The sequence below is a fragment of the Oncorhynchus clarkii genome, chromosome 30 (assembly GCF_045791955.1).
Source record: "Oncorhynchus clarkii lewisi isolate Uvic-CL-2024 chromosome 30, UVic_Ocla_1.0, whole genome shotgun sequence".
Classification (NCBI taxonomy): Eukaryota; Metazoa; Chordata; class Actinopteri; order Salmoniformes; family Salmonidae; genus Oncorhynchus; species Oncorhynchus clarkii.
In genome coordinates this window covers 44686730-44758818 of record NC_092176.1, presented here as the reverse complement: position 1 = coordinate 44758818, position 72089 = coordinate 44686730, and the positions used below count along the sequence as shown (strand labels likewise).

At 44.2% G+C, this 72089-nt stretch overlaps 1 protein-coding gene across 1 annotated transcript; it reads left to right on the top strand.

The window, feature by feature from the left end:
* Positions 1-20441: 20441 nt before the first annotated feature.
* Positions 20442-45153, top strand: LOC139389674 (Golgi phosphoprotein 3-like). The gene is made up of 4 exons (XM_071136555.1): positions 20442-20955; positions 30625-30756; positions 40303-40417; positions 44353-45153. The coding sequence occupies exons 1-4, from the start codon at positions 20734-20736 to the stop codon at positions 44775-44777; spliced, it is 894 nt and encodes a 297-aa protein (XP_070992656.1). The 5' UTR covers positions 20442-20733; the 3' UTR covers positions 44778-45153.
* The last annotated feature ends 26936 nt before the right edge of the window (positions 45154-72089 follow it).

Genomic DNA, 72089 nt, shown 5'->3' with positions numbered 1-72089 from the left:
TGGGGCCCCTCAGGGGTGTGTACTTAGTCCCCTCCTGTATTCCCTGTTCACCCACGGCTGCGTGGCCAAACACGACAATTATTAAGTTTGCTGACGACACAACAGTGGTAGGCCTGATCACCGACAACGATGAGACAACCTATAGGGAGGTGGTCAGAGAACTGGCAGTGTGGTGCCAGGACAACAACCTCACCCTCAATGAGCAAGACAAAGGAGCTGATCATGGACTACAGGAAAAGGTGGGCCGAACAGGCCCCCATTAACATCGACGGGGCTGTAGTGGAGCGGGTTGAGAGTTTCAAGTTCCTTGGTGTCCACATCACAAACAAACTATCATGGTCCAAACATACCAAGACATTTGTGAAGAGGGCACGACAAAACCTTTTCCCACTCAGGAGACTGAAAAGATTTGGCATGGGTCCTCAGATCCTCAAAAGGTTCCTCAGCTGCAACATCGAGAGCATCCTGACCTGCGCTTCAACGCCTGGTATGGCAACGGCTCAGCATCTGACCATAAGGCGCTACAGAGGGTAGTGTGAACGGCACAGTACATCCCTGGGGCCTAGCTTCCTGCCATCCAGGACCTATATAATAAGCGGTGTCAGAGGAAAGCCCATAAAATTGTCAGAGACTCCAGTCTCTGGTACAGCACGGCAAGCGGTACCGGAGCACCAAGTCTAGGACCAAAAGCCTCCTCAACAGCTTCTACCCCCAAGCCATTAGACTGCTGATCAATTCATAAAAATCACCACCGGACAATTTACATTGACACCCCCCCTCTTGTACACTGCTGCTACTCGCTGTTTGTTACCTACCTAAATGACCTTTAACCTGTACTACTGTTTATTATCTATGCATAGTCACTTCTCCCCCACCTACATGTACAGATTACCTCAACTAGCCTGTACCCCCGCACACTGACTCTGTACCGGTACCCCCTGCATATAGCCCTGTTATTGTTATTCTTATTGTGGTACTTTTTATTATAACATTTTATTTTAGACTACTTGGTAAATATTTTCTTATTCTTGAACTGCACTGTTGTTTAAAGGCTTGTAAAGTAAAGCATTTCACGGTAAAGTCTACACTTGTTGTATTCGGCGCATGTGGCAAAGAAAGCTTGATTTGATTTGACATGGACACACATGCTTTCTTTAATGCCAGTGGCAGGTCATTGGTAAAAATATAAAACAGTAGAGGGCCTAGAGTGCTGCCCTGCGGTAGACCACACATTACATGTTTGACGTTAGAGACGCATCCATTAAAGGAAACCCTTTGAGTTCTATTACATAGGTAGCTCTGAATCCACGATATGGCAGAGGGTGAATAGCCATAACACATACGTTTTTTTCAACAACAGGTTAGGGTCAATATAATCAAAGGCTGCACTGAAATCTAACAGTACAGCTCCCACAATCTCATTATTATCAATATCTTTCAACCAATCATCAGTCATTTGTGTCACTGCAGTACACGTTGAGCGCCCTTCTTTATAAGCGTGCTGAAAGTCTGTTGTTAATTTGTTTACAGAGAAATAGCATTGTATTTGGTGAAATACCATTTTTTCCAACAGTTCGCTAAGAGTTGGCAGCAACCTGATACAGTTGAAGCCGGAAGTTTACATATACTTAGGTTGGATACATTAAAACTCGTTTTTCAACCACTCCACAAATTTCTTGTTAACAAACTATAGTTTGGGCAAGTCGGTTAGGGCATCTACTTTGTGCATGACACAAGTCATTTTTTAAACAATTGTTTACAGACAGATTATTTAACTTATATTTCACTGTATCGCAATTCCAGTGGGTCAGAAGTTGACTGTGCCTTTAAACAGCTTGGAAAATTCCAGAAAATTATGTCATGTGTTTAGAAGATTCTGATAGGCTAATTGACATCATTTGAGTCAATTGGAGGTGTATCTGTGGATGAATTTAAAGGCCTGCCTTCAAACTCAGGCTTCTTTGCTTTACATCATGGGAAAATCAAAAGAAATCAGCCAAGACCTCAGAAAATAAATTGTAGACCTCCACAAGTCTGGTTCATCCTTTGGGAGAAATTTCCAAATGCCTGAAGGTACCACGTTCATCTGTACAAATAATATTATGCAAGTATAAACACCATGTGACCATGCAGACGTCATACCGCTCAGGAAGGAGATGCGTTCTGTCTCCTAGAGAAGAACGTACTTTGGTGCGAAAAGTGCAAATCAACCTCAGAACAACAGCAAAGGACCTTGTGAAGATGCTGGAGGAAACAGGAACAAAAGTATCTTTATCCACAGTAAAACAAGTCCTATATCGACATAACCTGAAAGGACGCTCAGCATGGAAGAAGCCACTGTTCCAAAACCACCATAAAAAAGCCAGACTATGGATTGCAACTGCACATGGGGACAAAGATCGTACTTTTTGGAGAAATGTCCTCTGGTCTGATGAAACAAAAATAGAACTGTTTGGCCATAATGACCATCGTTATGTTTGGAGGAAAAAGGGGGAGGCTTGCAAGCCGAAGAACACCATCCCAAACGTGAAGCACGGGGGTGGCAGCATCATGTTGTGGGTGTGCTTTGCTGCAGGAGGGACTGGTGCACTTCACAAAATAGATGGCATCATGAGGATGGAGAATTATGTAGATATATTGAAGCAACATCTCAAGACATCAGTCAGGAAGTTAAAGCTTGGTCGCAAATGGGTCTTCCAAATGGACAATGACCCCTAGCATACTTCCAAAGTTGTTTGCAAAATGGCTTAAGGATAACAAAGTCAAGGTATTGGAGTGGCCATCACAAAGCCCTGACCTCAATCCTATAGAACATTTGTGGGCAGAACTGAAAATGTTATGGTGAGTGAATGAGGACCCAAAAGCGAATCAACTTAAACAGAGCTTCTTTAATTACCAAACATAGGTAGGCTCAGATGGACCGGCAGATTCCGACAGGACAGGACAAGGTTACAGCAAACATGACGACAGTCTGGTTCAGGCATGAATGACACAAACAAACAAGAATCCGACAAGGACAGGAGCAGAAACAGAGAGAGATATTGGGACCTAATCAGAGGGAAAAAAGGGAACAGGTGGGGAACGGGGTGAATGGGTAGTTAGAGGAGACAAGGGACAGCTGGGGGAAAGCGGGGGAGAAAAGGTAACCTAACACGACCAGCAGAGGGAGACAGGGTGAAGGGAAAGGACAGAGACAAGACAACATGACAGTACATGACAGTACCCCCCCACTCACCGAGCGCCTCCTGGCGCACTCGAGGAGGAAACCTGGCGGCAACGGAGGAAATCATCAATCAGCGCACGGTCCAGCACGTCCCGAGAGGGAACCCAACTCCTCTCCTCAGGACCGTACCCCTCCCAGTCAACTAGGTACTGATGACCACGGCCCCGAGGACGCATGTCCAAGATTTTACGGACCCTGTAGATAGGTGCGCCCTCGACAAGGATGGGGGGGGGGGGGGAAGACGAGCGGGGGCGCGAAGAACGGGCTTAACACAGGAGACATGGAAGACCGGGTGGACGCGACGAAGATATCGCGGAAGAAGAAGTCGCACTGCGACAGGATTAATGACCTGAGAGATACGGAATGGACCAATGAACCGCGGGGTCAACTTGCGAGAAGCCGTCTTAAGGGGAAGGTTCTGAGTGGAGAGCCAAACTCTCTGACCGCGACAATATCTAGGGCTCTTAGTTCTACGCTTATTAGCAGCTCTCACAGTCTGCGCCCTATAACGGCAAAGTGCAGACCTGACCCTCTTCCAGGTGCGCTCGCAACGTTGGACAAAAGCCTGAGCGGAGGGGACGCTGGACTCGGCGAACTGAGATGAGAACAACGGAGGCTGGTACCCGAGGCTACTCTGAAAAGGAGATAGCCCGGTCGCAGACGAAGGAAGCGAGTTGTGGGCGTATTCTGCCCAGGGGAGCTGTTCTGACCAAGACGCAGGGTTGCGAAAAGAAAGACTGCGTAAGATGCGACCAATAGTCTGATTGGCCCGTTCTGCTTGACCGTTAGACTGGGGGTGAAAGCCGGAAGAGAGACTGACGGAAGCCCCAATCAAACGGCAAAACTCCCTCCAAAATTGAGACGTGAATTGCGGACCTCTGTCCGAAACGACGTCTGACGGAAGGCCATGAATTCTGAAAACATTCTCGATGATGATTTGTGCCGTCTCTTTAGCAGAAGGAAGCTTAGCAAGGGGAATGAAATGAGCCGCCTTAGAGAACCTATCGACAACCGTAAGAATAACAGTCTTCCCCGCTGACGAAGGCAGTCCGGTGACAAAATCTAAGGCGATGTGAGACCACGGTCGAGAGGGAATAGGAAGCGGCCTGAGACGGCCGGCAGGAGGAGAGTTACCGGACTTAGTCTGCGCGCAGACCGAACAAGCAGCCACGAAACGACGCGTGTCATGCTCCCGGGTGGGCCACCAGAAACGCTGGCGAATGGAAGCAAGCGTACCCCGAACGCCAGGGTGGCCGGCTAACTTGGCAGAGTGAGCCCACTGAAGAACGGCCAGACGAGTAGGAACGGGAACGAAAAGAAGGTTCCTAGGACAAGCGCGCGGCGACGGAGTTTGAGTGAGTGCTTGCTTTACCTGCCTCTCAATTCCCCAGACAGTCAACCCGACAACACGCCCCTCAGGGAGAATCCCCTCGGGGTCAGTGGAGGCTACTGAAGAACTGAAGAGACGAGACAAAGCATCAGGCTTGGTGTTCTTAGAGCCCGGACGATAAGAAATCACGAACTCGAAACGAGCGAAAAACAGCGCCCAACGCGCCTGACGCGCATTAAGTCGTTTGGCAGAACGGATGTACTCAAGGTTCCTATGGTCAGTCCAAACGACAAAAGGAACGGTCGCCCCCTCCAACCACTGTCGCCATTCGCCTAGGGCTAACCGGATGGCGAGCAGTTCGCGGTTACCCACATCATAGTTACGTTCCGACGGCGACAGGCGATGAGAAAAATACGCGCATGGGTGGACCTTGTCGTCAGAGAGGGAGCGCTGAGAAAGGATGGCTCCCACTCCCACCTCTGACGCGTCAACCTCGACAACGAACTGTCTAGAGACGTCAGGTGTAACAAGGATAGGAGCGGATGTAAAACGATTCTTGAGGAGATCAAAAGCTCCCTGGGCGGAAACGGACCACTTAAAGCACGTCTTGACAGAAGTAAGGGCTGTGAGAGGAGCTGCCACCTGACCGAAATTACGGATGAAACGACGATAGAAGTTCGCGAAGCCGAGAAAGCGCTGCAGCTCGACGCGTGACTTAGGGACGGGCCAATCAATGACAGCTTGGACCTTAGCGGGATCCATCTTAATGCCTTCAGCGGAAATAACAGAACCGAGAAATGTGACGGAGGAGGCATGAAAAGTGCACTTCTCAGCCTTCACAAAAAGACAATTCTCTAAAAGGCGCTGGAGGACACGTCGAACGTGCTGAACATGAATCTGGAGTGACGGTGAAAAAATCAGGATATCGTCAAGGTAAACGAAAACAAAGATGTTCAGCATGTCTCTCAGGACATCATTGACTAATGCCTGAAAGACAGCTGGAGCGTTAGCGAGGCCGAAAGGAAGAACCCGGTATTCAAAGTGCCCTAACGGAGTGTTAAACGCCGTCTTCCACTCGTCCCCCTCCCTGATGCGCACGAGATGGTAAGCGTTACGAAGGTCCAACTTAGTGAAAAACCTGGCTCCCTGCAGGATCTCGAAGGCTGAAGACATAAGAGGAAGCGGATAACGATTCTTCACTGTTATGTCATTCAGCCCTCGATAATCTATGCAGGGGCGCAGAGACCCGTCCTTCTTCTTGACAAAAAAAAACCCCGCTCCGGCGGGAGAGGAGGAGGGGACTATGGTACCAGCGTCAAGAGCTACAGACAAATAATCTTCGAGAGCCTTACGTTCGGGAGCCGACAGAGAGTATAGTCTACCCCGGGGGGGGGTGGTTCCCGGAAGGAGATCAATACTACAATCATACGACCGGTGTGGAGGAAGAGAGGTGGCCCTGGACCGACTGAACACCGTGCGCAGATCGTGATATTCCTCCGGCACCCCTGTCAAATCACCAGGCTCCTCCTGTGAAGAAGAGACAGAGGAAACAGGAGGGACAGCAGACATTAAACATTTCACATGACAAGAGACGTTCCAGGAGAGGATAGAATTACTAGACCAATTAATGGAAGGATTATGACAAACTAGCCAGGGATGGCCCAAAACAACAGGTGTAAAAGGTGAACGAAAAATTAAAAAAGAAATGGTTTCACTATGATTACCAGAAACAGTGAGGGTTAAAGGTAGCGTCTCACGCTGAATCCTGGGGAGAGGACTACCATCCAGGGCGAACAAGGCCGTGGGCTCCTTTAACTGTCTGAGAGGAATGTCATGTTCCCGAGCCCAGGTCTCGTCCATAAAACAGCCCTCCGCCCCAGAGTCTATTAAGGCACTGCAGGAAGCTGACGAACCGGTCCAGCGTAGATGGACCGACAAGGTAGTGCAGGATCTTGAAGGAGAGACAGGAGTAGTAGCGCTCACCAGTAGCCCTCCGCTTACTGACGAGCTCTGGCCTTTTACTGGACATGAAGTGACAAAATGACCAGCGGAACCGCAATAGAGACAGAGGCGGTTGGTGATTCTCCGTTCCCTCTCCTCAGTCGAGATGCGGATACCTCCCAGCTGCATGGGCTCAGCACCCGAGCCGGCAGAGGAAGATGGTAGTGATGCGGAGAGGGAGGCGACGGAGAGCGCGAGCTCCTTTCCACGAGCTCGGTGACGAAGATCAACCCGTCGCTCAATGCGAATAGCGAGTTCAATCAAGGAATCCACGCTGGAAGGAACCTCCCGGGAGAGAATCTCATCCTTTACCTCTGCGCGGAAACCCTCCAGAAGACGAGCGAGCAAGGCCGGCTCGTTCCAGCCACTGGAGACAGCAAGAGTGCGAAACTCAATAGAGTAGTCTGTTATGGATCGATTGCCTTGACATAGGGAAGACAGGGCCCTGGAAGCCTCCTCCCCAAAAACAGATCGATCAAAAACCCGTATCATCTCCTCCTTAAAGTCTTGATACTGGTTAGTACACTCAGCCCTTGCCTCCCAGATTGCCGTGCCCCACTCACGAGCCCGTCCAATAAGGAGAGATATGACGTAGGCGACACGAGCAGTGCTCCTGGAGTAAGTGTTGGGCTGGAGAGAAAACACAATATCACACTGGGTGAGGAACGAGCGGCATTCAGTGGGCTCCCCAGAGTAACACGGCGGGTTATTGATTCTGGGCTCCGGAGATTCGAAAGCCCTGGAAGTGGCCGGTGGATCGAGGCGGAGATGGTGAACCTGTTCTGTGAGGTTGGAGACTTGGGTGGCCAGGGTCTCAACGGCATGTCGAGCAGCAGACAATTCCTGCTTGTGTCTGCCTAGCATCGCTCCCTGGATCTCGACGGCTGAGTGGAGAGGATCCGAAGTCGCTGGGTCCATTCTTGGTCGGATTCTTCTGTTATGGTGAGTGAATGAGGACCCAAAAGCGAATCAACTTAAACAGAGCTTCTTTAATTACCAAACATAGGTAGGCTCAGATGGACCGGCAGATTCCGACAGGACAGGACAAGGTTACAGCAAACATGACGACAGTCTGGTTCAGGCATGAATGACACAAACAAACAAGAATCCGACAAGGACAGGAGCAGAAACAGAGAGAGATATTGGGACCTAATCAGAGGGAAAAAAGGGAACAGGTGGGGAACGGGGTGAATGGGTAGTTAGAGGAGACAAGGGACAGCTGGGGGAAAGCGGGGGAGAAAAGGTAACCTAACACGACCAGCAGAGGGAGACAGGGTGAAGGGAAAGGACAGAGACAAGACAACATGACAGTACATGACAGAAAAAGTGTGTGCGAGCAAGGAGGCCTACAAACCTGACTCAGTTACACCAACTCTGTCAGGAGGAATGGGCCAAAATTCACCCAATTTATTGTGGGAAGCTTGTGGAAGGCTACCCAAAACATTTGACCCAAATTAAACTATTTAAAGGCAATGCTACCAAATACCAATTGAGTGTATGTAAACTTCTGACCCACTGGGAATGTGATGAAAGAAATAAAAGCTTAAATAAATCATTCTCTCTAATATTATTCTGACATTTCACATTCTTAAAATAAAGTGGTGATCCTAACTGACCTAAAACAGGGAATTCTTACTCAGATTAAATGTCAGGATTTGTGAAAAACTGAGTTTAAATGTATTTGGCTAAGGTGTATGTAAACTTCTGACTTCAACTGTACATAAATACATGCATGAGCAATAGATTATATAAAATACAGTATATGGGGTTGAGGTCAGGCCTCTGTGCAGGCCAGTCAAGTTCTTCCACATGAATCTCAACAAACTATTTCTGTATGGACCTCGCTTTTAGAACCTGTAAAGACCCCTTTTACCACTCTTGGGTAGCGGAATGACTTTGGCTTCGCTCCAGGCCTACTCTGTAACAATCTGAATCTGGAATAGATTCGCCTACTCAGTAATACAGTGTGTATCTGGAATTGATTAACCTACCCCCCCCCCCCCCCCCCCACCGAAATATCAAAAAGAAGTAACAAAGACAAATAGAAAAACACATTGTACAATTTAAATACAAATAAAAAAAGAGAATTGAATTATTACACTATTACTAACAACAACAAAACAACAAATGAAACTAAATTGCACAAATCCTATATCACACAAATAGAATAACACACTTATACAGAAGAGAACCTGATTACACTATTGGTCTTAAAACAAGAAACACACAAACTAAATTGCACAACTGCCATCTGAACCCTGACCTTTCTGACCTTCCTTGATGCAAAGTCATCAATTACATCATAAGAAATCTGCCCAGCAATTGCATGGTTAATACTGATGACTGCAAGGCCACTAAGGCGTTCCTGTGACATGGTGGACCTCAGGTAGGATTTGATGAGCTTCAGCTACGGTCACTGGAAGAGTAAGAAATTCTGAGAGCAGGCCACAAATGTGGATACATTTCTGAGAGCTCTCTTTTGTGTATAAATATCAGCAGCTCAAGCAGGGTCATGCACTGTGATTATTATTATTTTACCCTGCTGGTCATCTATGAACATTTGAACATCTTGGCCATGTTCTGTTAAAATCTCCACCCGGCACAGCCAGAAGAGGACTGGCCACCCCACATAGCCTGGTTCCTCTCTAGGTTTCTTCCTAGGTTTTGGCCTTTCTAGGGAGTTTTTCCTAGCCACCGTGCTTCTACACTTGCATTGCTTTCTGTTTGGGGTTTTTGGCTGGGTTTCTGTACAGCACTTTGAGATATCAGCTGATGTAAGAAGGGCTTTATAAATACATTTGATTTGATTTGATGCTTTTCGCTGGCAAGTCAGGCAAGTTCTTCAGTTCCTCTGCCATCCAAGTCTGAGTGTTCCTCATAGTGCAGTGTCATACTAAGGGTCTCACATTGTTCTGTCAGCTCCTCGTTGGAGAGACTTAGGAAGGTTGACAGCACTTCACACTTCTCTCCCACATTTTCCAATGAGGAAAATCTTTCCTGAAGGGCTGAGGTTGCAGCATCAACAACGACATTGAAAAATGTCACCTCCAGCTTCTTCAGGGCATCACTCAAAGGCTCATCAAATGTTTCGTATGAAAAGTGCTGCTTTGTGGACCTCAGCATTTTCTGTTGTAGAACGGCCTCTACATTCATACCCTGGCAAATATCCTTGGCTGACGTTTGTGCTGTCATAAAGCCTGTCGCCCTGTAGTTGCGGAGACCTCTCTCTCTGTCTTTCTGAGAAGACTGACTGCAACATCCACATGCATCCTGGGAGACGGCATCAGCTTGCTCACAAGTTGGATCTGGCTCCAGATGTCATACCACACCACTGTACAGATGCTGAAGCGGTATGATCCCACCTCCTCTGACAAGGAGCCTCAATCTTTATCACAGGGTCTTTGGTTTGATCCATCACCTCAATCAGTGGCTCTCTCACCGCTGCTGCCTGATACCTATGTGGCTCCACACTCTTAACTTTACTCTCCCACCTTGTCTCAGTACACATCTTCAAAGTGATGTCCACATGTTTTTTTTTTCAGGATGGCTCATCGCTGTGTGGAGGCTGAGAACAAGGTGTACAGTTTGTTGTAAGATGCCAAAGTAACCTGTGGTATCGACATAACTTTTAGCAGCATCAGCCACAACCAGGTTCAATGTGTGAGCCCCACATGGCTCCAATAGAGCTCGTGGATTCATTTCCAGGAGTCTGGATTGGACATCTTTGTTTTTTTGCCTTTCCCGTTGGCCCCATTATCATAAGACTGTCCTCTGCAGTCCTCAAAATGAATTGTAATCTCAGTTTGAGAAAGGGGATGAATACATATACACTCACCACTTTCCGGGGGAGGGAGGTTTGTAGAATTTTTTGGGATTAAGTAGTTTTTTTCATTTCACTTCACCGATTTGGACTATTTTGCGTATGTCCGTTACATGACATCCCAATAAAAATACAGTTAAATTACAGGTTGTAATAAAAGGAAAAATGGAGGATGAAAAGGGGATGAATGCTTTTGCAAGGCACTGTGCATACCCAGTAATAATACAAATCGTTGTTACTTACAATATGGAAACTTAAAAACTTTGCAAATTATTTATTTTGTTTATGTTATGCAGAGCTGCACACAAACACATGTGTGTGTACACACACACACACACACACACACACACGTGCGCACAAACACACCTGAAGAATCCTGCTGTGGAGAAGCGGAAGCAAATGGGTCTCCATCCTCAGGCTCAGACAACATTTGTGAAGACGCCTGTGTGGCTGAGGAGGTGGATGACTCCTCATCCTAAGGCTCCGAGATGATTTGGAAGAGGCCTGTGTGGTTGAGGAGGTAGATGGCTCCTCATCCTAGCCAGTGCCAGAGGGCGCTCCATAATATTTCAGAAGTGCCCCCTGAATGTGCATTGAAATACAGTATATGAGTCTGACACCCCAAATACATTTATTGTACAAATCAATATAGATGTCATTATGCACAATTTATTAAACTGTCAGAATAGGAACCAAATGAACCATACAACCTCCTTGACTAATTATACACATAAGATGGCGTGGACATTTTCTTATCCATTTGTGTTGATTTGGCACTCGAGCATCAATACATTACCCATCTCCTAACACTGTCAACCAAGAGTCAAGACTACATGACCCATCCCCCAACACTGTCAACCAAGAGTCAAGACTACATTACCCATCCTCCCAACACTGTCAACCAAGAGTCAAGACTACATTACCCATCCTCCCAACACTGTCAACCAAGAGTCAAGACTACATTACCCATCCTCCCAACACTGTCAACCAAGAGTCAAGACTACATTACCCATCCTCCCAACACTGTCAACCAAGAGTCAAGACTACATTACCCATCCCCCGACACTGTCAACCAAGAGTCAAGACTACATTACCCATCCTCCCAACACTGTCAACCAAGAGTCAAGACTACATTACCCATCCCCAGACACTGTCAACCAAGAGTCAAGACTACATTACCCATCCCCCAACACTGTCAACCAAGAGTCAAGACTACATTACCCATCTCCCAACACTGTCAACCAAGAGGCAAGACTACATTACCCATCCCCCGACACTGTCAACCAAGAGTCAAGACTACATTACCCATCCCCTAACACTGTCAACCAAGAGTCAAGACTACATTACCCAGCCCCCAACACTGTCAACCAAGAGTCAAGACTACATTACCCATCCCCCAACACTGTCAACCAAGAGTCAAGACTACATTACCCATCCCCCGACACTGTCAACCAAGAGTCAAGACTACATTACCCATCCCCAGACACTGTCAACCAAGAGTCAAGACTACATTACCCATCCCCCAACACTGTCAACCAAGAGTCAATACTACATTACCCATCCCCAGACACTGTCAACCAAGAGTCAAGACTACATTACCCATCCCCCAACACTGTCAACCAAGAGTCAAGACTACATTACCCATCCCCAGACACTGTCAACCAAGAGTCAAGACTACATTACCCATCCCCAGACACTGTCAACCAAGAGTCAAGACTACATTACCCATCCTCCCAACACTGTCAACCAAGAGTCAAGACTACATTACCCATCCCCAGACACTGTCAACCAAGAGTCAAGACTACATTACCCATCCCCAGACACTGTCAACCAAGAGTCAAGACTACATTACCCATCCCCAGACACTGTCAACCAAGAGTCAAGACTACATTACCCATCCTCCCAACACTGTCAACCAAGAGTCAAGACTACATTACCCATCCCCCAACACTGTCAACCAAGAGTCAAGACTACATTACCCATCCCCCAACACTGTCAACCAAGAGTCAAGACTACATTACCCAGCCCCCAACACTGTCAACCAAGAGTCAAGACTAAACCAATTCACCTTGGTGGTGTGCAGACTGGTTTTATACTATTCTTAACGATTTCACACAAACCAGAAAAAAATGCAACAATATGTCAAAATTATATATTCACAGTATTATGAATGAATTGGGGTTTATTTGGAAGCATTTCGTAGAGCAGGGCTGCCCGACTCTCTTCCTGGAGATCTACTGTACTGTAGGTTCAGCCCGACTCTCTTCCTGGAGATCTACTGTACTGTAGGTTCAGCCCAACTCTCTTCCTGGAGATCTACTGTCCTGTAGGTTCAGCCCAACTCTCTTCCTGGAGATCTACTGTCCTGTAGGTTCAGCCCGACTCTCTTCCTGGAGATCTACTGTACTGTAGGTTCAGCCCGACTCTCTTCCTGGAGATCTACTGTACTGTAGGTTCAGCCCGACTCTCTTCCTGGAGATCTACTGTACTGTAGGTTCAGCCCGACTCTCTTCCTGGAGATCTACTGTACTGTAGGTTCAGCCCGACTCTCTTCCTGGAGATCTACTGTCCTGTAGGTTCAGCCCGACTCTCTTCCTGGAGATCTACTGTACTGTAGGTTCAGCCCGACTCTCTTCCTGGAGATCTACTGTACTGTAGGTTCAGCCCGACTCTCTTCCTGGAGATCTACTGTACTGTAGGTTCAGCCCGACTCTCTTCCTGGAGATCTACTGTACTGTAGGTTCAGCCCGACTCTCTTCCTGGAGATCTACTGTCCTGTAGGTTCAGCCCGACTCTCTTCCTGGAGATCTACTGTACTGTAGGTTCAGCCCGACTCTCTTCCTGGAGATCTACTGTACTGTAGGTTCAGCCCGACTCTCTTCCTGGAGATCTACTGTCCTGTAGGTTCAGCCCGACTCTCTTCCTGGAGATCTACTGTCCTGTAGGTTCAGCCCGACTCTCTTCCTGGAGATCTACTGTACTGTAGGTTCAGCCCGACTCTCTTCCTGGAGATCTACTGTACTGTAGGTTCAGCCCGACTCTCTTCCTGGAGATCTACTGTACTGTAGGTTCAGCCCGACTCTCTTCCTGGAGATCTACTGTCCTGTAGGTTCAGCCCGACTCTCTTCCTGGAGATCTACTGTACTGTAGGTTCAGCCCGACTCTCTTCCTGGAGATCTACTGTACTGTAGGTTCAGCCCGACTCTCTTCCTGGAGATCTACTGTACTGTAGGTTCAGCCCGACTCTCTTCCTGGAGATCTACTGTACTGTAGGTTCAGCCCGACTCTCTTCCTGGAGATCTACTGTCCTGTAGGTTCAGCCCGACTCTCTTCCTGGAGATCTACTGTACTGTAGGTTCAGCCCGACTCTCTTCCTGGAGATCTACTGTACTGTAGGTTCAGCCCGACTCTCTTCCTGGAGATCTACTGTCCTGTAGGTTCAGCCCGACTCTCTTCCTGGAGATCTACTGTCCTGTAGGTTCAGCCCGACTCTCTTCCTGGAGATCTACTGTACTGTAGGTTCAGCCCGACTCTCTTCCTGGAGATCTACTGTACTGTAGGTTCAGCCCGACTCTCTTCCTGGAGATCTACTGTACTGTAGGTTCAGCCCGACTCTCTTCCTGGAGATCTACTGTCCTGTAGGTTCAGCCCGACTCTCTTCCTGGAGATCTACTGTACTGTAGGTTCAGCCCGACTCTCTTCCTGGAGATCTACTGTACTGTAGGTTCAGCCCGACTCTCTTCCTGGAGATCTACTGTACTGTAGGTTCAGCCCAACTCTCTTCCTGGAGATCTACTGTCCTGTAGGTTCAGCCCAACTCTCTTCCTGGAGATCTACTGTACTGTAGGTTCAGCCCAACTCTCTTCCTGGAGATCTACTGTCCTGTAGGTTCAGCCCAACTCTCTTCCTGGAGATCTACTGTCCTGTAGGTTCAGCCCGGCTCTCTTCCTGGAGATCTACTGTACTGTAGGTTCAGCCCGACTCTCTTCCTGGAGATCTACTGTCCTGTAGGTTCAGCCCGACTCTCTTCCTGGAGATCTACTGTCCTGTAGGTTCAGCCCAACTCTCTTCCTGGAGATCTACTGTCCTGTAGGTTCAGCCCGACTCTCTTCCTGGAGATCTACTGTCCTGTGCGTTTTCAGTCCAACCCTTATTTAACACACCTGATTCTACTAATTAGCTGCTCAACAAGACCTTAACTAGCTGAATCAGATACAGTCAATTAGGGTTGGACTGAAAACCTACAGGACAGTAGATATCCGGAAAGAGGGTTGGGCAGCCCTGTCGTAGTGTGACTGATTTTACTAACTGCCTTAGAACTGTACTAAGTTAGAGGCACGCTATTTGATAGATTCCACCGCCCCCCCTACCTCGGGCTTCCAGTGGGGAGACCTGAGGTCAACCTACCCCCACCCCCTACCTCGGGCTTCCAGTGGGGAGACCTGAGGTCAACCTACCCCCGCCATCCTACCTCGGGATTCCAGTGGGGAGACCTGTGGTCAACCTACCCCCACCCCTCTACCTCGGGCTTCCAGTGGGGAGACCTGAGGTCAACCTACCCCCACCCCCTACCTCGGGCTTCCAGTGGGGAGACCTGAGGTCAACCTACCCCCGCCATCCTACCTCGGGCTTCCAGTGGGGAGACCTGAGGTCAACCTACCCCCACCCCCCTACCTCGGGCTTCCAGTGGGGAGACCTGAGGTCAACCTACCCCCACCCCCCTACCTCGGGCTTCCAGTGGGGAGACCTGAGGTCAACCTACCCCCCCCCCCCCCCCATCTCGTACTTCTGAGTGGGAGACCTTCCCAGGAAGTAGGCTGCATTGACCCACAGTCCCACACAGTGACATGATATCAGTGACCCACAGTCCCACACAGTGACATGATATCATTGACCCACAGTCCCACACAGTGACATGATATCATTGACTTGACGTGCAAATGAGCGATAGAAAACCTATTGCACAAAATGTCACCATTCCGAATTTTTGGGTGCGGGCACCCCGTGCCGTGCCCGGCAAGATGCCGCCCTGGGCCACTTCCCATGTCGCCGATACCTAAATCTATCACTGCACATAGATAGCTCTGTGGTTGCAATTTGAGAATGGAATGTAAAAAGAAGGGGTAATTTGATCAGGATTAGGCCAGTGTGGATTTCTAGACTAACAGAATTGCAATCCCGAAGAGGACTAGCTGGGCCTTCAATCTGTCACAATACTGGAGTCATATAAACTCTGGACCTCCAAAAAAAGTGATCTCATCAAATGTTAATGATGTGCAAAATGTGTCTAGACTTACTGCTTACTTACTGACTTACTGCTTGCTTACTTAGGCTTACTGCGTGACAATGTCACACTCAGACTGCAGTCAAATAGCTGAGGATTCATGGTTTGAGAGATGTTTGTCTTGGGCCTCATTCAGGAACAAATCTTAATGTTGTCTAATCATACAGGTTTTTGTCCATATTGTCCCAGGGACTTCATGTAGGCCTATGGTGTCCCAGTAGGGACCATATTCAGGAATACCCCTTTTTCCCTCAGAACAGCCTCATTTCATCGGGGCATGGACTGACTTTACAAGGTGTCCAAAGCGTTCCACAGGGATGCTGGCCCATGTTGACTCCAATGCTTCCCACAGTTGTGTCAAGTTGGCTGGATGTCCTTTGGGTGGTGGACCATTCTTGATACACACTGGAAACTGTTGAGTGTGAAAAAAACAGCAGCGTTTCAAATCAAATTTATTTATATAGCCCTTCGTACATCAGCTGATATCTCAAAGTGCTGTACAGAAACCCAGCCTAAAACCCCAAACAGCAAGCAATGCAGGTGTAGAAGCACGGTGGCTAGGAAAAACTCCCTAGAAAGGCCAAAACCTAGGAAGAAACCTAGAGAGGAACCAGGCTATGTGGGGTGGCCAGTCCTCTTCTGGCTGTGCCGGGTGGAGATTATAACAGAACATGGTCAAGATGTTCAAATGTTCATAAATGACCAGCATGGTCGAATAATAATAAGGCAGAACAGTTGAAACTGGAGCAGCAGCACGGCCAGGTGGACTGGGGACAGCAAGGAGTCATCATGTCAGGTAGTCCTGGGGCATGGTCCTAGGGCTCAGGTCCTCCGAGAGAGAGAAAGAAAGAGAGAATTAGAGAGAGCACACTTAAATTCACACAGGACACCGAATAGGACAGGAGAAGTACTCCAGATATAACAAACTGACCCTAGCTCCCCGACACAAACTACTGCAGCATAAATACTGGAGGCTGAGACAGGAGGGGTCAGGAGACACTGTGGCCCCATCCGAGGACACCCCCGGACAGGGCCAAACAGGAAGGATATAACCCCACCCACTTTGCCAAAGCACAGCCCCCACACCACTAGAGGGATATCTTCAACCACCAACTTACCACCCGTTTCAGTTCTTGACTGAAACCGGTGCGCCTGGCTACTACCATAACTCAATTAAAGACACAAATATTTGTCTTGTCCATTCACCCTCTGAATGACACACATACACAATCCATGTCTCAAATGTCTCAAGGCGTGGCCTCCCGGGTGGTTAAGGGCGCAGTGCACGCTAACCAAGGTTGCCAGGTGCACAGTGTTTGCTCCGGCACATTGGTGCGGCTGGCTTCCGGGTTGGATGCGCGCTGGGTTAAGAAGCAGTGCGCTTGGTTGGGTTGTGTATCGGAGGACGCATGACTTTCAACCTTTGTCTCTCCCGAGCCCGTATGGGAGTTGTAGCGATGAGACAAGATAGTAGCTACTAAAACAATTGGATACCACAACATTGGGGAGAAAAAGGGGTAAAAAAAATATATAAAATTATAATAAAAAATATTTAAAAAATGAAAATAAATAAAAATGTCTCAAGGCTTAAAAATCCTTCTTTAACCTGCCTCCCATTCATCTGCACCAATTGATGTGGATTTAACAAGTGACATCAATAAGGGATCATAGCTGCTGTGACCATGATTTGTTGCTTGGTAGTTGAGTTAGGAGTTTGTAGGCGCTCGGAAGGAGACGGAGGACGCTTGGAGAAGTCAGAGATAGCCAGACTTGTAAAGTGGGCTAAAGAACTGAAGTTGGGCTTTGGAGAAACACTATCAGTGTGTGCTGTGCAAGCAATGCATCGGATGAAGGCGTGGCACTGGTGAACAGATAGATGTGGTTATGGACAACGAGAAAGAAGATGATCCGAGTGGAGTGGGAAGATGTGTTTTGAGGAAGAATGACATGATAAAGAAGAATGTGGACGAGTGACATTTTTGGAGAACGTGGACCCTTGCCTTTTGGCCGATCCATTTGTGGTTTCAGGCTGGGTGAGAAAGGAGTTGCGTTGAATCAGTGAAGGTAACCTCGGTAACCTGTAGTGGACTTCTGTTATTTGTTTTTGTTACTTCTGACCAGAGTGAGAAGACGCTTCGTGTCACACAACTTGGGTCAAGATCTGTTTCTTGCTTTGCTCTTAGGAACAGTGCGTCAGTGAAAGGAGGGGTTTCTGGGGTAGTGTTACGTGTGGAGGTGGAGCAATTGAAATTCCCGGTGTTTGTGAAGCCCGCTGTCACTCCTTTAGAGTTTTGAGTCAGAGTCTCTACCAGACAAAGTCATATTAGGATATATCAGTTATCCCTCACTAACTTAAGCATCAGCTGTACATAGCCCATCTGTAAATAGCCCACCCAACTACCTCATCCCCATATTTTTGTTTTGTTTTTTTGTTGCTCCTCTGCACCCCAGTATCTCTACTTGCATATCTATCACTCCAGTGTTTAATTGCTCAATTGTAATTATTTCACCACTATGTCCTACTTATTGCCTTACCTCCCTGATCTTACTTCATTTGCACTCACTGTATATATACTTTTCTATTGTGTTATTGACTGTACGTTTGTTTATTCCATGTGTAACTCTGTGTTGTTGTTTGTGTCGACACTGCTTTGCTTTATCTTGGCCAGGTCGCAGTTGTAAATGAGAACGAGTTCTCAACTGGCCTACCTGGTTAAATAAAGGGTTAGGGTTATATATATAAATACCTGGTTAAATAAAGGTGTTCTCAACTGGCCTACCTGGTTAAATAAAGGGTTAGGGTTATATATATAAATACCTGGTTAAATAAAGGGTTAGGGTTATATATATAAATACCTGGTTAAATAAAGGGTTAGGGTTATATATATAAATACCTGGTTAAATAAAGGTGAAATAAAAAATAATTTAAAAAAATGCTGCTTTTGTGCCGAATCCACTGTGCTGTTTCAGGTGCCACGTTCATGGTCCTGTTACAGCAGGGTGTAGGTTCATGGTCCTGTTGCAGCAGGGTGTAGGTTCATGGTCCTGTTACAGCAGGGTGTAGGTTCATGGTCCTGTTGCAGCAGGGTGTAGGTTCATGGTCCTGTTGCAGCAGGGTGTAGGTTCATGGTCCTGTTGCAGCAGGGTGTAGGTTCATGGTCATGTAGCAGCAGGGTGTAGGTTCATGGTCATGTTGCAGCAGGGTGTAGGTTCATGGTCCTGTTGCAGCAGGGTGTAGGTTCATGGTCATGTAGCAGCAGGGTGAAGGTTCATGGTCATGTTGCAGCAGGGTGTAGGTTCATGGTCCTGTTGTAGCAGGGTGTAGGTTCATGGTCCTGTTGCAGCAGTGTGTAGGTTCATGGTCATGTTGCAGCAGGGTGAAGGTTCATGGTCATGTTGCAGCAGGGTGAAGGTTCATGGTCATGTTGCAGCAGGGTGAAGGTTCATGGTCCTGTTGCAGCAGGGTGAAGGTTCATGGTCCTGTTGCAGCAGGGTGTAGGTTCATGGTCATGTTGCAGCAGGGTGAAGGTTCATGGTCATGTTGCAGCAGGGTGAAGGTTCATGGTCATGTTGCAGCAGGGTGAAGGTTCATGGTCATGTTGCAGCAGGGTGAAGGTTCATGGTCATGTTGCAGCAGGGTGAAGGTTCATGGTCATGTTGCAGCAGGGTGTAGGTTCATGGTCATGTTGCAGCAGTGTGTAGGTTATTGGTCCTGTTGCAGCAGGGTGTAGGAGGGAAATTCCAAGATGTGGGAAGTGTGCGGAGGGCAATGGGACAGAGGATTGTGTTGTTTCAGTGGATGAAGTTGTGTGTGTCAATTGTCGGGGTGCTCATGTTGCTGGGGCTCAGAAGTGTCCGGTTCAAGAAAGGCAGATTGAAGTGGCCATAGTCAGAGTAGTGCAGAGGGTGTCGTATGCTGAGGCAGTGAAGAAAGTGGAGGAGGATGGGTCAAGGGTGAGGGGATCCTAAGAGGATTTGTGCCAGCACAGAGGGATAGGGTAATGAGTGAGTTATGCTTCAGTAAGGTTGGCTTCTTAGCATTTATAGCAATAGTTATCAACTGTACCACAAAAAACTGGAAAGTAAATCACAGAGAATAGATGTTGTGGTGGCAGCTGCAGACTCCAGAAGAGTGACAGGGTGTGCTGAGTGGTGGCATCCCGTAGGCTATTAGCATGGGCAGGAACAGATAGGTTCAGTAGTGGAATGAGGTGGTGGGTTTTAATTGAGTGTAGGGTTGAAACTGCAGAGAAGTACCTGGGTGTATGAGATTTTACTGCAGCAGAGTTAATAGGGTGGGGACTTTTATGAAATAGTGGTATATAGGTGTAGGCCTAGTGGCTGGTGCAATTCATTATTTTAGGAACAGGAATAATGAAGAGAATTTAATGTAGGTAGGCCGTGACTGGCCTCTTCACTTTAGCACAGTAGTTGGTGGTGTATGCACCTTTAGTTGGATGCAACCGGGCCAACCCAATCACGAAGAAGAAGGGATCATAGCCTTCACCTGATTAGTCTGTCATGGAAAGAGCAAGTGTTCCTAATGTTTTGTACACTCAGTGTATTACACCCCCCATATATCTGTTGCGCTAGGCCGGGGGCATACCTATAGGTTGACCTAGGGACATCATACCTGAAAGTGTTCAAAACTGTCGTCAGCCAAATGGGAATCTGTCCCCTGTTATTGACATCTACTTTTCTCCTCCCCTGTCTTTACCTGTGGGACGCGCCAACAAGCTCAACTCAAGTGCCACATCCACTGCTCTCGTCATCGCTCACCGCCATATTGGATAAACTACCAGTGGACGGTGGGGTGGGGGGGAGAATGGAGGCTGAGGGAAACACTGAAATATTGCTTATATGTCGCTAAATTGGTTGTGGTATAGTTGTCATTTACCAGAGATAAAAAATAAAATATATATTTTTTTTTAAATAATAATTGGGAGTCCGTAGCTGTATGTATCCGAGGGGGAAAATGTAAAGTGGTTTTCAAAAATCACGGCAGAGTAGTGAGAGACCGAGTCGAGCTGGGTGTTTTTTTTCTTCCCCTTCGTTGCTTGTTGGAACTTGTAGACATGACTTCCCTGATACAGCGGAGCTCGGGCCTAGTGCAGAGACGGACCGAGGCCTCTCGTACGGCTGCCGCCGACAAGGACCGAGGGTCCGGGGATGACGACTTCGAGCCCCGCCGCCGCTGCAGCGGGGAAGAACAAGAGGAACAGGACAAAGGAGACTCCAAAGAAACTCGACTCACTTTGATGGAAGAAGTACTACTCTTAGGATTAAAGGACCGCGAGGTATAATTGTGTATTTATTTTGTAACTAAAACTATATTTAGCTGGTTAGGTAACGTTAATTCAAAGACGTCAAAATAGCATGTACTAATAGGCGATAGCTAACGTTAACTCGATAGATTGTCAATATAATTATTGCTAGTTAACTGTGCAGTTAACTAGCTAGTATTAACGATTTACCTAATTTAGTTAGGTTTATATTGACTTGCTGGCTACATTGACAAGGGTTTTAGATAGGTAGTTTAGCGCCAAAAAGAGACTTTGATGATCAAGGTTTTGGAAGCATAAGGAACTTTCATAATATCAGCGATAATAAAATATACTTGAAAAAATGAATAAAACCTAGATGTTAACTTGATACCTTTTTAAAGATACACACGGCGAGGCATGGCTTCATTTCACCACGCCCCCGTGTAAAGTACAGCTAATCGGGTACTCTCATTGTAATTACCCTTATTTTTTGGCGGTATCCTAAGCAGACTATTGTTTCTATAAACGTTTTCAATAGTCCCAAGTGTCATTTTAAACACACATGGGCTGTCACAACAATAACTTATTTGCATGATAGTTAATTCTGCCACTCGGGAGGTTGTTACTCGACCTGCTGACATTGACAGTGAATACAGTAAAGCTGTCGCAGCATATCTACGTCACGGTTTGTTTACCCCCCTCTATATTTTTTTGTTTGTTTTGCCAGTAAACTGAAGTTAGCTGGCTGGCTAGCGAGAGAAGTTAATGTCGATATTTTTCGCCATTAGATATGTCTCGTTACTACTTCCAGTCTTTTCGCTAACCTTGAACCTTCTAGGTATTTAGAAAAGTTTATTTGTTGTTGACTTGCCCTCCGTCTGTCTGTCTGCCTGTCCGTCTGTATGTATGTTCTTTCAACTTCCTGGGGGCCAGCTGTGCAGACAACCCTACCAAATGGCCTAAAGTAGCCTATGGCGATATCTACACCTACATAGTGGAATCTCCAGGGTTGTATAAATATCCAAATGCAGAAGAATATTATAGCTGTTATTTAGACAGATACATCTCACTAGTCCTTACTACAAACTAACTAGCAAGCTTTATGCAATACACATAGCTAGTTAGATACAAACAAGTGCTTGCCATTTACTGGTGATGAAGTGCTTCGAACACACAATGCATCGTGCAACCGGAGACCACAGATTATCAGCATTGTCGTGAAATAGCCTGAAATTATGAGGTTCTTCTAACCGGCTCCTCTGGCTGGTAATGAGGTTCTTCTAACCGGGTTCTTGGGCTGTTGATGAGGTTCTTCTAACTGGGTCCTTGGGCTGTTGATGAGGTTCTTCTAACCGGGTCCTTGGGCTGTTGATGAGGTTCCTCTAACCGGGTTCTTGGGCTGTTGATGAGGTTCTTCTAACCGGGTCCTTTGGCAGATAATGAGGTTCTTCTAACCGGCTCCTCTGGCGGGTAATGAGGTTCTTCTAACCGGGTTCTTGGGCTGTTGATGAGGTTCTTCTAACCGGGTACTTGGGCTGTTGATGAGGTTCTTCTAACCGGGTCCTTTGGCAGATAATGAGGTTCTTCTAACTGGGTCCTTGGGCTGTTGATGAGGTTCTTCTAACCGGGTCCTTGGGCTGTTGATGAGGTTCCTCTAACCGGGTTCTTGGGCTGTTGATGAGGTTCTTCTAACCGGGTCCTTTGGCAGATAATGAGGTTCTTCTAACCGGGTCCTTTGGCAGATAATGAGGTTCTTCTAACCGAGTCCTTGGGCTGTTGATGAGGTTCTTCTAACCGGGTCCTTTGGCAGATAATGAGGTTCTTCTAACCGAGTCCTTGGGCTGTTGATGAGGTTCTTCTAACCGGGTCCTTGGGCTGTTGATGAGGTTCTTCTAACCGGGTCCTTGGGCTGTTGATGAGGTTCTTCTAACCGGGTCCTTGGGCTGTTGATGAGGTTCTTCATAGGGCTGGCTCTGACTACATGTGTGGGTATGGATATGCAGACCCGTGAGCCCTCCCCCCATGATGACTTCACCCCCATCAAAGTTGCCCAACTTGCTCTAATTTGAATGCTTGTTCTGGTCTCCTGTTGTCATTGTTTTAGTCAGGATATGTTTCTCATTATTTCCAAGTTTCCATGGCTTCTAAAGTCCAGATCTAAGAAATACTTTCAGTGAAGATTCTCCATTGAGCATATATTTTATATATTTAAGTTCTGGACGAGGCTTAATTTGTGTCCTGGAAATGCTTCAGGCTTGATGCTCTGGGTATGAGATTCACTGGAGCAAATGCATTTCCATCTGAATATAATAAATCACAGAGTGTGGCAGAAATGAGTGACATCTCTCACTGGAACTAGCTGAGCCGGCTCTGCTGTGAAAGAGAAGTGTCATGATGCATATTTCAAAGTTACACAACCCCCCCCCCCCCCCCCCAATGCTGCGCTGAACTCCGTCCTATACTAGGAAACATGTCTTATTCAGCAACTATCATGTGATTGTGTCTCTGACTGTAGCTGAGCCCACACACTGCAGTAGAGCACGGTAAAGATCTGAACCAGAGGCTTAATGCATTGAGAGGTGACAGTCCATTAGTTCAACAGCTTTGGATGCAGGTCTCATCTCGCCAGTGAAGTACTGGTGTGGTGCGACTCTTGTTTCCTTAATTAGGTGTGTTGAGCTGAAGACATCCCACTAGTCTAACAGGCAGCATGAGATGAACACATCCCACTAGTCTAACAGGCAGCATGAGATGAACACATCCCACTAGTCTAACAGGCAGCATGAGATGAACACATCCCACTAGTCTAACAGGCAGCATGAGATGAACACATCCCACTAGTCTAACAGGCAGCATGAGATGAACACATCCCACTAGTCTAACAGGCAGCATGAGATGAACACATCCCACTAGTCTAACAGGCAGCATGAGATGAACACATCCCACTAGTCTAACAGGCAGCATGAGATGAACACATCCCACTAGTCTAACAGGCAGCATGAGATGAACACAGCCCACTAGTCTAACATGAGCTGAACACAGCCCACTAGTCTAACATGAGATGAACACATCCCACTAGTCTAACAGGCAGCATGAGATGGACACATCCTGCTAGTCTAACATGCGATGAACACATCCCACTAGTCTAACATGAGATGAACACATCCCACTAGCCTAACATGAGATGAACACATCCCACTAGTCTAACATGAGATGAACACATCCCACTAGTCTAACATGAGATGAACACAGCCCACTAGTCTAACATGAGATGAACACATCCCACTAGTCTAACATGAGATGAACACATCCCACTAGTCTAACATGAGATGAACACAGCCCACTAGTCTAACATGAGATGAACACAGCCCACTAGTCTAGCATGAGATGAACACAGCCCACTCTCTCCTTACTCCATTCAGACCCCCCCCCTCTGAATTCTCCAGTCCCCCGACACAGAGGGAGGGAATGGTAACCAGCTGTCTTTGCTGGGTATCGGTGGCGGTGTCGACCATCTTGTTTTCCTTAATGTCAGAGTAGTCTTAGATGATGTTGATGCTGGGTTTCCCTGAGTTTCCCTGAGTTCCGCCCCAAGCCGAGCCCAATGATGTTTGATGTTGAATTGAAACCATGTGGCTGTCGGGGAAGCAAGCAGTAAATCATCTGTAAATCTAAGGGTATGTAGAATCATTCTCCTGTTTCAGGAAAATGGATGGATATGAGAACTAGTCAGCTAGCGCTGAAGGACTTCTCAGACAGGCATCTTCTTATTTTTTGTTGTTTACCCCTTTTTCTCCCCAATTTCGTGGTATCCAATTGTTTTAGTAGCTACTATCTTGTCTCATCGCTGCAACTCCCATACGGGCTCGGGAGAGACGAAGGTTGAAAGTCATACGTCCTCCGATACCCAACCCAACCAAGCCGCACTGCTTCTTAACACAGCACGCATCCAACCTGGAAGCCAGCCGCACCAATGTGTTGGAGCAAACACCGTGCACGTGGCAACCTTGGTTAGCGCGCACTGCGCCCGGCCCGCCACAGGAGTCACTGGTGCGCGATGAGACAAGGACGCTAGGCCAATTGTGTGTCGCCCCACGGACCTCCCGGTCGCGGCCGGTTACGACAGAGCCTGGGCGCGAACCCAGGGTCTCTGCGCCACCCGGGAGGCCTAGGATAGCATCTTCTGCGTTAAGGATATGTCTATTCAATCCCATCTTTATTATCTACATTTGAAGAATTCCAATTGCTGTCCGGGTATAAGATAAATTGTACAAAATAATAGTCTAAAAAAAGTTTCACTTCCCTCAACAATTTCTCTGAAAACGCAGTTCACTTATTTGGGTGTTAGTATACAAACATCTCTGCACGGCCTGGTGAAGGTTTTATTATGAGTACATTCACAAGGAGGTTGGGAACGAGATTTAAACATTTGGCCGCATGGGTTTCAGCCTGTTTCCTTGCAAACTAGGGTCGCTTCCATAAAACATTAATGTGTTGCCATGTATTTGACGGCAGGGTAGCCTAGTGGTTAGAGTGTAGAGGCGGCAGGTAGCCTAGTGGTTAGAGTGTAGAGGAGGCAGGTAGCCTAGTGGTTAGAGTGTAGAAGAGGCAGGTAGCCTAGTGGTTAGAGGCAGGTAGCCTAGTGGTTAGAGGCAGGTAGCCTAGTGGTTAGAGGCAGGTAGCCTAGTGGTTAGAGGCAGGTAGCCTAGTGGTTAGAGGCAGGTAGCCTAGTGGCTAGAGTGTTGGACTAGTAACCAGCAAGTAGCCTAGTGGTTAGAGGCAGGTAGCCTAGTGGTTAGAGTGTGGAGGCGGCAGGTAGCCTAGTGGTTAGAGCGTTGGACTAGTAACCAGCAGCTAGCCTAGTGGTTAGAGCGTTGGACTAGTAACCAGCAGGTAGCCTAGTGGTTAGAGCGTTGGACTAGTAACCAGCAGGTAGCCTAGTGGTTAGAGCGTTGGACTAGTAACCAGCAGGTAGCCTAGTGGTTAGAGTGTTGGACTAGTAACCAGCAAGTAGCCTAGTGGTTAGAGGCAGGTAGCCTAGTGGTTAGAGTGTGGAGGCGGCAGGTAGCCTAGTGGTTAGAGCGTTGGACTAGTAACCAGCAGCTAGCCTAGTGGTTAGAGCGTTGGACTAGTAACCAGCAGGTAGCCTAGTGGTTAGAGCGTTGGACTAGTAACCAGCAGGTAGCCTAGTGGTTAGAGCGTTGGACTAGTAACCAGCAGGTAGCCTAGTGGTTAGAGTGTTGGACTAGTAACCAGCAGGTAGCCTAGTGGTTAGAGTGTTGGACTAGTAACCAGCAGGTAGCCTAGTGGTTAGAGCGTTGGACTAGTAACCAGCAGGTAGCCTAGTGGTTAGAGTGTTGGACTAGTAACCAGCAAGTAGCCTAGTGGTTAGAGGCAGGTAGCCTAGTGGTTAGAGTGTGGAGGCGGCAGGTAGCCTAGTGGTTAGAGCGTTGGACTAGTAACCAGCAGCTAGCCTAGTGGTTAGAGCGTTGGACTAGTAACCAGCAGGTAGCCTAGTGGTTAGAGCGTTGGACTAGTAACCAGCAGCTAGCCTAGTGGTTAGAGCGTTGGACTAGTAACCAGCAGGTAGCCTAGTGGTTAGAGCGTTGGACTAGTAACCAGCAGGTAGCCTAGTGGTTAGAGTGTTGGACTAGTAACCAGCAGGTAGCCTAGTGGTTAGAGTGTTGGACTAGTAACCAGCAGGTAGCCTAGTGGTTAGAGTGTTGGACTAGTAACCAGCAGGTAGCCTAGTGGTTAGAGTGTTGGACTAGTAACCAGCAGGTAGCCTAGTGGTTAGAGTGTTGGACTAGTAACCAGCAGGTAGCCTAGTGGTTAGAGTGTTGGACTAGTAACCAGCAGGTAGCAGTCTTTCCAGTCACTCCCTTTTAGATCATGGTTTGGTCCGTCTACTTCAGTCTCTTAGAACTATTGAGCAAGGACTTGTTTCCTATTAGACTGCAGGGTGTTATTTTCTGGTATATCTAATAAGAAATGTATTGTATTTTGATCCTATTATTTCTAATACACTTCTCAACCTTCCTAAAATTCTCTATTGTAACTGGAAATGACATCTTCGTACCTCTCTGTGGCATAGCAAGTCTGTTACTTCCGCTAATAAAGCTTTTGAGTCTAGTTTGCCTGGTTTGCAAAATGGGTCAATCTAGGAGATACAGTGGGGCAAAAATGTATTTGGTCAGCCACCAATTGTGCAAGTTCTCCCAGAGGCCTGTAATTTTCATCATAGGTACACTTCAACTATGACAGACAAAATGAGGGAAAAAAATCCAGAAAATCACATTGTAGGATTTTTAATGAATTTATTTGCAAATTATGATGGAAAATAAGTATTTGGTCGATAACAAAAGTTTCTCAATCCTTTGTTAAATACTTTTTTGCCCCACTGTATATTTGCTATGTCCCTGATCAGTTTGTTGAAAACACACAACAAAAAATAACATTCAATATAAATCCCAACACCTGTCAACACACAGCTGGACTTACCCTGCCGCCTCTTTCTCCCGCTGTACTATTTACAAACAAAAACACGTGACTGGCTCAACTGTTCTGGAGAACGACAGTAAGCTTCATAATGTGACTGGCTCAACTGATCTGGAGAACGACAGTAAGCTTCATAATGTGACTGGCTCAACTGTTCTGGACTACGACAGTAAGCTTCATAATGTGACTGGCTCAACTGTTCTGGACTACGACAGTAAGCTTCATAACGTGACTGGCTCAACTGTTCTGGAGAACGACAGTAAGCTTCATAATGTGACTGGCTCAACTGTTCTGGAGAACGACAGTAAGCTTCATAATGTGACTGGCTCAACTGTTCTGGAGAACGACAGTAAGCTTCATAACGTGACTGGCTCAACTGTTCTGGAGAACGACAGTAAGCTTCATAATGTGACTGGCTCAACTGTTCTGGAGAACGACAGTAAGCTTCATAATGTGACTGGCTCAACTGTTCTGGAGAACGACAGTAAGCTTCATAATGTGACTGGCTCAACTGTTCTGGAGAACGACAGTAAGCTTCATAATGTGACTGGCTCAACTGTTCTGGAGAACGACAGTAAGCTTCATAATGTAACTGGCTCAACTGTTCTGGAGAACGACAGTAAGCTTCATAATGTGACTGGCTCAACTGTTCTGGACTACGACAGTAAGCTTCATAATGTGACTGGCTCAACTGTTCTGGAGAACGACAGTAAGCTTCATAATGTGACTGGCTCAACTGTTCTGGAGAACGACAGTAAGCTTCATAATGTGACTGGCTCAACTGTTCTGGAGAACGACAGTAAGCTTCATAATGTGACTGGCTCAACTGTTCTGGAGAACGACAGTAAGCTTCATAATGTGACTGGCTCAACTGTTCTGGAGAACGACAGTAAGCTTCATAACGTGACTGGCTCAACTGTTCTGGACTACAACAGTAAGCTTCATAATGTGACTGGCTCAACTGTTCTGGACTACGACAGTAAGCTTCATAATGTGACTGGCTCAACTGTTCTGGAGAACGACAGTAAGCTTCATAATGTGACTGGCTCAACTGTTCTGGAGAACGACAGTAAGCTTCATAACGTGACTGGCTCAACTGTTCTGGACTACGACAGTAAGCTTCATAACGTGACTGGCTCAACTGTTCTGGACTACGACAGTAAGCTTCATAACGTGACTGGCTCAACTGTTCTGGAGAACGACAGTAAGCTTCATAACGTGACTGGCTCAACTGTTCTGGACTACGACAGTAAGCTTCATAATGTGACTGGCTAAACTGTTCTGGAGAACGACAGTAAGCTTCATAACGTGACTGGCTCAACTGTTCTGGAGAACGACAGTAAGCTTCATAACTTGCCTGGCTCAACTGTTCTGGACTACGACAGTAAGCTTCATAATGTGACTGGCTCAACTGTTCTGGACTACGACAGTAAGCTTCATAATGTGACTGGCTCAACTGTTCTGGAGAACGACAGTAAGCTTCATAATGTGACTGGCTCAACTGTTCTGGAGAACGACAGTAAGCTTCATAACGTGACTGGCTCAACTGTTCTGGAGAACGACAGTAAGCTTCATAATGTGACTGGCTCAACTGTTCTGGACTACGACAGTAAGCTTCATAATGTGACTGGCTCAACTGTTCTTGACTACGACAGTAAGCTTCATAACGTGACTGGCTCAACTGTTCTGGAGAACGACAGTAAGCTTCATAATGTGACTGGCTCAACTGTTCTGGACTACGACAGTAAGCTTCATAATGTGACTTGCTCAACTGTTCTGGACTACGACAGTAAGCTTCATAACGTGACTGGCTCAACTGTTCTGGAGAACGACAGTAAGCTTCATAATGTGACTGGCTCAACTGTTCTGGACTACGACAGTAAGCTTCATAACGTGACTGGCTCAACTGTTCTGGAGAACGACAGTAAGCTTCATAACGTGACTGGCTCAACTGTTCTGGAGAACGACAGTAAGCTTCATAATGTGACTGGCTCAACTGTTCTGGAGAACGACAGTAAGCTTCATAACGTGACTGGCTCAACTGTTCTGGAGAACGACAGTAAGCTTCATAACGTGACTGGCTCAACTGTTCTGGAGAACGACAGTAAGCTTCATAACGTGACTGGCTCAACTGTTCTGGAGAACGACAGTAAGCTTCATAACGTGACCAGTGACATGAAGAACGTCTTCTTTATCTCCTAACGTAAGTGGACTGCAGGTATTCACTTAAAAAAATTAGCTACAAATATTTAAATGTTTTGGAAAAAACGACTAAGAAATTGTTTCAGCAGTATTGGAAAAACCAGCCCATGGCTATTTCCTGATACGGTATATACCGCGTAAGCCTACTCGTAAATGTTCGGATCATCTTCGGATCAGGCAAGGGGACACTAATCGTGTGGCGACGGTGCTCCCTGTCCGCTTGTCTTTGCGACAGGGCTACAGGTCCTCATCCAGAATATAGCTCGTGTACGTAGCTCGTGTACGTAGCTCGTGTACGTAGCTCGTGTACGTAGCTCGTGTACGTAGCTCGTGTATGTAGCTCGTGTACGTAGCTCGTGTACGTAGCTCGTGTACGTAGCTCGTGTACGTAGCTCGTGTACGTAGCTCGTGTACGTAGCTCGTGTATGTAGCTCGTGTATGTAGCTCGTGTATGTAGCTCGTGTATGTAGCTCGTGTATGTAGCTCGTGTATGTAGCTCGTGTATGTAGCTCGTGTATGTAGCTAGTGTACGTAGCTCGTGTATGTAGCTTGTGTACGTAGCTCGTGTATGTAGCAAGTAGAGCCCGGCTGCGAAGCCGAGACCGTACCAACAATTTATCAAGGACAATGTTACTGATATCGATAATCAGGGTAAGTAGCCTATACTAGAGAAATATGACGTTTTGATATTAAATGTCTGCCAATATTGCTAACAAGTACAACTTTTAATATTTACAACATTCAAAATAGTAGTTTTAATGGTATGGTAATATACAAATGTATTCTAACCGGTTTCACATTAATGTTCGATACATATCGGTCTATTTATCGTTAGGATAATTCAATCTATTTATCTTGATGTGGATGTTTTTGACCATATCGCCCAGTTCTACCTTGTAGTGACAACGCTCTGTTCTCTCTCTCAGGGCTACACGTCGTTCATCAGGGCTCTGTGGCTGTTTGCCCACACACACACACTCACCCCATTTCCTCCTCTCTCAGGGCTACACGTCATTCTGGAACGACTGCATCTCGTCGGGGCTGCGTGGCTGCATGCTCATAGAGCTGGCCATCAGAGGACGACTACAGCTGGAGACCTGTGGCATGAGGAGGAAAAGCCTGCTCGCCAGGAAGGTAGGGGATCCTGACCAACCGTGTGTGTGTGTGTGTGTGTGTGTGTGTGTGTGTGTGTGTGTGTGTGTGTGTGTGTGTGTTGCCAGCGAGGTGTTGCACATCCTTATCTATAGTCGGATTACATGACATTTACAACACTTCTGTGTTGCGCAAACAAAATAAAGCCACCTTATGCTGGATGAGATGGAGAAATAAAGGACATTTTGCTGGATGAGATGGAGAAATAAAGGACATTATGCTGGATGAGATGGAGAAATAAAGGACATTTTGCTGGATGAGATGGAGAAATAAAGGACATTTTGCTGGATGAGATGGAGAAATAAAGGACATTTTGCTGGATGAGATGGAGAAATAAAGGACATTATGATGGATGAGATGGAGAAATAAAGGACATTATGCTGGATGAGATGGAGAAATAAAGGACTTTATGCTGGATGAGATGGAGAAATAAAGGACATTTTGCTGGATGAGATGGAGAAATAAAGGACATTATGATGGATGAGATGGAGAAATAAAGGACATTATGCTGGATGAGATGGAGAAATAAAGGACATTATGCTGGATGAGATGGAGAAATAAAGGACATTATGATGGATGAGATGGAGAAATAAAGGACATTATGCTGGATGAGATGGAGAAATAAAGGACATTATGATGGATGAGATGGGGAAATAAAGGACATTATGATGGATGAGATGGGGAAATAAAGGACTTTATGCTGGATGAGATGGAGAAATAAAGGACATTATGCTGGATGAGATGGAGAAATAAAGGACATTATGATGGATGAGATGGAGAAATAAAGGACATTATGATGGATGAGATGGGGAAATAAAGGACATTATGATGGATGAGATGGGGAAATAAAGGACTTTATGCTGGATGAGATGGAGAAATAAAGGACATTATGCTGGATGAGATGGAGAAATAAAGGACATTATGCTGGATGAGATGGAGAAATAAAGGACATTATGCTGGATGAGATGGAGAAATAAAGGACATTATGATGGATGAGATGGGGAAATAAAGGACATTATGCTGGATGAGATGGGGAAATAAAGGACATTATGCTGGATGAGATGGGGAAATAAAGGACATTATGATGGATGAGATGGGGAAATAAAGGACATTATGATGGATGAGATGGGGAAATAAAGGACATTATGCTGGATGAGATGGAGAAATAAAGGACATTATGATGGATGAGATGGGGAAATAAAGGACATTATGCTGGATGAGATGGAGAAATAAAGGACATTATGATGGATGAGATGGGGAAATAAAGGACTTTATGCTGGATGAGATGGAGAAATAAAGGACATTATGCTGGATGAGATGGGGAAATAAAGGACATTATGATGGATGAGATGGGGAAATAAAGGACATTATGCTGGATGAGATGGAGAAATAAAGGACATTATGATGGATGAGATGGGGAAATAAAGGACATTATGCTGGATGAGATGGGGAAATAAAGGACATTATGATGGATGAGATGGGGAAATAAAGGACTTTATGCTGGATGAGATGGAGAAATAAAGGACATTATGCTGGATGAGATGGGGAAATAAAGGACATTATGATGGATGAGATGGGGAAATAAAGGACATTATGCTGGATGAGATGGAGAAATAAAGGACTTTATGCTGGATGAGATGGAGAAATAAAGGACATTATGCTGGATGAGATGGAGAAATAAAGGACATTATGCTGGATGAGATGGAGAAATAAAGGACATTATGCTGCATGAGATGGGGAAATAAAGGACATTATGATGGATGAGATGGAGAAATAAAGGACATTATGATGGATGAGATGGGGAAATAAAGGACATTATGCTGGATGAGATGGAGAAATAAAGGACATTATGCTGCATGAGATGGGGAAATAAAGGACATTATGATGGATGAGATGGAGAAATAAAGGACATTATGCTGGATGAGATGGAGAAATAAAGGACATTATGATGGATGAGATGGAGAAATAAAGGACATTATGCTGGATGAGATGGAGAAATAAAGGACATTATGATGGATGAGATGGGGAAATAAAGGACATTATGATGGATGAGATGGGGAAATAAAGGACTTTATGCTGGATGAGATGGAGAAATAAAGGACATTATGCTGGATGAGATGGAGAAATAAAGGACATTATGATGGATGAGATGGAGAAATAAAGGACATTATGATGGATGAGATGGGGAAATAAAGAACATTATGATGGATGAGATGGGGAAATAAAGGACTTTATGCTGGATGAGATGGAGAAATAAAGGACATTATGCTGGATGAGATGGAGAAATAAAGGACATTATGCTGGATGAGATGGAGAAATAAAGGACATTATGCTGGATGAGATGGAGAAATAAAGGACATTATGATGGATGAGATGGGGAAATAAAGGACATTATGCTGGATGAGATGGGGAAATAAAGGACATTATGCTGGATGAGATGGGGAAATAAAGGACATTATGATGGATGAGATGGGGAAATAAAGGACATTATGATGGATGAGATGGGGAAATAAAGGACATTATGCTGGATGAGATGGAGAAATAAAGGACATTATGATGGATGAGATGGGGAAATAAAGGACATTATGCTGGATGAGATGGAGAAATAAAGGACATTATGATGGATGAGATGGGGAAATAAAGGACTTTATGCTGGATGAGATGGAGAAATAAAGGACATTATGCTGGATGAGATGGGGAAATAAAGGACATTATGATGGATGAGATGGGGAAATAAAGGACATTATGCTGGATGAGATGGAGAAATAAAGGACATTATGATGGATGAGATGGGGAAATAAAGGACATTATGCTGGATGAGATGGAGAAATAAAGGACATTATGATGGATGAGATGGGGAAATAAAGGACTTTATGCTGGATGAGATGGAGAAATAAAGGACATTATGCTGGATGAGATGGGGAAATAAAGGACATTATGATGGATGAGATGGGGAAATAAAGGACATTATGCTGGATGAGATGGAGAAATAAAGGACTTTATGCTGGATGAGATGGAGAAATAAAGGACATTATGCTGGATGAGATGGAGAAATAAAGGACATTATGCTGGATGAGATGGAGAAATAAAGGACATTATGCTGCATGAGATGGGGAAATAAAGGACATTATGATGGATGAGATGGAGAAATAAAGGACATTATGATGGATGAGATGGGGAAATAAAGGACATTATGCTGGATGAGATGGAGAAATAAAGGACATTATGCTGCATGAGATGGGGAAATAAAGGACATTATGATGGATGAGATGGAGAAATAAAGGACATTATGCTGGATGAGATGGAGAAATAAAGGACATTATGATGGATGAGATGGAGAAATAAAGGACATTATGCTGGATGAGATGGAGAAATAAAGGACATTATGATGGATGAGATGGGGAAATAAAGGACATTATGATGGATGAGATGGAGAAATAAAGGACATTATGCTGCATGAGATGGGGAAATAAAGGACATTATGCTGGATGAGATGGAGAAATAAAGGACATTATGCTGGATGAGATGGAGAAATAAAGGACATTATGATGGATGAGATGGGGAAATAAAGGACATTATGCTGGATGAGATGGAGAAATAAAGGACATTATGATGGATGAGATGGAGAAATAAAGGACATTATGATGGATGAGATGGGGAAATAAAGGACATTATGATGGATGAGATGGAGAAATAAAGGACATTATGATGGATGAGATGGGGAAATAAAGGACATTATGATGGATGAGATGGGGAAATAAAGGACATTATGATGGATGAGATGGGGAAATAAAGGACATTATGATGGATGAGATGGGGAAATAAAGGACATTATGATGGATGAGATGGAGAAATAAAGGACATTATGATGGATGAGATGGGGAAATAAAGGACATTATGATGGATGAGATGGAGAAATAAAGGACATTATGATGGATGAGATGGGGAAATAAAGGACATTATGATGGATGAGATGGGGAAATAAAGGACATTATGATGGATGAGATGGGGAAATAAAGGACATTATGATGGATGAGATGGGGAAATAAAGGACATTATGATGGATGAGATGGAGAAATAAAGGACATTATGATGGATGAGATGGGGAAATAAAGGACATTATGATGGATGAGATGGGGAAATAAAGGACATTATGATGGATGAGATGGGGAAATAAAGGACATTATGATGGATGAGATGGGGAAATAAAGGACATTATGATGGATGAGATGGAGAAATAAAGGACATTATGCTGCATGAGATGGGGAAATAAAGGACATTATGCTGGATGAGATGGAGAAATAAAGGACATTATGCTGGATGAGATGGAGAAATAAAGGACATTATGATGGATGAGATGGGGAAATAAAGGACATTATGCTGGATGAGATGGAGAAATAAAGGACATTATGATGGATGAGATGGAGAAATAAAGGACATTATGATGGATGAGATGGGGAAATAAAGGACATTATGATGGATGAGATGGGGAAATAAAGGACATTATGATGGATGAGATGGGGAAATAAAGGACATTATGATGGATGAGATGGGGAAATAAAGGACATTATGATGGATGAGATGGGGAAATAAAGGACATTATGATGGATGAGATGGGGAAATAAAGGACATTATGATGGATGAGATGGAGAAATAAAGGACATTATGATGGATGAGATGGGGAAATAAAGGACATTATGATGGATGAGATGGAGAAATAAAGGACATTATGATGGATGAGATGGGGAAATAAAGGACATTATGATGGATGAGATGGGGAAATAAAGGACATTATGATGGATGAGATGGGGAAATAAAGGACATTATGATGGATGAGATGGGGAAATAAAGGACATTATGATGGATGAGATGGAGAAATAAAGGACATTATGATGGATGAGATGGGGAAATAAAGGACATTATGATGGATGAGATGGGGAAATAAAGGACATTATGATGGATGAGATGGGGAAATAAAGGACATTATGATGGATGAGATGGGGAAATAAAGGACATTTTGCTGGATGAGATGGGGAAATAAAGGACATTTTGCTGGATGAGATGGAGAAATAAATGACATTATGCTGGATGAGATGGAGAAATAAAGGACATTATGCTGGATGAGATGGAGAAATAAAGGACATTTTGCTGGATGAGATGGAGAAATAAAGGACATTTTGCTGGATGAGATGGAGAAATAAAGGACATTTTGATGGATGAGATGGAGAAATAAAGGACATTTTGATGGATGAGATGGAGAAATAAAGGACATTTTGATGGATGAGATGGAGAAATAAAGGACATTATGATGGATGAGATGGAGAAATAAAGGACATTATGATGGATGAGATGGAGAAATAAAGGACATTTTGCTGGATGAGATGGGGAAATAAAGGACATTTTGCTGCATGAGATGGAGAAATAAAGGACATTATGATGGATGAGGTGGAGAAATAAAGGACATTTTGCTGGATGAGGTGGAGAAATAAAGGACATTATGATGGATGAGGTGGAGAAATAAAGGACATTATGATGGATGAGGTGGAGAAATAAAGGACATTTTGCTGGATGAGATGGAGAAATAAAGGACATTTTGCTGGATGAGATGGAGAAATAAAGGACATTATGCTGGATGAGATGGAGAAATAAAGGACATTATGCTGCATGAGATGGAGAAATAAAGGACATTATGCTGCATGAGATGGAGAAATAAAGGACATTATGCTGCATGAGATGGAGAAATAAAGGACATTATGCTGGATGAGATGGAGAAATAAAGGACATTATGCTGCATGAGATGGGGAAATAAAGGACATTATGATGGATGAGGTGGAGAAATAAAGGACATTTTGCTGGATGAGATGGAGAAATAAAGGACATTATGCTGGATGAGATGGAGAAATAAAGGACATTATGCTGGATGAGATGGAGAAATAAAGGACATTATGCTGGATGAGATGGAGAAATAAAGCACATTTTGCTGGATGAGATGGGGAAATAAAGGACATTTTGCTGGATGAGATGGAGAAATAAAGGACTTTATGCTGGATGAGATGGAGAAATAAAGGACATTATGCTGGATGAGATGGAGAAATAAAGCACATTATGCTGGATGAGATGGAGAAATAAAGGACATTTTGCTGGATGAGATGGAGAAATAAAGGACATTTTGCTGGATGAGATGGAGAAATAAAGGACATTATGCTGGATGAGATGGAGAAATAAAGCACATTATGCTGGATGAGATGGAGAAATAAAGGACATTATGCTGGATGAGGTGGAGAAATAAAGGACTTAGATGCTTCTCCACGGCCACGTACACCCCTACCAGCACCGCGGACACCCCTACCAGCTCCGCGGACACCCCTACCAGCTCCGCGGACACCCCTACCAGCTCCGCGGACACCCCTACCAGCTCCGCGGACACCCCTACCAGCTCCGCAGACACCCCTACCAGCTCCGCGGACACCCCTACCAGCTCCGCGGACACCCCTACCAGCTCCGCGGACACCCCTACCAGCTCCGCGGACACCCCTACCAGCTCCGCGGACACCCCTACCAGCTCTGCGGACACCCCTCCCAGCTCTACGGACACCCCTCCCAGCTCTACGGACACCCCTCCCAGCTCTACGGACACCCTTCCCAGCTCTACGGACACCCCTACCAGCTCTACGGACACCCCTACCAGCTCTACGGACACCCCTACCAGCTCTGCGGACACCCCTCCAGCTCTGCGGACAACCCTACCAGCTCCTCGGACACCCCTACCAGCTCCTCGGACACCCCTACCAGCTCCTCGGACACCCCTACCAGCTCCTCGGACACCCCTACCAGCTCCTCGGACACCCCTCCCAGCGCCGCGGACACCCCTAACACGGCCATGGACACCCCTACCAGCTCTGCGGACACCACGGCCACCCCCGATAGTGGATCTCACTGAACAATTGTAGGCAACACTGGCTGTTAATCCCCCCCCCCCACCCAAACAAATTGAAGCCATGTTTACTCCGTGTAGAGAGCCCCCACACCCCCAAGTAAGGCAAGGCACTTAACTCCCCATATTAGCTCCTCTTTAATGTGTGTTGTGTTGGGCTGGGAGGTGGAGCAGAGCAGAAGACACAGTTCCAGTGGAACATTCTGCAGGTGGTCTGGAAGCCATCACATGGCAGTATCTGTTTGAATGTTAAATGACGAGACAGAGGCATTGATGCGAGTAACCAGTCTTGTTCAGTACATTACATATACATCCGGGTATCTCAAGCACACCGGTAAAAACACTGGAGTTGCAGTAATTAACATTGACCAACAGATGGCATCACTGTGCCATCTTACACCCATAACATTATCGTTGGATTCTGATTCTGACTGTATGTGTCCTATACCCTAGTTGGATTCTGACTGTATGTATCCTATACCCTAGTTGGATTCTGACTGTATGTATCCTATACCCTAGTTGGATTCTGATTCTGACTGTATGTATCCTATACCCTAGTTGGATTCTGACTGTATGTATCCTATACCCTAGTTGGATTCTGATTCTATGTATCCTATACCCTAGTTGGATTCTGACTGTATGTAACCTATACCCTAGTTTGATTCTGACTGTATGTATCCTATACCCTAGTTGGATTCTGACTGTATGTATCCTATACCCTAGTTGGATTCTGACTGTATGTATCCTATACCCTAGTTGGATTCTGACTGTATGTAACCTATACCCTAGTTGGATTCTGACTGTATGTAACCTATACCCTAGTTGGATTCTGACTGTATGTATCCTATACCCTAGTTGGATTCTGATTCTGACTGTATGTATCCTATACCCTAGTTGGATTCTGATTCTGACTGTATGTATCCTATACCCTAGTTGGATTCTGACTGTATGTATCCTTTACCCTAGTTGGATTCTGACTGTATGTATCCTATACCCTAGTTGGATTCTGACTGTATGTATCCTATACCCTAGTTGGATTCTGATTCTGACTGTATGTATCCTTTACCCTAGTTGGATTCTGACTGTATGTATCCTATACCCTAGTTGGATTCTGACTGTATGTATCCTATACCCTAGTTGGATTCTGATTCTGACTGTATGTGTCCTATACCCTAGTTGGATTCTGACTGTATGTATCCTATACCCTAGTTGGATTCTGATTCTGACTGTATGTATCCTTTACCCTAGTTGGATTCTGACTGTATGTATCCTTTACCCTAGTTGGATTCTGACTGTATGTAGCCTATACCCTAGTTGGATTCTGACTGTATGTAACCTATACCCTAGTTGGATTCTGACTGTATGTAACCTATACCCTCGTGGGATTCTGATTCTGACTGTATGTATCCTATACCCTAGTTGGATTCTGACTGTATGTAACCTATACCCTAGTTGGATTCTGACTGTATGTAACCTATACCCTAGTTGGATTCTGACTGTATGTATCCTATACCCTAGTTGGATTCTGACTGTATGTATCCTATACCCTAGTTGGATTCTGACTGTATGTATCCTATACCCTAGTTGGATTCTGACTGTATGTATCCTATACCCTAGTTGGATTCTAATTCTGACTGTATGTAGCCTATACCCTAGTTGGATTCTAATTCTGACTGTATGTAGCCTATACCCTAGTTGGATTCTAATTCTGACTGTATGTTTATTTTATTTTTATTTAACCTTTATTTAACTTGGCAAGTCAGTTAAGAACAAATTCTTATTTTCAATGACGGCCTAGGAACTGTGGGTTAACTGCCTGTTCAGGGGCAGAATGACAGATTTGTACCTTGTCAGCTCGGGGATTTGAACTTGCAACCTTTCGGTTACTAGTCCAACGCTCTCTAACCACTAGGCTACCCTGCCGCCTATACCCTAGTTTGATTCTGACTGTATATAGCCTATACCCTAGTTGGATTCTGATTCTGACTGTATGTAGCCTATACCCTAGTTGGATTCTGACTGTATGTAACCTATACCCTAGTTGGATTCTGACTGTATATAGCCTATACCCTAGTTGGATTCTGACTGTATGTAACCTATACCCTCGTGGGATTCTGATTCTGACTGTATGTAGCCTATACCCTAGTTGGATTCTGACTGTATGTAACCTATACCCTAGTTGGATTCTGACTGTATGTAACCTATACCCTAGTTGGATTCTGACTGTATATAGCCTATACCCTAGTTGGATTCTGACTGTATGTAACCTATACCCTCGTGGGATTCTGATTCTGACTGTATGTAGCCTATACCCTAGTTGGATTCTGACTGTATGTAACCTATACCCTAGTTGGATTCTGACTGTATATAGCCTATACCCTAGTTGGATTCTGACTGTATGTAACCTATACCCTCGTGGGATTCTGATTCTGACTGTATGTAGCCTATACCCTAGTTGGATTCTGACTGTATGTAACCTATACCCTAGTTGGATTCTGACTGTATATAGCCTATACCCTAGTTGGATTCTGACTGTATGTAACCTATACCCTCGTGGGATTCTGATTCTGACTGTGTGGTTCTATTGTCTCCAGGTGATCTGTAAGTCAGATGCTCCGACAGGGGACGTGCTATTGGACGAGGCTCTCAAACACGTGAAGGAGACCCAGCCCCCAGAGACGGTGCAGAGCTGGATTGAGCTGCTCAGCGGTGAGTGTGTTAGAGGTTTACTGTTAACAGAGTGGTCTCAGCCACCAAACAGAGGTTCACTACTAACAGAGTGGTCTCAGCCACCAAACAGAGGTTCACTACTAACAGAGTGGTCTCAGCCACAAGACAGAGGTTCACTACCAACAGAGTGGTCTCAGCCCCCAGTCAGAGGTTCACTACTAACAAAGTGGTCTCAGCCACCAGACAGAGGTTCACTACTAACAGAGTGGTCTCAGCCACCAGACAGAGGTTTACTGTTAACAGAGTGGTCTCAGCCACCAGACAGAGGTTCACTACTAACAGAGTGGTCTCAGCCAGGCCACCAGACAGAGGTTCACTACTAACAGAGTGGTCTCAGCCACCAGACAGAGTTTCACTACTAACAGAGTGGTCTCAGCCACCAGACAGAGGTTCACTACTAACAGAGTGGTCTCAGCCACCAGACAGAGGTTCACTACTAACAGAGTGGTCTCAGCCACCAGACAGAGGTTCACTACTAACAGAGTGGTCTCAGCCACCAGACAGAGGTTCACTACTAACAGAGTGGTCTCAGCCACCAGACAGAGGTTCACTACTAACAGAGTGGTCTCAGCCACCAGACAGAGGTTCACTACTAACAGAGTGGTCTCAGCCACCAGACAGAGGTTCACTACTAACAGAGTGGTCTCAGCCACCAGACAGAGGTTCACTACTAACAGAGTGGTCTCAGCCACCAGACAGAGGTTCACTACTAACAGAGTGGTCTCAGCCACCAGACAGAGAGGTTCACTACTAACAGAGTGGTCTCAGCCCCCAGTCAGAGGTTCACTACTAACAGAGTGGTCTCAGCCACCAGATAGAGGTTCACTACTAACAGAGTGGTCTCAGCCACCAGACAGATGTTCACTACTAACAGAGTGGTCTCAGCCACCAGACAGAGGTTCACTACTAACAGAGTGGTCTCAGCCCCCAGTCAGAGGTTCACTACTAACAGAGTGGTCTCAGCCACCAGACAGAGGTTCACTACTAACAGAGTGGTCTCAGCCACCAGACAGAGGTTCACTACTAACAGAGTGGTCTCAGCCACCAGTCAGAGGTTCACTACTAACAGAGTGGTCTCAGCCACCAGACAGAGGTTCACTACTAACAGAGTGGTCTCAGCCACCAGACAGAGAGGTTCACTACTAACAGAGTGGTCTCAGCCACCAGACAGAGGTTCACTACTAACAGAGTGGTCTCAGCCACCAGACAGAGGTTCACTACTAACAGAGTGGTCTCAGCCACCAGACAGAGGTTCACTACTAACAGAGTGGTCTCAGCCACCAGACAGAGGTTCACTACTAACAGAGTGGTCTCAGCCACCAGACAGAGGTTCACTACTAACAGAGTGGTCTCAGCCACCAGTCAGAGGTTCACTACTAACAGAGTGGTCTCAGCCACCAGTCAGAGGTTCACTACTAACAGAGTGGTCTCAGCCACCAGACAGAGGTTCACTACTAACAGAGTGGTCTCAGCCACCAGACAGAGAGGTTCACTACTAACAGAGTGGTCTCAGCCACCAGACAGAGAGGTTCACTACTAACAGAGTGGTCTCAGCCAGGCCACCAGACAGAGGTTCACTACTAACAGAGTGGTCTCAGCCACCAGACAGAGGTTCACTACTAACAGAGTGGTCTCAGCCACCAGACAGAGGTTCACTACTAACAGAGTGGTCTCAGCCACCAGTCAGAGGTTCACTACTAACAGAGTGGTCTCAGCCACCAGTCAGAGGTTCACTACTAACAGAGTGGTCTCAGCCACCAGTCAGAGGTTCACTACTAACAGAGTGGTCTCAGCCACCAGACAGAGGTTCACTACTAACAGAGTGGTCTCAGCCACCAGACAGAGAGGTTCACTACTAACAGAGTAGTCTCAGCCACCAGACAGAGAGGTTCACTACTAACAGAGTGGTCTCAGCCAGGCCACCAGACAGAGGTTCACTACTAACAGAGTGGTCTCAGCCACCAGACAGAGGTTCACTACTAACAGAGTGGTCTCAGCCCCCAGACAGAGGTTCACTACTAACAGAGTGGTCTCAGCTACCAGACAGAGGTTCACTACTAACAGAGTGGTCTCAGCCCCCAGTCAGAGGTTCACTACTAACAGAGTGGTCTCAGCTACCAGACAGAGGTTCACTACTAACAGAGTGGTCTCAGCCACCAGACAGAGAGGTTCACTACTAACAGAGTGGTCTCAGCCCCCAGTCAGAGGTTCACTACTAACAGAGTGGTCTCAGCCCCCAGATAGAGGTTCACTACTAACAGAGTGGTCTCAGCTACCAGACAGAGGTTCACTACTAACAGAGTGGTCTCAGCCCCCAGTCAGAGGTTCACTACTAACAGAGTGGTCTCAGCCACCAGACAGAGGTTCACTACTAACAGAGTGGTCTCAGCCACCAGACAGAGGTTCACTACTAACAGAGTGGTCTCAGCCACCAGACAGAGGTTCAGACAGAGTTAATGTTTACAGTTAATTCATTGAGCTGTATCTAAATATATTTTCTTTCTAGTTATTTACATATGTACAAGAGTAATTGTATTATATTTCATGTTAAGGAGATTGAGAACTGTGTACATATTTCTGTTGGTTATTGGTTAGTGTTGGATTACGCTGTTGACTTTAAGTACCAGAATGCCTTGCGACAGGAAGTTAACTGCCGCGTTCTCGTTTATTTTTTTTATTTTTTTATGTACAAGTGACAAGTAATTTATCCTGGCTTTCTCTATCAACTTTTATTTTATTGTTTTATAGAATCTAAAGTGGTGAAATGTAATGTGAGCAGGTATTTATTAATAAAATACGCTTTCATCTCACAACCGACGTCCCGAGTCGTTACTTTGAAGATAGTCATTTTATACTCTTATCATGCCACCGATCATACTCCGATCATACCAAGTACGCTCACTGTGAAGAGGACACAGGACAGAGCATCTTCTACATCGTATTGATTTAAGTCATTAACTCAGACGGACAGGCTTTTGTTGCCTGAGACCTCATGGAGGAAGTGGTACTCTATTGGCTGGCATCTCTGAGGGTCCAAAGGTCATATAGAAGCTTCTGGAGAAAGTTGGGGGAGTCTCAGCAAGGCCAACTACCAAAAAAAAGCAGTTCAAAGTGTCTCGGTTGTTGGAAAAACACAGGAGGGAAATCAGCTCAGCCAACAAGGGATTTGACATCTGAAATGTCATGTTTTTATTGTTTTTTTTTAATGTTACCAGGCCAGCTCTACTATTTGACAAAAATATAGTGCAATGATGTAGTCACTCAACCGTGTGGCAGAGTCCAGACCCACGCCTGAGATCTGGATTATCACAACTCTGGATTGGTAAAGGCCTAGTTGTAATAGTAGGCTATATTCTGTTTATTTTATTTATTTTCATTTTTAGATTTAAACTAATGTTTATGGCTACCTTTTTGTTGTTGTTGTAAAAGTTGCGCAATCAAACAACATCTGATGTTTTGGCTGTATTTCTGTTGTTTATAATTCCTCTGAAGACTCGTAGTCATAGCAAACATTCAAAGCCCACATCGTGTGGCCTTGCTACTGTTGTAACCATCAACCTGATTTATTACAATAAAAATAAGACAACGAATGAGATGCAACAAACTAAAAAGGCAATACAATGGAATTTGTTCTCTCTCTCTCTCTCTCTCTCTCTGTCTCTCTCTCTCTCTTCCCCTCCCCTCCCCTGTAGGTCTTAACACCACTTCTATACGTCTTAACACCACTCCCCCCAATAGTTTTACAAAATAATCCATAGGGGATGGTTTTTGTCTTTTTGAAAGTTACATATCTTGAAAACGTGACTGCTGACATTCCCAAAATGTTTTGCTTATGTCAGCAATGGTCTAATGAAACAAATACCTGTCCCCATTCCACTATAGGTCTTAACTCCTCTGTTCTCTTCTCCCTGTAGGTGAGACGTGGAACCCTCTGAAGCTTCACTATCAGCTGAGGAACGTGAGGGAGCGCCTGGCCAAGAACCTGGTGGAAAAGGGCGTGCTGACCACGGAGAAACAGAACTTCCTCCTCTTCGACATGACCACTCACCCGCTCACCAACAACAACATCAAACGACGCCTCATCAAGAGGGTTCAGGAGGCCGTGTTGGAGAAATGGGTCAACGACCCGCACCGCATGGACAAACGGATGCTCGCCCTCATCTTCCTGGCCCACTCGTCTGATGTCCTGGAGAATGCCTTTTCCCCTCTGCTGGACGACCAGTATGACCTGGCCATGAAGAGAGTACGGCAGCTCCTGGACCTGGAGCCAGAGGGGGAGAGCACGAAGACCAACGCCAATGAGTTGTTGTGGGCCGTGGTGGCCGCCTTTACCAAGTGACCTACCACCTTCAGACACCAGAGGGTGCTGTTGGTTAATGACGATGGTGGTGGGTATGGTGTGAAGGGAGAGGGAGACGACAGGACAGTTTGCGTGGAGGAGAGGGAGACGACAGGACAGTTTGCGTGGGTCAGAGAGGAGAGGGAGACGACAGGACGGTTTGCGTGGGACAGAGAGGAGAGTGCTCGTCCTGACTTGAGTTCACCTCTGCCTAGGCTTTTCTGAACAGAATAGACCGCTCCAGACCTGTCCGACGATTTTCCTGTTTTCGTTCCTTGTAGATAACTTTCTCACTCCTTCCTCCATCATGGTATTTTGTGTCTCTGCGAGATGCTATATAATCGCTGACTTCTACAAACAAAAACACAAACAAAAACTCCCCTCTGATGGAGAAACGTTTTGGATACTGGACTGACTGAAAAATGAAGATTCAATCATCTTCCTCTTCCTCAGAAATGTCTTTCTTCAAAGTATGTTATGTATTTCTGTATTCTCTCCAGGTACCTAGCTCTTAACTCACTTTAACATGTATTAATCCACTGTTGTTCAGTGATGTACATACAGATTCCATGTTCGTGAAACATAGTAACACTATATGAACACTAGAGAATTTTTTTTTTTTGGGGGGGGGGGGTTGATTTCCTCTCCAACGTGATGATGACATCATGATGACATGGTCTGAAGTTTCCTGTTTCTGATTTTACACTTATATTTTATGAACGAATGCTTCTCTCATGAAGGTGTTTGGGTTCCAGGTAAATGTGAGAGATCAGGGCTCCGTCTGAGTTCTACCTTACTACATAACTATATATATATATATATATAACTTAGTGTCGTAGTGTACTATATAGGGAATAGTCTCTGTTAATTTTCAGATGAACTAAACCCTTCAGGCCAGTTTTTCGTCTCTAAAGAGTTCTGCTGAGGTAAAGACATCTGCATTCATAGGTTCGGTTTTCTCCGACACCCAAGAGTTCAGTCTTGTCTGTTTCGACTGGGAAGCATAAGGTAAGCTTGTGTCTATCTAGCTCTGGGAATCATCTTTGGACCAGGGCCCACTAGTGCACTATAGAGGGAACAGGGTCCCCCTAGTGCACTATAGAGAGAACAGGGTCTCCCTAGTGCACTATAGAGGGAGCAGGGCCCCCCTAGTGCACTATAGCGGGAGCAGGGCCCCCCTAGTGCACTATAGAGGGAACAGGGTCCCCCTAGTGCACTATAGACAGAACAGGGTCCCCCTAGTGCACTATAGACAGAACAGGGTCCCCCTAGTGCACTATAGAGGGAACAGGGTCCCCGTAGTGCACTATAGAGGGAACAGGGTCCCCCTAGTGCACTATAGAGGGAACAGGGTCCCCCTAGTGTGCTATAGAGGGAACAGGGCCCCCCTAGTGCACTACAGAGGGAACAGGGCCCCCCTAGTGCACTACAGAGGGAACAGGGCCCCCCTAGTGCACTACAGAGGGAACAGGGCCCCCCTAGTGCACTACAGAGGGAACAGGGCCCCCCTAGTGCACTACAGAGGGAACAGGGCCCCCCTAGTGCACTACAGAGGGAACAGGGTCCCCCTAGTGCACTACAGAGGGAACAGGGTCCCCCTAGTGCACTACAGAGGGAACAGGGTCCCCCTAGTGCACTACAGAGGGAACAGGGTCCCCCTAGTGCACTATAGAAGGAACAGGGTCCCCCTAGTGCACTATAGAGGGAACAGGGTCCCCCTAGTGCACTACAGAGGGAACAGGGCCCCCCTAGTGCGCTATAGAGGGAACAGGGTCCCCCTAGTGCACTACAGAGGGAACAGGGCCCCCCTAGTGCACTACAGAGGGAACAGGGCCCCCCTAGTGCGCTATAGAGGGAACAGGGCCCTATTTGGGATGCAGACATTTGTCTGTGCCGTCTGAACGTGATTTCATAACGAAGAAACCGCTCCAATGATCCAGTACGGAATAAAAGGATCATCTCTTCTAGAACTTTCACCTGACTATCATGTTTCTTGAAGTCATTCAGTTTATTTTTTGTAACTTTCTCATAATCAATTTGTCATCAGTTGTTGTGTCTGTTCACTCCAAAGGTCTGAAATGAATAAAACAAATCAAAATGATGGATGGACCAACATTCCACTTCATTTGTTTTTGTATATAGTTATAGAGATGCTTTATGTATGTATTCAACCTCCGTCTGAGTAGCTTGTTTGAACTGGGAATGCAACTTTATTTTTTTTAAGAGGGCAGGGATTTTATCCTGCTTCCTGTTCTGAACTCGTATGGTCACTGTCAGGCCATAGGACAGTTAAGAACAAATTCTTATTTTCAATGACGGCCTAGGAACAGTGGGTTAAACTGCCTGTTCAGGGGGCAGAACGACAGATTTTGTACCTTGTCAGCTCGGGGATTTGAACTTGCAACCTTTCAGGTTACTAGTCCAATGCTCTAACCACTAGGCTACCTGCTGGTTACTAGTCCAACGCTCTAACCACTAGGCTACCTGCTGGTTCCTAGTCCAACACTCTAACCACTAGACTACCTGCTGGTTACTAGTCCAACACTCTAACCACTAGGCTACCTGCTGGTTACTAGTCCAACGCTCTAACCACTAGGCTACCTGCTGGTTACTAGTCCAACACTAACCACTAGGCTACCTGCTGGTTACTAGTCCAACACTCTAACCACTAGGCTACCTGCTGGTTACTAGTCCAACACTCTAACCACTAGGCTACCTGCTGGTTACTGGTCCAACACTCTAACCACTAGGCTACCTGCTGGTTACTAGTCCAACACTCTAACCACTAGACTACCTGCTGGTTACTAGTCCAACACTCTAACCACTAGGCTACCTGCTGGTTACTGGTCCAACACTCTAACCACTAGACTACCTGCTGGTTACTAGTCCAACACTCTAACCACTAGGCTACCTGCTGGTTACTAGTCCAACACTCTAACCACTAGGCTACCTGCTGGTTACTAGTCCAACGCTCTAACCACTAGGCTACCTGCTGGTTACTAGTCCAACACTCTAACCACTAGGCTACCTGCTGGTTACTAGTCCAACACTCTAACCACTAGGCTACCTGCCGCCTCTACACTCTAACCACTAGGCTACCTGCTGGTTACTAGTCCAACACTCTAACCACTAGGCTGCCTGCTGGTTCCTAGTCCAACACTCTAACCACTAGGCTACCTGCTGGTTACTAGTCCAACACTCTAACCACTAGGCTACCTGCTGGTTACTAGTCCAACACTCTAACCACTAGGCTACCTGCCGCCTCTACACTCTAACCACTAGGCTACCTGCTGGTTACTAGTCCAACACTCTAACCACTAGGCTACCTGCTGGTTACTAGTCCAACACTCTAACCACTAGGCTACCTGCTGGTTACTAGTCCAACACTAACCACTAGGCTACCTGCTGGTTACTAGTCCAACCCTCTAACCACTAGGCTACCTGCTGGTTACTAGTCCAACACTCTAACCACTAGGCTACCTGCTGGTTACTAGTCCAACACTCTAACCACTAGGCTACCTGCCGCCTCTACACTCTAACCACTAGGCTACCTGCTGGTTACTAGTCCAACACTCTAACCACTAGGCTGCCTGCTGGTTCCTAGTCCAACACTCTAACCACTAGGCTACCTGCTGGTTACTAGTCCAACACTCTAACCACTAGGCTACCTGCTGGTTACTAGTCCAACACTCTAACCACTAGGCTACCTGCCGCCTCTACACTCTAACCACTAGGCTACCTGCTGGTTACTAGTCCAACACTCTAACCACTAGGCTACCTGCTGGTTACTAGTCCAACACTCTAACCACTAGGCTACCTGCTGGTTACTAGTCCAACACTAACCACTAGGCTACCTGCTGGTTACTAGTCCAACCCTCTAACCACTAGGCTACCTGCTGGTTACTAGTCCAACACTCTAACCACTAGGCTACCTGCTGGTTACTGACCCAACACTCTAACCACTAGGCTACCTGCCGCCTCTACACTCTAACCACTAGGCTACCTGCTGGTTACTAGTCCAACACTCTAACCACTAGGCTACCTGCTGGTTACTAGTCCAACACTCTAACCACTAGGCTACCTGCTGGTTACTAGTCCAACACTCTAACCACTAGGCTACCTGCTGGTTACTAGTCCAACACTCTAACCACTAGGCTACCCTACACTACTGGTGAAAGTGTTACAACACCTACTCAGGGTTTTGTCTTTATTTGTGCTATTTTCTACATTGTAGAATAATAGTGAAGACATCAACACTATTAAATAACACATGTAATAACCAAAACAGATTTTTTTTAAATAGCCACCCTTTGCCTTGACAGCTTTGCACACTCTTAGAGTTCCCACATATGCTGAGCACTTGTTGGCTGCTTTTCCTTCGCTCTGAGGTCCAAATCAGCCCAAACCATCTCAATTGGGTTGAGGTCTTGGTGATTGTGGAGGCCAGATCATCTGATACAGCACTCCATCACTGTCCTTCTTGGTCAAAATCACCCTTAGACAGCCTGGAGGTGTGTTGGGTCATTGTCCTATAGTCCCATTAAGCCCCAACCAGATAGGATGGCATATCGCTACAAAATGCTGATGTAGGAAACCGGATGTAGAGGCTGAGGTTGGAGGGAGCTGGATTGGGACAGGAGGAAACGGATCCGGAGGGAAGTCCAAGGGAGTGATGGTGAGCTGAATCCAAAACAGGGTAGCAGGTTGATGAGATGTGGAACAGGAGACGGGTACCAGAGTCAGAGCGTCAAAATTAGCAGAGATTACGATGTGGAAGTGGCAGGACTGAGTATTTTGTAGAGGTCTTGATTATGGAACGAGTTGCAGCTGGTAGGGATCTGCTCTGTCTCCAGTACACCTGTCTCCAACCACACAATCACACAGAGAGGGAGAGGGGAATGGCTGCAGGTCAATGAGACACCGGATGACCACTAGGGGGTGTGGCAGGAGCAGATATGACAGTTGACATGTGTCTGTTTCTTGAACTCTGAAGCATTTAGTTGGGCTGCCATTTCAGAGGCTGGTAACTCTAATGAACATATCCTCTGAAGCGGAGGTAACTCGGGGTCTTCCATTCCTGTGGCGGTCCTCAAGAGAGGCAGTTTCATCTTAGCGCTTGATGGTTTTTGCGACTGCACTTAAAGAAACTTTCACAGTTCTTGAAATGCTCCGTATTGACTGACCTTCATGTCTTAAAGTAATAATGGACTGTCGTTTCTCTTTGCGCTGTTCTTGCCATAAATGGACTTTGTCTTTTATTAAATAGTGCAATCTTCTGTAGACCCCCGCTACTTTGTCACAACACAACTTTTTGGCTCAAACACATTAAGAAGGATAGGTAAATTCCACAATAGGCATTCCAGGTGACTACCTCATGAAGCTGGTTGAGAGAATGCCAAGAGTGTACAAAGCTGTCATCAAGGCAAAGGGCGGCTATTTGAAGAATCTCAAATATAAAATATATTTTGATTTGTTTAAAAAAAATTGGGGGTTACTACATGATTCCATATGTGTTGTTTCATGGTTGCAACGTCTTCACTATTATTCTACAATGTAGAAAATGGTACAAATAAATAAAAACTCTGGAATGAGTAGTTATTCTAAAACTTTTGACCAGTAGTGTACATAGCTACCACTTCTGCTCAGCTCAACAGGCACAACGCTATGTAACCATACAGGCACAACGCTATGTAACTATACTGGCACAACGCTATGTAACTATAGCAAATTAATTCAAACTAGACGCCAGAAATGTGATTATACAAATTCACAATACTCCTTCCCTTGAAGTGTGTGTGTGGTGTGTGTCTTGCTGATGCACTGTAGCCCACTGTTTCCACTAATGATACACAACATTTCAGATGTACATTTGCCATTTGAATGATAAGGTCACCACACACAGAGGAGTGTATTATTGATTGAGCCGGTGTGAACTTTGCAGCCCGCTGCGCTAACACCGGAGATTGGTTTAACCTTATCTGGAGACGCCAAGCTCCAAGAACCCAGTTCTCCTCTCAGTGTGTGTGTGTGTGTGTGTGTGTGTGTGTGTGTGTGTGTGTGTAACCATCTTTTATGTGTGTGTGTGTGTGTGTGTGTGTATCCGACTTTCCTCTCAGTGGGGGGGAGTGCTGTCGCTCGCTCAATATCACTGCTGTTCTTTCAGAGTTGACCTGATTCCCCCCCACCCCATACATGTGAGTGTATGAGAGAGGAAGACTGACAGTGAGAGGAAGATGTGAGAGAGGGAGACTGACAGTGAGAGGAAGATGTGAGAGAGGGAGACTGACGGAGTGAGAGGAAGATGTGAGAGGGAGACTGACAGAGTGAGAGGAAGATGTGAGAGGGAGACTGACAAAGTGAGAGAAAGATGTGAGAGATAGAGAGACTGACAGTGAGAGGGAGACTGACAGTGAGAGGGAGACTGACAGTGAGAGAGAGACTGACAGTGAGAGGAAGATGTGAGTGTATGAGAAAGTGAGACTGACAGACTGAGGGAGATGTGAGTGTATGAGAAAGTGAGACTGACAGACTGAGAGGGAGATGTTAGAGAGGGAGAAAGAGAGACTGGCAGACTGAGGGAGATGTTAGAGAGAAAGAGAGACTGACAGTGAGGGGGAGATGTTAGAGAGGGAGAAAGAGAGACTGGCAGTGAGAGGGAGATGTTAGAGAGGGAGAAAGAGAGACTGACAGTGAGAGGGAGATGTTAGAGAGGGAGAAAGAGAGACTGGCAGACAGAGGGAGATGTTAGAGAGGGAGAAAGAGCGACTGACAGTGAGGGGGAGATGGTAGAGAGCGAGAAAGAGAGACTGGCAGACTGAGAGGGAGAAAGAGAGACTGGCAGTGAGGGGGAGATGTTAGAAAGGGAGAAAGAGAGACTGACAGTGAGAGAGAGATGTTAGAGAGGGAGAAAGAGACTGACAGTGAGGGGGAGATGGTAGAGAGCGAGAAAGAGAGACTGGCAGACTGAGAGGGAGATGTTAGAGAGGGAGAAAGAGAGACTGACAGTGAGAGGGAGATGGTAGAGAGCGAGAAAGAGAGACTGTCAGACTGAGAGGAAGATGTTAGAGAGGGAGAAATATATCCACATAATTTTCCTACCTCGTGATGCCATCTATTTTGTGAAGTGCACCAATCCCTCAGGCAGCAAAGCACCCCCACAACATGATGCTGCCACCCTCATGCTTTACGGTTGGGATGGTGTTCTTCAGCTTGCAAGCCTCCCCCGTTTTTTGATGGCGGTTTTGGAGCAGTGGCTTCTTCCTTGCTGAGCGGCCTTTCGGGTTATGTCGAAATAGGACTTGTTTTACTATGAATAATGATACTTTTGTACCTGTTTCCTCCAGCATCTTCACAATGTCCTTTGCTGTTGTTCTGGGATTGATTTGCACTTTTCGCACCAAAGTACGTTCATCTCTAGGAGACAGAATGCGTCTCCTTCCTGAGCGGTATGACAGCTGCATGGTCCCATGGTGTTTATACTTGTGTACTATTGTTTGTACAGATGAACGTGGTACCTTCAGGCATTTGGACATTTCTCCCAAAGGATGAAACAAACTTGTGGAGGTCTACAATTTTTTTTCTGAGGTCTTGGCTGATTTTTTTTGTTTTCCCATGATGTCAAGCAAAGAGGCACTGAGTTTGAAGGTAGGCCTTGAAATACATCCACAGGTACACCTCCAATTGACTCAAATGATGTCAATTAGCCTATCAGAAGCTTCTAAAGCCATGACATAATTTTCTGGAATTTTCCAAGCTGTCTAAAGGCACAGTCAACTTGGTGTGTGTAAACTTCTGACCCACTGGAATTGTGATACAGTGAATTATAAGTTAAATAATCTGTCTGTAAACAATTGTTGGTAAAATTACTTGTGTCATGCACAAAGTAGATGTCCTAACCGACTTGCCAAAACTATAGTTTGTTCACAAAACATTTGTGGAGTGGTTGAAAAACTAATTTTAATGACTCCAACCTAAGTGTGTGTAAACTTCCGACTTCAACTGTTTATGATACATTTTAACTGTTCAAGGGTTAGGCAGCTGATGATTATAAGCATATAAACATTTTGATATTGATGGATAACAAAGACTGGAAATTCTCTGTTTCATTGATTGAAATATGCATATTCTACTTTTTGTATATGTTAAAATTGTGGGATTGTATGCAATGGGAAGTTTGGTCACCATGGTGACTGCATCTAGTGTCTTGACTTCCTCCCCAGACTGTTTAAGAATCCTATTACAACTTCCTGGACTTCCTCCCCAGACTGTTTAAGAATCCTATTACAACTTCCTGGACTTCCTCCCCAGACTGTTTAAGAATCCTATTACAACTTCCCGGACTTTCTCCCAGACTGTTTAAGAATCCTATTACAACTTCCTGAAAACTCAGTGATTGTGTTTCTTCCTCAGTCCTTCTCAGGTTGACTTTGAACAGAAGCTTGACACAACTCACATTTTCCCTATAGTGCAGAGGTTTTCGAAGTGTGAGGCGCTCCTCCCTGTTGTCTAATAATGAATAAATATAATGCCTGTTTCCAGTTACAGTGGCAGAGGAAACATCTTTGAAAGCAGTTTTGCTGGCTCCTGGTAAAGAACGGCATATCCCAGATTTCCAGTACTGGTAACAGGCATGGGCCTGATTTTGTGACCAACTTTTTTTTTATTTCTGTGAGGGGTTCAGATCACAGACAGGCAAGAATATGAAGTGGTACAAATATAAAGAAACAAACAGAAAATAAATAAAACAATCATTGTTTGTCCTCTCTGTCCCATCCCCCCCCCCCCCCCCCCCTCCCCCATGGGCTCATGTTATATCAAATCAAATTGTATTTAGCAGATGTTATTACGGGTGTAGCGAAATGCTTTTTTATAATTTTTTATATTTAAAAAAAAAAATGTAAATACTGCGAAGTTGCTTAGGAACTAAAAGCACGACTCTCCCATCAGCACCATCCTGTTCATCATATCTATGTAGAAAACAAAGCATCATGGGTAACACATCTTATGTTTTGTAAAAAAAATATCCATTGATATTCTATAGAGATATTCAAAATACAATGGATAAATGTAAACACGATTACATTATTAACAGCCCATTGATATTCTATAGAGATATTCAAAATACAATGGATAAATGTAAACACGATTACATTATTAACAGCCCATTGATATTCTATAGAGATATTCAAAATACAATGGATAAATGTAAACACGATTACATTATTAACAGCCCATTGATATTCTATAGAGATATTCAAAATACAATGGATAAATGTAAACACGATTACATTATTAACAGCCCATTGATATTCTATAGAGATATTCAAAATACAATGGATAAATGTAAACACGATTACATTATTAACAGCCCATTGATATTCTATAGAGATATTCAAAATACAATGGATAAATGTAAACACGATTACATTATTAACAGCCCATTGATATTCTATAGAGATATTCAAAATACAATGGATAAATGTAAACACGATTACATTATTAACAGCCCATTGATATTCTATAGAGATATTCAAAATACAATGGATAAATGTAAACACGATTACATTATTAACAGCCCATTGATATTCTATAGAGATATTCAAAATACAATGGATAAATGTAAACACGATTACATTATTAACAGCCCATTGATATTCTATAGAGATATTCAAAATACAATGGATAAATGTAAACACGATTACATTATTAACAGCCCATTGATATTCTATAGAGATATTCAAAATACAATGGATAAATGTAAACACGATTACATTATTAACAGCCCATTGATATTCTATAGAGATATTCAAAATACAATGGATAAATGTAAACACGATTACATTATTAACAGCCCATTGATATTCTATAGAGATATTCAAAATACAATGGATAAATGTAAACACGATTACATTATTAACAGCCCATTGATATTCTATAGAGATATTCAAAATACAATGGATAAATGTAAACACGATTACATTATTAACAGCCCATTGATATTCTATAGAGATATTCAAAATACAATGGATAAATGTAAACACGATTACATTATTAACAGCCCATTGATATTCTATAGAGATATTCAAAATACAATGGATAAATGTAAACACGATTACATTATTAACAGCCCATTGATATTCTATAGAGATATTCAAAATACAATGGATAAATGTAAACACGATTACATTATTAACAGCCCATTGATATTCTATAGAGATATTCAAAATACAATGGATAAATGTAAACACGATTACATTATTAACAGCCCATTGATATTCTATAGAGATATTCAAAATACAATGGATAAATGTAAACACGATTACATTATTAACAGCCCATTGATATTCTATAGAGATATTCAAAATACAATGGATAAATGTAAACACGATTACATTATTAACAGCCCATTGATATTCTATAGAGATGTTCAAAATACAATGGATAAATGTAAACACGATTACATTATTAACAGCCCATTGATATTTTCTCTATCCAATCTAAGAGAACAACATTGTGTTCCCGGCAATTAAATTCAACCTCCCTAATCAGAACCACGTGGAGGAGGGAGGGGGGTGCTGATAGGACAGTCGTGCTTTTAGTTCCTACAGGGGTCTTGTGTCTCGTTCTGTCTGCTATGTTCTCGTGTCATAGCAGCATATTGCCTGAAGAAAAAGAAAACAAAGAGAGAGAGAGAGAGAGAGAGAGTCTAGTAGAACCACCGCATGTTTCCTGGATGAAGAGACCCATTACTAAATGCCCTGAACTAGACAGTCATACACGGTCATGTCCCATGGAGAGGTTTTTATTGAGAAACGGTCTGCCGTAGCACAGCGACCCTTGGAGCATTTTAGGGGTTAAGTGTCTTGCTCAACGGCAGCTGGAAATGTTTTATAAATTGTTGCAGGGTCAAATGAACGTGTTGTGATATGATTAAATTTACTTACACACACACACACACACACACACACACACAAAGTTATCAGTAGCACATCACATCAAGGTATATTTCAAGATTTATAAAGTTGTTCAAAGTAGTTTATTACAACTTCAACCAAAAAGTTATGTTTATCAAATAATGTATTAACAGTTTGTTAACTAATTGTAAAACTGTTAACCCAGTTATGCAGTTCTTTTATACAGATTTTTACCATGATCTGATTGGATAGTGTAATCATTTCAATCTCGTTATTCTGTCAACTTCGCCCTGATTGGACAAAGAGCTCATAAATCAATGGCGCTGACTCCGCCCCGTGTGGTCGTAGTTCTGCCAGAGACGGAAGAGCCAGCGAGACACCCTAGTCGTAGATGTGTTTTTTTTTCTTTATTTTTTTCTGTTTCAATAAAAGTCTATATGAACTAAGTAGACCCGACCCAGCGGATATTCCATTGGTGTCTATGAGAGACACACCCAGTTAAGAAGACCGGAACTGACATTTTTTGTTCTGTGATAAACCGTCTGAGTTAACTGTCTTCATTTATCCACCATCTTTGGTCCTGCTTTGAATACATTGCATGGAAATATTGCCACAAGCAGTGTCCCGAGTGACGAGTGCGCACAGTACTGTTCCATCGCAACTTTGCTAGGATTCTTTTATGATTCAAAGTAACGGAATATTTAGGCTAAGCGCTCATCTGTGGATACGTTGTAAGAATAACTTTTCTTAATATTTGCTTGTAGAAATACATTTCCCTTGTTTTCAGTCGTTTGAGAAGTCTACGCTTAGGATAACTTTGTCTTGCTACCCAGACGTAAGTTAACCCCGTTTTTTTTAAAACATTTTAAAACATTTAAAACTTAAGTGGGATTGTGAAATTATTAATTAACATGACTTTTTCGATAGGTTCTATAATTTCAATTTGAATGTGTGTTTTGTTGACAAAAAAAGTTTAGGATATCTATTCTAGGTGAAAATCTTCTGTAGGTCGAATAGATCCAAACCTATATAAAGCAATGAATGGAAGATAGGATATTTATGCTCAACTTCAAGAGGCCAAAAGGGTCTGGTTGACCAACTAAGCTGTCCTTTAATTTAAAGTTGAAAAATCATTAAAGTTTCAAGCTATAGCTCATTTGGTCTCATTGGTTGAAAGAAAGAGCTGGACCAAAATATTTTTTCAAGAGAATGGATGTGCAATGGGTGATGTGTTAGCGCCATCTCGACCGCTATATTTGCTTGGCAAAGGTACAATTAGGCTACATGGACGGAGTAGGGCGATGTTTGTAATGACGTTTGCATTGATGTACATAGCCTGCTGTTGAAAATATCAACGGCCTTATACCACCATCCCCCTATTTAATCGGTTCTTATTTTCATGATGAGAACTTCTCACTAGTTAGTGATACTATCCTGTCCATGCAAGGTCCACATGTGTGTCTGTGTGCGTGAGAGAAGAGAGATGTCTGGGCTCGTGATGCCAGGTTCACTTGTTAATGCCATCCTTGTTTTGACCAGATCACATCCAACTGTGTGTGTGTGTGTGTGTGTGTGTGTGTGTGTGAGAGAGAGAGAGAGATACATGATGTCTCTGTTTGTCATACTAAAATAGATTGGAATTAATTTGTTGACAGTGATATTTAAGTGTCCCTTTGAAGACTACTGTAAAACCCACTCACTGAGTGTCCCTTTGAAAACTACTGTAAAACCCGCTCACTGAGTGTCCCTTTGAAAACTACTGTAAAACCCACTCACTGAGTGTCTCTTTGAAAACTACTGTAAAACCCGCTCACTGAGTGTCTCTTTGAAAACTACTGTAAAACCCACTCACTGAGTGTCCCTTTGAAGACTACTGTAAAACCCGCTCACTGAGTGTCCCTTTGAAAACTACTGTAAAACCCACTCACTGAGTGTCTCTTTGAAAACTACTGTAAAACCCACTCACTGAGTGTCCCTTTGAAAACTACTGTAAAACCCACTCACTGAGTGTCCCTTTGAAAACTACTGTAAAACCCACTCACTGAGTGTCTCTTTGAAAACTACTGTAAAACCCACTCACTGAGTGTCCCTTTGAAAACGACTGTAAAACCCACTCACTGAGTGTCTCTTTGAAAACTACTGTAAAACCCACTCACTGAGTGTCTCTTTGAAAATTACTGTAAAACCCACTCACTGAGTGTCTCTTTGAAAACTACTGTAAAACCCACTCACTGAGTGTCTCTTTGAAAACTACTGTAAAACCCACTCACTGAGTGTCTCTTTGAAAACTACTGTAAAACCCACTCACTGAGTGTCTCTTTGAAAACTACTGTAAAACCCACTCACTGAGTGTCCCTTTGAAAACGACTGTAAAACCCGCTCACTGAGTGTCCCTTTGAAAACTACTGTAAAACCCACTCACTGAGTGTCTCTTTGAAAACTACTGTAAAACCCACTCACTGAGTGTCCCTTTGAAAACTACTGTAAAACCCGCTCACTGAGTGTCCCTTTGAAAACTACTGTAAAACCCGCTCACTGAGTGTCCCTTTGAAAACGACTGTAAAACCCACTCACTGAGTGTCCCTTTGAAAACGACTGTAAAACCCACTCACTGAGTGTCTCTTTGAAAACTACTGTAAAACCCACTCACTGAGTGTCTCTTTGAAAACTACTGTAAAACCCACTCACTGAGTGTCTCTTTGAAAACTACTGTAAAACCCGCTCACTGAGTGTCTCTTTGAAAACTACTGTAAAACCCACTCACTGAGTGTCCCTTTGAAAACTACTGTAAAACCCACTCACTGAGTGTCCCTTTGAAAACTACTGTAAAACCCACTCACTGAGTGTCTCTTTGAAAACTACTGTAAAACCCGCTCACCCTTTAATAACTACACTGATCTTTAAATAAAAATGCAACATGCAACAATTTGCAACAAAGATTTTACAGAGTTACAGTTCATTTAAGGAAATCAGTCAATTTAAATAAATTCATTAGGCCCTAATCTATGAATTTCACATGACTGGGAATACAAATCTTTTTATTTATTTACACGAGGCAACTCAGTTAAGAACACATTCTTATTTACAATTGCGGCCAAACCCTCCCCTAACCCGGACGATGCTGGGTCAATTGTGCGCCGCCCTATGGGACTCCCGATCACGGCCCGTTGTAATACCAAACCAGGGTCTGTAGTTTCCTGTCCTGCTAAGCATTCAAAATGTAAAGAGTACTTTTGTATGTCAGGGAAAATGTACAGAGTAAAACGTACATCATTTTATTTTGGAGTGTAGTGAAATAAAAGTAAAAGTTGTTAAACATATTAATTGCAACGTACAGATACCCCAAAAAACTACTTAAGTAGTACTTTAAAGTATTTCTACTGAAGTACTTTACACCACTGAAAACCAGTCAGTATCTGGTGGGACCACCATTTGTCTCATGCAGCGCGACACATCTCCTTCACATAGAGTTGATCAGGCTGTTGATTGTGGCATGTGGAATGTTGACTCACTCCTCTTCAATGGCTGTGTGAAGTCGCTGGATATTGGCCGGAACTGGAACACGTTGATCCAGAGCATCCCAAACATGCTCAATGGTTGACATGTCTGATGAGTACGCAGGCCATGGAAGAACTGGGACATTTTCAGCTTCCATGGGGCCGTGCATTATGCTGAAACAGGAAGTGATGGCGGCGAATGAATGGCATGACAATGGGCCACAGGATCTCCTCATGGTATGTCTTCGCATTCAAATTGCCATCGATAAAATGCAATTGTGTTCGTTGTCCGTAGCTTATGCCTGCCCATACCATAACCCCACCACCACCATGGGGCACTCTGTTCACAACGTTGACATCAGCAAAACGCTCGCCCACACATCTCACATCTACCAGGTACAGTTGAAACCGCGATTCATCCGTGAAGAGCACACTTGTTCAGCGTGCCAGTGGCCATCGAAGATGAGCATTTGCCCACTGAAGTCGGTTACCCAGGTGAGGACGACGAGCTGCGCTGAGAGGACACAGTAATTCTTTGGTTGTGCAAACCCACAGTTTCATCAGCTGTCTGGGTGGCTGGTCTCAGACGATCCCGCAGTTGAAGAAGCCGGATGTGGAGGTCCTTGTCTGGCGTGGTTACACATGATCTGCTGTTGTGAGGCCGGGTTGGACGTACTGCCAAATTCTCTAAAAGCTGTGCTTTATGATAGAGAAATTAACGTGATATTTTCTGGGAAGGTCATTCCTGCAGTCAGCATGACAATTGCACATCTGTGGCATTGTGTTGTGTGACAAAAACTGCACATTTTAGAATGGCCTTTTATTGACCCCCCCCCCAGCACAAGGTGCACCTGTGTAATGATCATGCTGTTTAATCAGCTTCTTGATATGCCACCCCTGTCATGTGGATGGATGATCTTGGCAAAGGAGAAATGCTCACTAACAGGGATGTAAATAAATCTGTGCAAAATATTTGAGCGAAATAATCCTGCTTTATGGAACCATTTTTTAGATATTTTATTTGAGCTCATGAAACATGGGACCAACGCTTTACTTGTTGCGTTTGTATTTTTTATTCAGTGTGCTTTACAACCCGTTCACTGCATCATAAGACTCCCTCTCCTTTTGGTGATACCCGCTGACTGAACTGTTTAAAAAGTGTAGGTTATATACATCCTATGTACAGTGGGGCAAAAAAAAGTATTTAGTCAGCCACCAATTGTGCAAGTTCTCCCACTTAAAAAGATGAGAGAGGCCTGTAATTTTCATCATAGGTACACTTCAACTATGACAGACAAAATGAGAGAAAAAAATCCAGATAATCACATTGTAGGATTTTTCATGAATTTATTTGCAAATTATGGTGGGAAATAAGTATTTGGTCACCTACAAACAAGCAAGACTTCTGTATCTCACAGACCTGTATCTTCTTCTTTAAGAGTGGCTGACTAAATACTTTTTTGCCCCACTGTAGGTCTACATATCTTTTGCTTGCTTTGACATTTATAGGATTTGTGGAGAGTTTAGTAACCAGTTTCTATTTATTTTTTTTTTTTTTTAACTAGGCAAGTCAGTCAAGAACAAATTCTTATTTACAATGACGGCCTACCGGGGAACAGTGGGGTTAACTGCCTTGTTTCAGGAGCAGAACGACAGATTTTTATCTTGTCAGCTCGGGGATTCGATCCAGCAACCTTTCAGTTACTGGCCCAACGCTCTGTCGAATGTGTTAGGAATCTTCCTAAATGTGTAACGCTGTGGAGGTGTAGTAGATGGAATTTTATTTAATTAAATGTAAAACTAATATATTGTTTTTATGCATGGCTGAACATCAACATCTAACTTTAACATTATAAGTTTGAGGTTTATTTTCAAAAGCAAAAGTTATATACTCAGATGACTCTGTCATGTGCTCCTTTATCTTGAGGTTTTTGTTTTAAATGTTAACTATATATATCAGTGATGTCATAGTCCGTATGACACTCATTATGTTTTAAATGTTAACTATATATATCAGTGATGTCATAGTCCGTATGACACTCATTATGTTTTAAATGTTAACTATATATATCAGTGATGTTATAGTCCGTATGACACTCATTATGTTTTAAATGTTAACTATATATCAGTGATGTCATAGTCTGTATGACACTCATTATGTTTTAAATGTTAACTATATATCAGTGATGTCATAGTCTGTATGACACTCATTATGTTTTAAATGTTAACTACATATCAGTGATGTCATAGTCCGTATGACACTCATTATGTTTTAAATGTTAACTATATATCAGTGACGTCATAGTCCGTATGACACTCATTATGTTTTAAATGTTAACTATATATCAGTGATGTCATAGTCCGTATGACACTCATTATGTTTTAAATGTTAACTACATATCAGTGATGTCATAGTCCGTATGACACTCATTATGTTTTAAATGTTAACTACATATCAGTGATGTCATAGTCCGTATGACACTCATTATGTTTTAAATGTTAACTACATATCAGTGATGTCATAGTCCGTATGACACTCATTATGTTTTAAATGTTAACTACATATCAGTGATGTCATAGTCCATATGACCTTCAAGATGTTTTTAATCACCACATCAAGTGAATCACAAGATGAAGCCTTCACTGCCTAAACATAAAATCTCGTGGGTCGGAGGGCGGTGCCCTGGATCTCTCCTTCCTCTGTGAAGTTGAGCTGAATGTATTCCATCAGCTTCTGTGTAGCGGCCTGGCATAGAGACATGTCTCCTCTGGTACCTCTGCAGCCGCCGCTGTTGACCGTGCTGCCACCGACCGTGCTGCCACCGACCGTGCTGCAGGCATCCTCCTCGTGTTCTGACTCCTGGGATACAGTTGGAGTTACCAACAATGGATTGAAGTATCACTCCACAATATTACAGAGACTGACAATAGATCATACAGATTTCAGAACCACATTGTGGACCACCGATAGACTTTAGAGAAACAATCACAGTAGGCACTCGTAGTACAGTATGTCATTGATGTCAGCTATAAGAAATGACATCACCCACACGTGTGTGCAAAAACAGACCTGGTACGAGTCCTGGTCTGGGTCTCTGCTGGTGGTGGACTGCTGGTCTGGGTCTCCATAGTGGTCCTCGTACCTGGTCTGGGCCACCAGGAGCCAGTCCTCCAGTAGATGGATGTGGCTCAGGGCGTTCTCCTGGGTGATGGGCATCGTGGCTGGGGCTGGGCCGGACCAGAGCCAGAGGTAATATGTACATGTAGGTAGAGTTATTAAAATGACTATGCATAGATAATAACAGAGAGTAGAGGTGGAATAAAATAGTGTGTGTGGGGGGGGGGGGGGGGGTGATGCAAATATTCTGAGTAGCCATTTGATTAGATGTTCAGGAGTCTCATGGCTTGAGGGTAGAAGCTGTTTCGAAGCCTCTTGGACCTGTGTGTGTGACTGAACAGTCTGATAGATCATGGCTTTAGTACTGCAGGGTTTGGACTCAGGATTTGTCATAGTGGGGAGGGAAGAGCATGGATGGTCATATTTATGTTTGTCTGTTTCCCTCCACCATCTGAGTAAACTCAACAGGATATTCAGTTGTCTGTTTCCCTCCACCATCTGAGTAAACTCAACAGGATATTCAGTTGTCTGTTTCCCTCCACCATCTGACTATTTAGCTCCCCAATCAGTGATAATAACATAGTGACTGTGGTGTAGCAGCTAAGGTTGAGTTGACAGTCACAAGGTCCAGGGTTCAAGCCCCAGTTGGGACTACACCCTGACTTTTCTACAATATGAGCTCTGTCTGGAGGCCTCCAGCTTGTTCATACCCTCGGTTTCCCAAAACGACAACACCAAAACTATCCTCTTTTATCCCACAATATCAGACTGCATCAGAACATGATCACATGCTGAAGGCCAGAAAGCTCAGGATGCTGGATCTATTATTTTCTATTTATAAACATAGGAAGTGTTGTTGTATTTATAAACAGGAAGTATTGTTGTATTTATAAACATAGGAAGCGTTGTTGTATTCATAAACATAGGAAATATTGTTGTATTTATAAACAGGAAGTGTTGTTGTATTCATAAACATAGGAAATATTGTTGTATTTATAAACAGGAAGCGTTGTTGTATTCATAAACATAGGAAATATTGTTGTATTTATAAACAGGAAGTGTTGTTGTATTTATAAACATAGGACATATTGTTGTATTTATAAACAGGAAGTATTGTTGTATTCATAAACATAGGAAGCGTTGTTGTATTTATAAACATAGGAAGTGTTGTTGTATTCATAAACAGGAAATATTGTTGTATTTATAAACAGGAAGTGTTGTTGTATTTGTAAACATAGGAAGTGTTGTTGTATTTATAAACAGGAAGTATTGTTGTATTTGTAAACATAGGAAGTGTTGCTGTATTTATAAACATAGGAAGTGTTGTTGTATTTATAAACATAGGAAGTATCGTTGTATTTACAGGCCAAACAGAGGAAGTGGATGATGGGACAGTAACAAGACGATACTTCATTGGTACTACAGGAACTTTCATAGGAAGCAAAGCTGGCCGAAATAGAGATGCGCTTGGTTTGACATGTTTACCTATGACTCAATTAGCCTGGCCCCAGATCTGTTTGATAGATCTGTCACGCCAATAGCCATATCTGTGCTGTCTTGTCAACTATGGCCATGATCAGGCTGTGACATAATGGCTTCCACCGGAGAATGATGAGGCTAACCAATGAGAGCATGCCTTCCTCACACTATAGACAGGTTTTACACTGCTTTCGGAAACTATTCAGATCCCTTTGACTTTTTCCACATTTAGTTAAATATTTTTTCCCCTCATCAATCTACACTAAACACAATACCCCACAATGACAAAGCAAGAACAGTTTTTTTGCAAATTTATTGAAAATAAAACTGATATCACATTTACACGAGTATTCAGACCCTTTACTCAGTACTTTCTTTATAAGCACCTTTGGCAGCGATTACAGCCTCAAGTCTTCTTGGGTTTGACGCTACAAGCTTGGCACACCTGTATTTGGGGAGTTTCTCCCATTCTTCTTTGCAGATCCCCTCAAGCTCTGTCTGGTTGAATGGGGAGCGCTTCTGCACAGCTATTTTCAGATCTCCCCAGAGATGTTAGATTGGGTTCAAGTCCGGGTTCTGGCTGGGCCACTCAAGGACATTCAGAGACTTGCCTCTCTGGAGCAGGTTTTCATCAAGGATCTCTCTGTTCTTTGCTCCATTCATCTTTCCCTTGATCCTGACTAGTCTCGCTGCCACTGAAAAACACCCCCACAGCTTGATGCTGCCACCACCATGCTTCACCACCGTGTTTCACCACCATGCTTCACCGTAGGGATGGTGCCAGGTTTCCTCCAGATGTGACGTTTGGCATTCAGGCCAAAGAGTTCAATCTTGGTTTCATCAGACCAGAGAAGTCTGAGAGTCCTTCAGGTGTGATGGGTTCTGACTTCTAAACTTGAAAATTTGAAATATCCTTATTCATATCACTGAAAGAGAGAATGTAGAATGTTTATGTTCTGTCAGAACATGTTATTGTTAGACATCAGGTATCCTATGAAAAGGAGAAGTGCCACCGTTTGGTACAAGTCAACAGGACAGCCGTGAGTTGGGGAGGAGTGAGGAATTTGGGCCGAGGAAGAACAGGCATCACTGAAGTTCTGCCTAGCAACAGAGATGTATTGGCTGTCCAGATGTGTAAGGAGAAGACGAAGCATAGGAGGAAGGTTTAAATACCAGTGCTTGTGTAAATACGTCTTTGTAGGTTCAGATGTCTGACCCATTGGGTGAATAAACTTGGTTTGAGCGTTACCTAGTTGTCCGTTAGGTTCTAAATAGATAAAGTAAAAACTAACAGGTGCCTTTTGGTAAACTCCAAGCAGGCTGTCATGTGCCTTTTTACTGAGTAGTGGATTCCGTCTGACAACTCTACCATAAAGGCCTGATTGGTGGAGGGCTGCAGAGATGGTTGTCCTTCTGGAAGTTCTCCCATCTCCACAGAGGAACTCTGGAGCTCTGTCAGAGTGACTATCTGGTTATTTGTTGATTCCTCAGTTTTGCCTGGTGGCCAGCTCTAGAAAGAGTCTTGGTATTTCCAAACTTCTTCCATTTAAGAATGATGGAGGCCACTGTGTTCTTGGGGACCTTCAATGATGCAGACATTTTTTGCTACTCTTCCCAGATCTGTGCCTCGACACAATCCTGTCGACCTCATGGCTTGGTTTTTGTGTGTGTGTCCCCAACTGTGGGACCTTATATAGGCAGGTGTGTGCTTTCCAAATCATGTCCAATTAATTGAATGTACCACAGGTGGACTTCAATCAAGTTGTTGAAACATCAAGGATGATCAATGGAAACAGGATGCACCTGACCTCAATTTCGAGTCTCATAGTAAAGGGTCTGAATACTTACGTAAATAAGGTATCTGTTTTTTTTTTTTTTAAGAATTTGCACAAAACAATCTAAAAACTTGTTTTCACTTTGTCATTGTGGGGTATTGTGATGTCATTATGGGGTATTGTGATGTCATTATGGGGTATTGTGATGTCATTATGGGGTATTGTTTGTGGATTGATGATGGGAAAAAAATAATTTAATCAATTTTATAATAAGGCTGTAATAAAACAACATGTGGAAAAGGGGTCTGAATACTTTCCGAAGGCACTGTATTGTTTTATAAGATCATCTTTGAGAACTAACAATCACCAAAATATAAACTAGACTGAGAGAATCTAAATTTCAGAAAATGCCATGGCATGGGCACAACCCCCATTCATTTTGATATAATGTTTGAGTCACTCAGATAGCATAAGAACACAGCAGAAGCCATGACAAAATGTGTAGAATTGAAGAACATTTGTTTTAAAACGGCACATTTTATCTCAGTCAAATGGCAAAATGTGTAGAATTGTACACCCACTACCAAAACCCACGAGTGACAAGATACAACATATATTTGATGCATTTGTAGCATTCAGAGTATTTTGAGGTTTTTCAATGAGGTAAAAGCTAATCTATATTTCAAATGGTGTCAACATAATTACGTTTTTATTCATTTCCGGGTAGAATCTCCTTTTTAAAAAGTCACCAGTCGTTCTCAAGGGAGCATGCCCTTCGGACACCCCCAGTTTTCAGAACATCTGACTGTAGTCCTGAACAGCTTTCAGGCCACCTCTCTCTCTATCTATTCAACCAACGGCAGACATTGAAGTCCTTTTAAACCTCGTTCAACCAAACCTGTCTATGGACAATGACACAGATCATCCAAACACAGGAACCCTTACAACTGTCTGGCCTAAATCCTGCAGAACTGCCCTCCAACAACCCACAAACCTTAAAGCCAAACCTAAACATAACCCTGCAACAGCCCACGTTCTGAAAACTTAACCCTGCAGCAGCCCACAGTCTGAAAATGTAACCCTGCAACAGCCCAGAACATTTCAGCATAAACACTTTCCCTTGTGTTAGTTGTGGACTGTCTGTTATGGACTTAAGCAATGCAGCTGTTGGTTCACAACTGTACAGTCTATCATATTCTTCAATTGAAAACAGGTCTAAGAAACACAACTCCCTTGTCCCTATTTGTCAGGTCAAATATCCCTGGACCAGAAAAACGTTCTCAGACAACATAACGTATAAAGAAAGTAGCTCTCAGTAGAAGCTTCTCTTTTCTCTTTACACTTCAGCGGGACAATAGCAGGAGCAAGAAAAGAGCATTGCTTTGGTTTGAAGAGTACAATCTTTTCTGCCCACCAGGCCAGCGTCAAAACACTGTCCGCCACTGACCGCCTCCAAACAGCTACCGAAGCACGGCTCATTGAGCTGTAGACCAGAGTGTCCTGGCCTCTGCTATCGACCCAGCCCAGGCCAGGCTATAACCCAGCCCACGCTGGGACGTGAACCCAAAGAACCTCCTCCCTACCTCCCTCCACCCACGGCTTTTCCTTCTAGCGCCTGTTATTTTTTTTGGGGGGGGACATGGTGTTCTTCACTCTTTCCGGTGTAAACATTTGAGAAGTCAGCTTTTTCCCTTGGTGAAATGTATTAGTACAGTGTTAGGACATTGAAAGACAGTGTTTGTGTCTTTTGTGTACCTTTGGTGACATAATATAGCAACTGCATGATCTCTCTTCACAGGCAGGAAGTAGGGCTACAGGTGAGCCAGACACGGAGCAGCAGAGAGAGAGACAGCTTGTTGAATTGGAAGCTGAACTAGGGCTACAGTGAACCAAGACACAGAGCAGCAGGGAGAGAGACAGCTTGTTGAATTGGAAGCTGAACTAGGGCTACAGTGAACCAAGACATACAAGGCATACAACCTTTCCACAACGTTCTGGGAACGGTGCAGGATACCCAGCTAGCACATCATGTTCTAATAGCCATGTTTCTTAGGTGGGAATTTCTGTACTTCAGCATAACATTTCCTACAGGTTTCCTCGTGGTTCTATTTAAAGTCATGTTCTCAGAACGTTCAGGGAAACGTTAAGAAACAAAGTTCTTCTGTGGGAATATTAGTACTTCAGCGTAACGTTTTCTGCAGGTTTCGTTATGGTTCTATTTAAAGTCGGGTTCTCAGAACGTTAAGAAAACATTATAGTAACGTTCTAAGAATGTTGTTTTAAAAGCTATGTGACCGACCGGCTCCATTCGGTCTTAGGTAGCAAAATGCTAAATGGATTTTTGTTTTTTACATTGGATAAAAGTAGAGACTCAGAGCTAGAAAACAGTATGTCATACTCTACAGTTGAGGAACAAGGGGAACGTCATGAGTCACGGTCATGGGTGCACCTCAGCCATGCTCAATGTACTAAACGATATCATAACCGCCATTGATAAAAGACAGAACTGTGCAGCCGTCTTCATCGACCTGGCCAAAGTTTTCGACTTTGTCAATCACCGTATTCTTATCGGCAGACTCAATAGCCTTGGTTTCTCAAATGATTGCCTCGCCTTGTTCACCAACTACTTCACAGACAGAATTCAGTGTGTCAAATCGGAGGGCCTGTTGTCCGGATCTCTGGCAGTCTCTATGGGGGTAACACGGGGTTCAATTCTCGGGCCGACTCTTTTCTCTGTATAAATCAATGATGTCGCTCTTGCTGCGGGTGATTCCTTGATCCATCTCTACGCAGATGACACCATTCTGTATACATCTGGCACTTCTTTGGACACTGTGTTAATCTCTAGTAACTCCCCATCCCGGGTGCGGGAGCATAATCATCGACTCACACTAATTAGCATAACGCAACGGACATAAAATATAGAAAATATTCCTATTCATGAAAATCACAAGTGAAATATATTGAGACACAGCTTAGCCTTTTGTTAATCACCCTGTCATCTCAGATTTTATAAATATGCTTTACAGCCAAAGCTAGACAAGCATTTGTGTAAGTTTATCGATAGCCTAGCATAGCATTTTGTCCAGCTAGCAGCAGGTAACTTGGTCACGGAAATCAGAAAAGCAATCAAATTAAATTGTTTACCTTTGATGAGCTTCGGATGTTTTCACTCACGAGACTCCCAGTTAGATAGCCAATGTTTATTTTTTCCAAAAATATTATTTTTGTAGGCAAAATAGCTCCGTTTGTTCTTCACGTTTGTCTGAGAAATCGTCCGGAAATTGCAGTCACGAAAACGGCGAAAAATATTCCAAATTAGCTCCATAATATCGACAGAAATATGGCAAACGTTGTTTATAATCAAACCTCAAGGTGTTTTTCAAATATCTATTCGATAATATATCCACCGGGACAATTGTTTTTTCAGTAGGACCGATTGGAATAATGGCTACCTCTGTATTTTACGCGAGAATCACTCTGGGAGCCATCAGGTGACCAGTTGCGCAATGTAGCCGCTTATGGGTATTCTTCAACATAAATGCGTAAAACTACGTCACAATGCTGTAACGTTAGGTTAGCTGGCTAGCCAGTACAAATAATGACCGTATCATATATCTGACAATGTCTTTAGCTCATTTGTATTTATAAATAAACTCACAACAAGATAATTATTTACAAGTTAATGGCGAGCTAATTACACAAAATAGCTTACGTTTGTGAGTGAGATTAAATAAAAGCAGGGCTTTCTACCTGAGAATCCTAGAACTTGGACACTGTCTCGTTGGCCTAACATTATATCCTAATTTGATTTTGGTGCAGGTCATGTTGTTCTTCACATTACCGTCTCTGGTAAACACACACTATATCAAATCAAATCTAAGTTTATTTGTCACATGCGCAGGATACACAAGGTGCAAACAGTACAGTGAAATGGCTACTTGCATAGTGGAGTCTTTTGTTTATACAAGTAGCTAGTTAGCTAGTTAGCTAGTTAGCTAAACAATGAACCATAATCCCAAATCATAACAGAACTACCCTGCATGAATCTGCTGGTAGCTAATGCTAATCAACCAGCTAATTCAATATTAGCTAGCTAGCTAACATTAGGCTATAACTAGCAATGCAAATGGCTCTGAGATACGAATAATAGTACTACACAGATCATACATGTAATGTTAGCTAGCAAGGCAGTCAGCTAACATTAGCTAGCTAGCTAATAGTACACTTTAACTTGTAATGTAAACGACTCTGACAAAATTAGAAACCTGTAATATCTGAAAATGTAGCTAGCTAGACTCTCTTACCTGTATACACGGATGAACGCTTCTCCCTCTCTGTCACGGTTGCCATGGTTACCCTTAGTTTGAAGATGTAATCCAGAAACAGGTGTTTTATACAACAGCATTCTTCTGTGTGTTCTCTTTTCGACTCCCCTGTGTATTTGCAATCAAACGTCAGAATTTTCTCATTCTCCATCGCGATCATACTCTGCTTCCACCGGGCATTCCACTGATTTCAAAACTCCGTCCTCCAGAAAGTGGAGAGCATCAGCAACACTTGCAGTTCTTTGTAATATCTTTCACAATAGTCACGCTAGAAAGGATTACCTACACATACAGTGCCTATGGAAAGTATTCAGCAAAAACAGTTATTTTGACATTTTTGTTAATTTATAAAAAAAAAAAAAGGTATTTAGACCCTTTACTCTGTACTTTGTTGAAACACATTTGGCAGTGATTACAGTATTGAGGCATTCTTGGGTATGATGCTACAGGATTGCCACAATTGTATTTGGGGAGTTTCTCCCATTCTTCTCTGCAGATCCTCTCAAGCTCTGTCAGGTTGGATGGGGAGCGTCGCTGCACAGCTATTTTCAGGCCTCTCCAGAGATGTTCGATCGGGTTTAAGTCCGGGCTCTGGCTGGGCCACTCAAGGACATTCAGAGACTTGTCCCAAAGCCACTCCTGTGTTGTCTTGGCTGTGTGCTTAGGGTCGTTGTCCTGTTGCAAAGTGAACCTTCACGCCAGCCTGGTTGATTGGTTTACAAATCAATGTTTTTTTGTATCTGCCCAAATGTGCCTAATTTGTTTATGAATAACTTTTCATGTTCAAAATTGTGCACTCTCCTCAAACAATAGCATGGTTTTCTTTCACTGTAATAGCTACTGTAAATTGAACAGTGCAGTTAGATTAACAATAATTTAAGCTTTCTGCCAATATCAGATATGTCTATGTCCTGGGAAATGTTGTTGTTACTTACAACCTCATGCTAATCACATTAGCCTACGTTAGCTCAACTGTCCCGTAGAAGGGACACCGATCCTGAAGAAGTTTTTTAAGGGCTTGTGAGTAAGCGTTTCATGGTGAGATCTACACCTGTTGTATTCGGCGCATGTGACAAATACAAATTGATTTGATCAATGCCTAAGCAAATTCATTTCCATGTGTCGTATCTGTGCTTGGAATTCAAAACGGTTAAACTAAGCTGTTATTAAAAGTCTTATTGAAACATGTTCTCAAAATGTTAATTTAATTACCTTCAAATATCATAAAAAATGCAAGTTCCCAAAACAGGCAAAGTGTACCCTTCGTTCTCAGAACCAATGGGAAACCAAAAATGTATGTTCCCACAACTTCCAAGGAACCGAATGTGCTAGCTGGGTATTTTTTCCACTGTGCCCCTCATTCTCCAGTCCAGTGCCATGATACTATAGCCAGGAGGATATCATAGACTGACTGTACAACCACAGAGAATATCAATGGGAATATTAAACCAGTTGCAAGACCCTTTGTGACGTACGTCCATGTTCCACTGTGCTTCTCAGCTCCTCCCTCAGCTCCTCCCTCTCCAGTCCAGTCCTGTGATGTATTCCACTGTGCTTCTCAGCTCCTCCCTCTCCAGTCCAGTCCCGTGATGTATTCCACTGTGCTTCTCAGCTCCTCCCTCTCCAGTCCAGTCCCGTGATGTATTTGTCTGATTGCTTCTCAGCTCCTCCCTCTCCAGTCCAGTCCCGTGATGTATTTGGCTGATTGCTTCTCAGCTCCTCCCTCTCCAGCCCAGTCCCGTGATGTATTTGTCTGATTGCTTCTCAGCTCCTCCCTCTCCAGTCCAGTCCCGTGATGTATTTGTCTGATTTGCTTCTCAGCTCCTCCCTCTCCAGTCCAGTCCTGTGATGTATTCCACTGTGCTTCTCAGCTCCTCCCTCTCCAGTCCAGTCCCATGATGTATTTGTCTGATTGCTTCTCAGCTCCTCCCTCTCCAGTCCAGTCCCGTGATGTATTCCACTGTGCTTCTCAGCTCCCCCCTCTCCAGCCCAGTCCCGTGATGTATTTGGCTGATTGCTTCTCAGCTCCTCCCTCTCCAGTCCAGTCCCGTGATGTATTTGTCTGATTTGCTTCTCAGCTCCTCCCTCTCCAGTCCAGTCCCGTGATGTATTCCACTGTGCTTCTCAGCTCCTCCCTCTCCAGTCCAGTCCCGTGATGTATTTGGCTGATTGCTTCTCAGCTCCTCCCTCTCCAGTCCAGTC

Excerpts from the sequence above, each read along its gene's own strand:
- LOC139389674 (XM_071136555.1), top strand. The coding sequence starts at position 20,734 with ATGACTTCCCTGATACAGCGGAGCTCGGGCCTAGTGCAGAGACGGACC. Across the intron at positions 20,956-30,624 it reads TAGGATTAAAGGACCGCGAG|GGCTACACGTCATTCTGGAA; the intron begins GTATAATTGTGT and ends CTCCTCTCTCAG. Across the intron at positions 40,418-44,352 it reads CTGGATTGAGCTGCTCAGCG|GTGAGACGTGGAACCCTCTG; the intron begins GTGAGTGTGTTA and ends TTCTCCCTGTAG.